This window comes from Symphalangus syndactylus, chromosome 1 (assembly GCF_028878055.3).
Source record: "Symphalangus syndactylus isolate Jambi chromosome 1, NHGRI_mSymSyn1-v2.1_pri, whole genome shotgun sequence".
Classification (NCBI taxonomy): Eukaryota; Metazoa; Chordata; class Mammalia; order Primates; family Hylobatidae; genus Symphalangus; species Symphalangus syndactylus.
In genome coordinates, this window is record NC_072423.2 from 30,604,173 (window position 1) to 30,676,261 (window position 72,089).

The following is a 72,089-nucleotide window of genomic DNA, read 5'->3' on the forward strand; positions in this document are numbered from 1 at the left end:
CCAAGTAAAACTTTTCTAAGCTGTAAGCACCACTTTTTTAGAAATTTTAGTTAGGCAGAAAGTTATTATTTCATTTATCTTTCAGCATAGTTTTGTTATAAGACTATATAAAGCACATATGAGACAAGCCATGATGTTATATATGATATTGCTGGCAGATCTGAGTAGATTAAAAATGACTCTAGCTACTGAGATAATGAGCTTAGAGCTGTGGAAGTCTACTCTCTGCCATTGTTCTGAAGGACATGCTAGCTGTCTCAATTATTTTTTCATATATTAATAGTATTACTTCACTTTTATATATAGAATGAAAAATCCTACACTAGACAAGAGACCACAAACAAATGATTGACAGGCAAATTCACACAAAGTTCGGTTTTGATGGCAAGCATGGTGTTTATCTTTTTAAATTTGAATTGGTGGTTTTGGAAGAAATGTGTCATACCTTTTAGCCACCCATTTCCTTTGAATACACTTCTTGTTTGTTTGTTTGTTTGTTTGTTTTTCCTCCTTATAAATACTTATCTCTCTGACATAGAAGTCAGATACGCTTCCTGCCAGGCTGCTGTGAAGCAAGAATATGGACTATCCCAATCAAAAACACTAGAGTGAGGCTTCAATTCAGAAATAGGCACTGCAGGGAAACCTGTCTGATTCAGGTAACGATGCCAGTGCAGAGTTCCAGCATGGTAGTCAGCATCAATGGTGTTGAGACTCAGTGTCTATGTATGTATCATGGAAGGTGCCAATAAATATACAATGACTTATCAATTTATTTATTCACTCAGCAAACGTGTATTCACTATCTGGGTACAGTGCTTATGGTAAAGTTCTTATAATGACCCAAAAGCTTCTGAATTATTTGATGCTACCTGCCTACCCTGAACACAGTTTTGGAGGAATAGTTCCCAAGAAAGGGAAGAAAGAAAGGAAAAAAGGAAAGAAGAGAGAAAAAAGGAAAAAAAAAATGGAAAAGACATAGAAGGGATTAATTAAGACTATATACAAAATATGAGTACCTGAAAGCTGTTAGTTGTCTCCACGATGCAGTATGGGCTGGAAGTGGCTCCCTGAGTGAGTTTGACCTATGCTTCTCTATTATACTGCTACATTACTCCATCAGATATATCTAATTGTTAATTATGTAGATTGATTATGGAACCATGCCACAGTAAACTAGTTAGATCACATTTAACTGTCTCTTCATCATAAATTACCCTCTATAATGTATGGTTGTGTCTATAATCAAAAAGGCAAAATCTATTGTTATAAAAATCTTAGTACAAAGGATGGGAATCCAAACAATAGACGGTGGAAAGTTGAGTGTAAGTAAATTAAAAACAATGACACTTCACAAGTCAGACCATTGGTGGGTGAAACTATTTGCTATTCACAGACACACTTGTTGTCATTTTAAGTAATTAATCATTACCCATAAATATAATTTGTATTGTGCATTTGCTGTGGAGCCAGATATGGACTCTGCAACTTGACATGATTTTGTTGTCTTCAGTTAGTGATTTATTATCCCTGAGTCTCAGTTTCTTCCTCTGTGAAGGATTCGATAAGAAATAAAAATAAAAGAATAAATACGCCAAACTGGATCGATGTGGAAAAACACATTCCAACCCCTCTGCTCCACACACATACACACGCAAACCAACCTCCCCAACTCACAGAAATATTCTGGCCAAGATTTTAGCAGTAATAAAAGCAAATTCTTGAACATATCCAATGGACTTCTGCTTAAATATTTAAATATAGCATAATGAACATGTGGATTTAGCATCAACCTTTCCTGAGATTCCATCAAAATAAAGAAATAAAATTATATAAACTCTTAAAGACAAATTGAGTAGGAGAAGGCACAACAGGGAACAAGAAGTTATCAACAAATGTTAGAAGAGAGGTATGATAATGATAATTGATTCAATGCAGAGGAGAACATTACCACACAAATTTAGGATAATTATATAATGCAAAGCATGCTTATTGGTGAGGCAGAAACCTAAAAGGCATCAAGAAATAAAAATACATGATGTAGTGTAACATGGTAGAAGGAGAGTAAAGCAAGGGCTAAAAATAGGGGAATTGGTTGAAAATGTGTATGTTCAACAAAACCCCTTCCCACCCTAGCCAGCCAATTATTCCATTTGAAAGTTTGCAGTACTAACACCTTCTAAAAAGATAAAAACAACAAAGAAATACGAGTCAGATGGCATTAGATTTTCAGGAACAACACTGGGAGCTAGAAGACAAGGCAGCAATTAAAAATTCAAAGAGAAAATAATTTCTATACCCAACCAAACTATCAATCAAACATGAATGAAGCCAAAAAAGAAAATTTCCAAATATATAAAATATCACATACTTACTACATATATGGTTTCTTTTAAGAAGCTACTGGAAGATGTAGATTCGCAAAATAAAACAATAAATTTAGGAGTAAATATGGCATCCAAAGAAAAATCTCAGGACAATATTTGTGCACCAGACCTAAGGAATCCTCAACACAGACTAGAAAAGGAAAATGGGTGCATAAAGTAGAAAGATTACCAGAAACAAAAATGGAGCTGACAAAATGCTGTGCTTAGGAGCTTGAAATAAAATAGAAAAACAACAAAAAACGCCTGTATGTTGTTTAAAAGAAAGAAAATAACACAAAAATTTAAGACAAAGGATTATTAAAAGATATTTCACACAACTCAAAGGAAAGCTGTTCTCTACACGTTAATATTGGATAAAATACAATTTTGGCAAAAATCATCAAGACAGGGACATTCCTAAACATAAAAGGTGCAGTTCACTGATGAGCTATATCAATCATGTTTGTCTTCACTTAAAAACTTACCTGAAGGAATTAAAGCAAAAACTGACAGAATTCTAAGCAATGACATATCCATAATCATAGCAGGATATAATAACACTTGTCTCTCAGAAAATCAGTTCTTAAAAAGAACAAAAATTAGTAAGACCATAGAAAGTCTGATAATATTAACAAGCTGACAGAAGTCATGGATTTTTTGTTTTCTGGTTCACTGTTATAGCCCCCATCCCACTGCCTAGCTGAGTGCTTGGAACACAGTAGATATTAAATGTTTCCTGAATATATGAATGAATAAACAAATAGAACCCAGAATGCAACAAATAGACAATATACATTCTTATAAGTACATGCAGTACATTTACTTAAAAATTAACCTGGTGTCAGGCCCCACAGGAAAATCTTGAAAAAAAATTATAAATGACACAATCTGTATCCTATGACAACGCCTTATAGTTATTTCGTGTTTACAGTCATCATTTCATTTCTTTACAGAGAATTTAAGGAAACTCTTTTGAAATTTCTTAAAGAAGTCTGTATTGTTAGAGTGAAATATTGACATTATAGAGAAAAAATACGTTGAAGTTCCTAATTAATACTTCTTGCTCTGCTAGTAATAGAATTGTTACTGAACCCAAAGGGAACAAGTAACTTAACTCTAAGTTTCAGCAACCTCTTCTAAAATTTGGTGGTTGGACTTTTGTATTTGCAGTCCCTTCCAATTCTAACATTTGTTTACTACTTATCCATATTAAAAGTCCTGTCTGTCTTTCCTTCTTTTCCTTTTTATATCTGTTAACTGAAGAATGTATTGTGGCATAGTTTTAAATAACAAAAAGCATCTTGACCCATCCTAAAGTAGGTTAAAAAGACCTTGTGAGAAAGTTCTCATGTTAAGTGTATAGGAAAGTTGCCATGCAGAGAATGAAGCCTAAATAATATGTACTACGGGAGCCGTCAATCAAAGGAGACTCAATAGCACATACACGTAAAAATGCAATACAGACTTAAAGAGGAAGGTAATTTCTGAAATGCTACTCTGTCTTAAAGATGGCCTCTTGGGGTCAGCAATTTGTCCAGAAAAGACATAAGCATCCTGCCTTGATCTGGAATGATCTTGGCGTTCTTCTATGCTTCCTGCACAAGTTTAAAGCCTTAATATCCATTCAAACTGTCTGACTACTCCAATTCTCTCTGGTACAAAATATCCCACAGTTCAGTGCTGTAAGACATTGTGTGGCTTATAAATGACTAAGTTTTGCCCTGACTGATAACATTTTCCCAAAGTCAAACAGACTCTGCTTTTGTCTCTCTGCTTGTCTCAATATAGCTGCACTTTATTTCAATACTTCTCTTGTAATTGAGCAATTCCATAAAATCAAATAAAATGATTTATAATGGAATGATTACTCCAGGGTAACATTTCAAGTGAAATTAAGATTGAAATCTAATTTAAAAGCTTTAATGTAAATGGGTCATTAGAGGAGGCTCTCCAGGGAATTTGCAATTAAACTAAAGTGACAAGGGTTTTGTAGGGGTGATAGACCTAAAGGTGTTACAATACTGATACATGCTCATTTCAGATGCAGCTGGCCTTATCACAACTGCTCAACAAGATCAGAGTTGCTGAGTGAAAGGAGCAATCAAGTCTAACAAAAACACTCCAACCCATTACAAGAATTTCTCATGAAAAAAAAAAGAGTTCTGATTTATGTAAAGGCTTCAGTGAATTCAGTATATTTAATTGACATTAATTAATCTAGTTAACTGCTGTTAATCATTTCCGTATTTATCTCTTATCAAAATCTTACTTTTATTCACTATAACTATTCATTTAACAATAACTGTTTTCTATTAATACAATCTTTAATATGTAATTTGCAACTGTGTAGTCTTTAAGCACAATAATAGAATACCTCTCCTTTCCCCCCAGCCTTTTTGAATCCTGAATATCTTTACTTTTAGAAGCTTCCTTTTTGACCCTATAGCTCCTTGACAGTTAATCATCAATTTCCTTTCTAAATTCCTTTTATTTTTGTTATTAGATTTTCTACTTATAGTAAACCTTGCTTGTGACTAGGTCTCAGTTCTCTAGAAGGAAACTATGCTGAATACTTTACAGTTCTTGCAATATTGCATTTAACATAATAAGGGCCATAAATATTTTATTTTATTAATAATAATAATTATGTTAACAGTTAACTTTTATTGACCATTTAAAATGAGTTAAACTCATTTAAAATATGCTAACCCTTCATGTAAATTATCTCATTTAATCTTCACAATCATTCTAGATGGTAGAAATATTATTATTTCCATTTAAAAAATCTATAAACTGAAGATTAGAAATGTTTCAGTAACTTATCCAAGGTCACAGATCGAATAAGTGGCAGATCCAGGAGGTAAAACCAGGACTGTATATCTCTAAAGCCCATGGTAGTACCTACTGTGCTATGCAGTGAAAAGTTGAAGTTGCCTAAGATCAACAAAAAAAAAAAGCACATTTGTGATGATCCCTTCCCATTTTGTGTATCTATATGTCTGACTGATTTTGTACATTGTCAGATTTAATAGGTCCCAGATCTTTAAAGGTGAACTCTTTCAAAAATAATAAAAATACAATTCTTGAGCCATCCAACAGATGTTTCTAAATGTTTAGATTTATTTTTATGAAGGCTTCATAAAAAATCAATTCCAATTTATACACTTTATTTTTGTGGATGGCAGAAGATTTGAAGAGCTCTATTGAGAGAGGTGGCTGAAGTTTTACTTATTGCTTTTGAAATTTTCCAATTTTATTTATACAACAGCTTCTGCAGAAGCAACAACACCGATGGCTCACAAACCACTCTTTTTTGTTGTCTATCATATATAAGACAAGGGTCCAGTGACAGAGTGGTGTTCACATCATGAACTGTATAGCTCAATAGAAGAAAATCAAGAGATTGCACAAGCCACTTTAAGGAAGGAATTTGGAGAGAAAATAATCATTCTGAGACTACATATTTTCTTACCCTTCTCTTACAAGGATACAATCTTTTCTTTAGATCATGAAAATAATTATACGATTCACTTTAATGTTATCATATTTGGTGACTTGCATAAATTTGGTTGGCGGAGCAATGGAGGTGGAGGTAGATTAAGGTGGAGAAATGGTTTCTAGGGGGAATGAAAGATGTAACAGCTAATAGATCATCAAGTACCTAGAGAGCTATACAATATTGGCAACTCCTTTTAGCTTGCTCAGATGGGTCCTCATATGGAAAAGCAAGTACTGCTGGACAGTGTCAGAAGGCAGCCAGGTATCTGTCTAACTTCTCAAGAATGAGCATGGATTGGTACTGGTGGTCAGATAAATGTCTAAATATGTGTAGTCACGGTTTAATTCCACCTACAGTTAATTTTTGGAGAATTATTTTTTTCTATTGTAAAAGGCACAAAGGGAATCTTCTGGAAAAGATATTGATGCAGGATGTTTTCTTGACCCCTTTGTGGGACTAGCAACAGGGGTGCCTCATTTACTCAGCCTGCTTCTGTCTACCCCTCATGGGAGGGAGCATGTGTGCAAATGAGTGCAGGAACTGGAGCAAGAGAGTGCAGGAACTTTGGCACCTGTAGGCATAAACACTATGCAGGCCCCACAGCAGTGTCCAGGCAGGGATGCCTCTGACCCCAAGGCCCAGAGGGCATGTTACAGTGCTGTCTTATCTCTGCTGTTTGCAGAGAGCAGTGTGTTATCAACTCAGTGGGCCCTCTGCCTTGTCACATGGGGTGGCTGCCTTCTGCCAGCAAGGGCAAAGGCAGGGTGACAGTCTTTTTGGTGACCCACACCCAGTGTGTCCAGAATTCTTGTCCAGTGCCCAAGAGGAATGAGGTCACATGGACAAATGGAAGGATGGTGAATGTGGAGAATATTGTCCAGTGATGAAAATGGCTTTCAGTGGTGAGGGGAGCTGAAAAGAGGATGGGAAGGGAAGGTCACTCTCTCCTGAAGTCAAGCTGCCTATCTGCCTCTCTCTTCCGAACTCAAGCTTCCTCTCTCCAATTTCAACTGCTTCTTCCCGATGTCTGGCTGCTTCTCCTCTCTGCCAGCTGAGTCTGGGGTCTTTATAGGCACAGGATGGGGTAGGCGGGCCCTGGGTAGTTTAGGAAAAGGCAACATTTGAACGAAGGAACAGGGATAGAACTTCTCACTTTGAGCCACAGGTTTCAGGTTTTGGGGCTTAAAGATGGGGTTTTGCCAGGGACCCGTCCCTGTCTACCTAGAATTTTTCTGCCTCCTGCCTCTATCATTTTATCGATATTACATTTGCACCCATGGTCTCCAAGCCATACAAGATATGGCCCTAGCTACCTGTTGAACCTCTTCACCCTCTTCCCCATCACTTACCCTCTTGCCACTCCACTCCAGCCATCCTGGATTTCCATGACTCTTGAACACATCACACTTCTTCCTGCCTTCCTGCCTCAGAGCCTTTGTATTTGCTGCCCACTCTACCTGGAATTCTTTCCTAGATCTTTTCATCCTTTGGTTCTTCTCATTTAAACTCAGGTCTCTGCTTCAGTGTCACCTCCAGAGAACTATCCCTGACCATTCTGTGTATATGCACACACATACACATACACATACACATAAAATAGTTTAAGGTAAGAACTCCCATTCTTTTAAAAGTTGACAGCAACTGATGAAAAAGAAAAGATGCACAAAATGTCACAGTTTAGAGAAGACTAGAAAATGCAATAGCTAAGTGCTGTGCGGTCTCCCGTATTAGACCAGGAACCAGAAAAGGACATGAGTGGGAAAACGGGTGAAAACCAAATAAAGTCTGTAGCTGAGTACATAGTATTTGTCTTAATCCATTTGTTGTTGCTATAAAGGAATACTTGAGACTGAGTAATTTATAAAGAAAAGAAGATTTATTTGGGTTGATGATTTTGATGTCTAGAAATGTTCAAGATTGGTCATCTGGTGAAGGCCTCAGGCTACTTCCACTCCTGGCAGAAAGTGAAGGAGAGCCAGAGTGTGCAGAGATCACAGGGTTAGAGGGAGGCAAGAATGAGGAGTGGAAGGTGCCAGGCTCTTTTTAACAATCAGCTCCCTTGGGAACTAATAGAGTGAAAACTCACTCACCCCTACCTCCACCCAGGTAGAGCATTAATCTATTCATGAAGGATTCGTCTTCATAACTCAAACACTTCCCTTATATGCTCCACCTCCAACACTGCAGATCAAATTTCAACATGAGGTTTGGAGGAGACAAAGATCCAAACCACAGAAGTATTGTACCAATGTTAAATGTCTTAGCTTTTGGCAACTTTACCAATCATGGTTACATAAGATTTTAACATTAGGGAACGCTAGGTGAAGGGTATACAGCAGCTGTCTATACTATCTTAGCAACTTTCCTATAAATCTAAAATTATTCAAAATAAAAAGTGTAGTGAAAGAAATTAACCACTAAATAAGTTCTAAGGCTTTCTGTATCATGAAGCATGACAACTACCTAGTCTTCCTGTTGCCTTCGTTTTTTTCTTCTCTTGCCTTTTTTTTACTGAGTCTGGAGTTCAGTTTTCAATACTGTAGTAAGGCTTTCTGGAGAGGACTTGCATCCTTGGTTTGTTTGGTTAGAAGTGTGATGAGAAGCATCATGAAAAGTTGTAGTACCACGTAATTCAAGGCTCTGGGCTCAGTTTATTCATTTATTTCCAAGGCATGCTGTCCAAGCTTTCCCTGGGCACAAACCTTAGAAGAATTCTTTTGCTCCCTCTCCCAGATGGCTGACATTGGTCTGGTCTTTTGACCCTCTCAATGACTTATTAAAATCTGTGGACATCACATTTCTGCAAAACACTCTTTATGGTCAGATTTACTGAATGTAGAGACATATTTTCATTTGAAACAAAAGAAAGTGAGATTTGGTACTAACAACTGTGGACAAGAAACTTGCTTAGTCCTTTGGGGACACAAAGATTAAACAAACACAGACACTACCCCAAGGAGTCTGTACCATATATCCATAGAGGGCCAACCTATGCGAAGGAGGAAAGCTATGCTTATAACTCAAGAGTCATAGAATGGATGGCCCTTTCAAATAATCCATATGTTAGGTAAAAGCTTTGTATTCCAGGCACTGCCACTTACCTGCTGAGTAATCTTGGGCAAGTAATTTAACCTGCAACTCTAGTTTGTTAATGTTAATCTGTAAAATGAAAATAATAATAATATCCACATGTGCAGATTTAATGAATTAATTTCTGTAATATACCAAGAACAGTACCTGATAAATGTCAATTGTTCAATAAATGTTAGTTATTATTATTTAAATAAATATATAAATAGCAAATAAGGCTAACAGTGTGAGAATTTGGTTGAAAATTTACCATCTATCATATTGTTTATCAATAATTTATGGTAAGTTATTCTTCCACATTCATGGAACCTACAATGAAAGGCTATCATTTTGTCTATGGATTTGTGCAAAGTATAAGCAAAAAAGCAACATAAGCATAGATTTCTTCCCAATAAACATAATACAGGCCCACTCACTTTGCCCAAAAGATGTTTTTGAAAGTACAATATAAAGTAATAATTTTGTAGTTTGAGAAAAAATTCTCACCAATTTACGTTATTAATTTCATATCTGGTTGATCTTAAATTGGCCATAATTCTTGAGATGTGAAATGTCAGTATTGCCTGCTCTGTTTGCTTAACATATTGATTATAGCTAAACGAGTTGTGTATTTCATTAGTTACCTGATAGGCAGGCAATCTTAGCTAATTCCGACCTACCTCATAGGCAGGTAACTAGTAAAATACACAAATTCTTTAGGTATTTGCCGACCTCCACTGCTATTCCAGTCTCCTGGATCAGTGAACTGAAGGCACTGATGATTTGTGATAACTTCCAGGCATTGTAAGATAAAATTTTTGTCATTTTAATTGGTAGACGAATTCTGATAATGTTAATAGAATGGGGTGAAGCTAATGATTTCGATGAGACATATTTCCTCAATTTCACAATATTATTGGAGAGATAACAAGGTCTCTATAATAATAGTGTCTATCTGTCCTCCTCGCCCCTAGCATTAAATTCTAACATCTAATTTCAAATATGAGCTTTACAAAAGAGGGAGCAAACTAAGAGAACACAGAAAAAGACTCCATGGGCTTTCTGTTCTGGCTTGTCTAGGCTCAGAACTGGCAAAATGGAGACCATGTCACCAGAAAAATTGTCTTTCATAAACACAACTCTTTTCTTTGCCTCAACGTGGTCTAGCTTCATGATTCTGGAAAGATTGTCACATTTCAAATGGATGATCCTCAAAGAAAGAAGTAATGGCAGGTCTTACATTAAGGTATTGGCCCCTGACAGTTCTTACAAAACCATCAGCTTTCTATTTCCTGTTCTTTCTTTCTACTTTTATGATGTGTTACCTGTTTTCTTAAAAAGCAATAGCATGAATATGGACTATTTAACAGAAGAACTGAGTTCAAACCCTTGGTCAACTATTCACAATTCTGTGACTTTGGGCTTGTTCCTTCTTCATAAGAAAACAGGTGGCCGGGCGCGGTGGCTCAAGCCTGTAATCCCAGCACTTTGGGAGGCCGAGGTGGGCGGATCACGAGGTCAGGAGATCGAGACCATCCTGGCTAACACAGTGAAACCCCATCTCTACTAAAAATACAAAAAATTAGCCGGACGTGTTGGCAGGCGCCTGTAGTCCCAGCTACTCGGGAGGCTGAGGCAGGAGAATGGCATGAACCCGGGAGGCGGAGCTTGCAGTGAGCCGAGATCACGCCATTGCACTCCCGCCTGGGAGACAGAGCAAGACTCCGTCTCAAAAAAAAAAAAAAAAAAAAAAAAAAAAAAAAAAAAAAAAAAAAAAAAAAAAGAAAACAGGTGATATTTCATGTATTCGTGCATAAAAGACCCCTAGGTGCTATATCGTGTTCGCATAAACCTCACAGTAACTCTTAGAGGACTTCTGAAAGAGGAGAACACTGAGGTTGAGGAAAGAAGGGACTTGTTCCAGGTTACAATAACTCCTGGAGCTGGAATCAAACCTAGATTTAGTCTGATTCTGAACAATAAAATTAGCCATACCTACTGAGCACCTACAATGTGCCAGGCTCTGTCTTAAGTATGCTATAGGCATTAACTAATTTAAACTTCACGGCCATTCTAGAAGGCAAGTACAATTATTATTATTTCACAGAAATCCACCATGACTCCTTCCTTTGTCCACACACTTCTCATTTTATAACCCCCCATTTATATGTGTATATGTGACATTTTTGTAATTTCTTTGTGACACATTGAATTACAAACGCTATTAAAGCTCATGCACTTGTTTCCCAATATTTGGGAAAACTAAGCTCAACCCTATTTTGACATTTTGAATGAGTTTTTCCTTTCACTGTAACCCTTTCTCCAGGCCCCCATGTGGCATATAGAGCAAGGCATACTTAATTCTCAATTTGCAGAGCCTCTTCTTTTAGTAGACGTAGAGAGGTTAAAATGCTAACTTCATTTATAGTATGTCACCATTCATTTAAAAACCCTCTGTGATTTTTTACCACCTTTATCTTTTCTCCTGAAGCAAAACGTAACTTTTTATTGTTTCAAAAACCTCCAAGAAGCAACAAATTTAACAAGAAATTAATGAGCAGGAGACTTATGTCAGTCCAATTCTGAACCAAATTGAACCCTAGGGTTTTAAAATGCTCAAACGCCACCGTATTTTGTGGGCATTTATTTTTTCTTGGCATCGTGCAACTTCCTGTTTCTAAGAAAAAAGGATTAAAGTGTCCCATTAAAAAAAAAAAAAAGAAAAAAAAAGCAGAAACTCCAAAAGCTTCTTGGACATCAAAGAGACCTTACACAACAACATTTTGATGAGTTAAGTGTAAAGGAATCAAAAACACATGGATTAAATTTCCCATAAAACCCACATGTGTTTAAAAATCAAGAGAAAATGTGCTTGGCCAAATGCATTTGGGGTTTTCTCAAACCCCAAACATTTGAGGAATAGTGTGAGATGTTTAAGGAACCCAAAACACAGCTGGATCGGCCTATATCATTCTCAAAGCATGTGCCAGTGGTAGATGTTAAAGGAGATAAACCCACAAAACAATAGAGTTTTGCTTAAAAATCACAACTTGATTATTGATCAGAAAGTTGCAGTTTTCAAATATATATATTTTTAATCACCTCTAAACTTAGAAAATTATAACTTAGATAACCTGTTAGAAGTCATTTATTAAAGAGCTATTCTATTTTTTAAAAAGAAAAAGGGATCTTCATTTCCAACCTTCAGATTTTCCAGCATAAGCAGACGGGATCTTTTCTGCAGCTTTCAAATTTCTATCAAGTTACACCATGTTTTGTATTATACTTGATTTAGCTTTGCTAGACTAGGCACATTATTAATTGGCTCCCTTTTTATTTACAATACTATTGCTTGAAATATATACTAGAGTGTATAATCGAATTTGGGGTTTACTGTAATTTTAAAAAGTCAAAAGAGCAATAAACATAAGCGTTAGTCAACAATTGCCTCTGAGAACCAGCATAAATCATCAAGAGTAAATGATTTTAAATCATATTTAAACTCCTTAATTTTAATTTATGGTTGCCAATCTATTTTCAGTCATTGTCAACTGGAATTTCTTGCAGTGCTTTATATCTTTAGAGGTGATGGCAAGGGATGTTTGAACATTCATTCCCTTCTTATGGAGGCCTACATTATCAGGCTGAAATCATTGATCCATGCCTTTTCTTTCTTATTACCTTCCTAGTGCATTCTATTTATTTTAAAAGTTAGCCAAGTAGTGGGGAGGGGAATTTGATCATGAATTTAAGTACTTTTTCAAGTCTGTTTTCTAATTTAATAAATAAGACTTTGATCCTTAGGGTAGATCTAGTTTATAGATGTATAAGTAAATGAATATTTCCTTTAGCTAAATGACACTGTGTATCACTTTTTGGATTACGGATAGTGCTATCATGATTTCCAGGGAGTACAAAGGTTAATGAAACCGTCACTGTGCCTTCTTAACTCCGCAAATAGCTAAATAGCAATATTGCAAATTTCTCTTTCCCCTTTCTACTATAATCAACATTAAATATCCTGCAAAAATATAATACAGTGAAAATACAAAAAAACCTGAAAATATTTTTCCCTGATGAAAGCAGCACTGATGTGGGAATGATTAATACTTTTTCCCACTCCCAGCCACAAGCACTGCAGTATGAATTAGCAGTTTCTACACACTTGGATCTCAGCTCAGCTCTCCAAAGGGTAATTTCTGATGTATAACAAGGTCACACCCTGTACACTAATAAAAACAGCAATAGCAGCCAGAATATCATTTATGGAAACCCATTTGCTAAGATCTGAGCCAGACATTTTACACACTACTTCTAATGTTCACAATAACCCGGGCAAGTAGATTTCTATTGTTTCCATTTTACAGTTGACGATGTTGAGTCTTAAACACATTAAGTCATTTGCTCATGAATATACAGGTCTGTTTGGTCACAAAGCCCACACTCCTCAACCCTGGTGCCTCTTACATGTTTAAGGTGGATAAAAGAAAACAGTGACCATCTCTTAGGAGACTGACCAAAGGGTAGAGAATAATACAACCCTAGCTTAAGAAGTTAGCAGGCTGTCATACCGATATGACCTGCAAGTCTTGAAATCACAGATCCTGTTCTGTTGCTCACCCTAATGAATATTCTATGTCGTACTGTGATACATCTTTTGCCCCAGACATGACTTGGAACCGTTTGCCACATTTATACTCTTTTGAATTTCCCTTAAACATGCCCTGGGCATCATTTTGGAGAGCAGTCAATTGCTCAGGAACTGATTCCATGATGTTTTCGAGGCCATCACCTGTTTCTGATTATTGCTTTCCAGAGCTTAGCTAACAGACATGAATGTTATACCTTGAGAATGAAAAGTCTGTGGCCAAGAAAACAAAATCACGTCCACCAGCCTTGTGCTCTTCCTATTATTTTATCGTCCCAACAGTCTGGATGATGTGTCACGGGTGAAGAGGAAATCTGCTAAATGACAAGGTTTTTTTATTCTATACAGTCTTAAAGGGCTTTCCATTAATGGCTGGGGACAGAAATCGGACTGGCAGGCCACTCTAGATTGGCAATCCATGGTTAAACTAATTGGGACGTGATCCTAGACTCAAGCAGGCACTATACTGTGGATGAGAACTACAATAGGTCAAGTTTCTGAAGAATAATGCCAAAACCCAAAATTACTACATGAGACTAAATCAGCAAAGTGAAATCATGAAAGAAGTAAAGCTTCTAAAAAGAGAAAAACTGTGCTGTCTTGAAAATCAGAATGAATATTTCGAATTACACTAAACTAAAATTAGGGGACATGGTGGAAGTTGAAAAATAGGGGGAAAAAAAACAGATGCATTCAAGTTATAAGACCTGATACCTGCATTTCAGGTTTCTTAAAAAACTGAAAGCAGATATTTTTAAATTTCTAAAATGGCTAGTCAATAGATAGGCAAATACAGAGAAAAGATAATTCACAAAGGAAAAGAATTATAAAGAAAAATATTTATTCTTACTACAAACAAAAGAAATCTAAACTTTTAAAAATGATGCATTGTTTGGGTCTGTTAAATTTCAATTTTTAAAAGTGTATAATAGACTTTGATGGTGAGGGTCAGAAGAAATGGATAGTTCCAAATATTGTTATTTGTTTCACTCTGAATTGTGTCTGAATGATACAAATCTTTTACAAAGAAATTTGGCAATGCATATTAAAATCCTCAAATATTTATGCATTTTAGCCTCTTGAGAAATTGATTCTAGGGAAATAATCTTAAGTAAACATACAGGATTGTTCGTTACAGCATTATGTAGAATCACAAAATATAGAAAGAGCCCTTAAATGTCATAAAAGAGAAGAATGTTAAAGCCGTTCAATGAGATGATTTAAAATTTGATGATTATGAAGACCAACAAGAACTTAAAAATGCTTTTGCTATAATATAGAATGTAAAGAGCAAGAAAAATTCTGACTATAAGGAATACAAAATTTTCTATTGGTAAAAAGACAGGAAAGAAGTATATCGGAACAATCGCGGGGATTTTCCCACCATGGTGAGACCCTTGCTAATTTTGCTTTTCTTCTCCATTTTTTATGCCTTCCTAAATGTGATTGCATTACTTTTTTTTTTAAGGAGCAGAAGTAATATTTCAAGATCAACATATTTTTAAATAACTCATAGAAGGACCAGGCCAAGCAAACAAACTATGAAGACAAATGCAAATAAACAAAGCATTTATATTTAAGAGAAGGGTAACAACAGAAAGGCAAATAAAAAGGCCCTACGATTTACGAAGATGAAACTTTTTTTAATCTGGAAGAAAACAATATGTTGAAACATCAAAGAAAAGCTTTGTAAAAAGAAATACATTCCTTTAGAAGGAAATGAAATAAATTTCCTTCTCAAATAGGTTGAAATGTACATAGTGATGGGGAGGAAAGAACAGGTATCTATGAGGTTGACTGGGCTGGAGTGCCTTGTGCTTGCCATTTTAGCTGATGCAGAGTCACATCAACAATTATTTGTCTTCCTGTGTTTGAAATTATTTCCGAGTGTCTTCCCTGAGACCAGAAGTCTTCACTAGACTTCTCAAACTCTCTCCCAGCTCCAAAATTCGATGAGATGTATTAAATAATGAATAAACCATAAAGTATGTTAGCAAGTTGCCCTGATATTTGATTCCAGTTTGTGAATTTACTGAGACCCAATTGCTTATTAAGGGAAAAAAATTTAATTCTTGATCTAGTAGAGTCACTTATTGGCATAATCTTTCCACAGGTTATTCACTGCCTGATTAACAAAGAAATGGGAAATGAGGATGATGCTTTTTTCTGGAAAATTAAAAAGTAACCTTATTACAATCTAAAATAATTTATCTCACACAGGTTGGGAGGAGGCAAGGAAATAGTCTATGTCAGGGGTTCCCAACCCCTGGACCGTGGACCAGTGCTGGTCTGTGGCCCATTAGGAACTGGGCTACACAGCAGGAGGTGAGTGGCAGGCAAGCGAGCAAAGCTTCATCTGCATTTACGGCCACCCCCTATCACTGGCATTACCGCCTGAGCTCTGCCTCCGTCAGATCAGTGGCAGCATTAGATTCTCACAGGAGCACAAACCCTGTTTTGAACTGCACATGGGAAGGATCTAGGCTGCATGATCCTTATGAGAATCTAATGCCTGATGATCTGTCACTGTATCCCATCACTCCCAGATGGAACCTTCTAGTTGCAGGAAAACAAGCTCAGGGCTCCTACTGATTCTACATTATGGTGAGTTGTGTAGTTACTTCATTATATATTACAATGTAATAATAATAGAAATAAAGTGCACAATACATGTAATTGCTTGAATCATCTTAAAACCATCCCCCACCCTGGTCTATGGAAAAATTGCCTTCCACAAAACCAGTCCCTGTTGCCAAAAAGTTGGAGACCGCTGGTCCATGTACTAGTGGTAGACTTGCCACAAGATGGTATAAACCTTTATTCGTAATCCCTATCTTGAAGAAAAATTAGCATTTTTTAATGGAACAAAAGACTGTGGTGTTGAATTCACAGTTTGTATAGCTCATTTTGTACACCATTGTGTTTCATGTTCTATCACACATCTAGCCTTTATAGATTTTGATGTTCCCTCAAGGACATTTGAATGTCACATTGTATCATATGGGGTAGGTGATGCTGGAGGCTAATGGGAGGAACAGGCAGAGACATCTCCCTCCACTACTTTCAGAAGCATCTTCCTCCTATATCCATAGAGATCCACAACAAGACCACAGTCAATTTGGCTCCAGAAATAAGAAGTGAAACATAGGTGTTTCCAATATAGGTGGAGAAGATAAGAGAACCAATGTGTTGGACTCGCTCTTTGCAGAGTATATCTTTGCTATTAATGAATGTCAATTAGACGTAGATATTGGCTGCTGTCTTCTGAAGAGTTAATGATCTAGTTAAGAATCCAAACATGCAAGATAAAGGAAGAGAGGGTTAATTTATGTTAAAAAATGAAAAGGAACAAAAGAGAAGGAAAGAAACAATACAATAAAGGCCTTCATTGACGTAAGATGTTTCCCTGAAGTCTATGATCTTTATTTTATACAAGGAAAGCATTACAGACTTTACAGAGAATAGTGAGACTTGATGATGAAGAGGTCATTTGCCTCTCTGGTGGTGGGTATTTCTTTATAAAATAAACAAATAAGACACTTTTTTAAAAAAGTATATTTATGCACACATAATGGCATGCTCCCTTTATATCACTAGTGGTATTTTGTCAATTACGTGGATAAGATTTCATATTTTTATAGAAACGACCTTGGTACTAGTGTCAATAATTTCTTTTTGGCCAATTATGGACCAGATCAGGGAATGACAAAAGCCCTGAGATTCAATACATTTAAGTGCTAGGAACTTTTCAATTCACAAGAGGACTTATTAAACTTTGTTGTCTAACCTTGACTGAATCTCAAATAATTTAGATGGTTGTATGGGAGAAATGATGTATAGAGATAGAAGAAGAAAGGTTGACTTATAGAGTTTTTCTTTATATGCTTGCTTACTTGTTTTGCTTTCTTGTTCTTAAGTTTCAAAATCCTGTAGTAACTGGAATGTATTTAACAATGTGCTGCCCAGAGGGAATCAAGGCTATAAGAGAACGAAATAAAGATTCAGCCTGAAGAATGCCTGCCTATGCTACCATTGCAAATATGTTGTTTTATGAAAATATATATAATGCCCTTTGCTTAAAAACCTTGTACTTTGTTAAGATGTTAAATATGCCTCCTTTTCATATGGGCCTACTGTTTTTTGGTTATCACCTTAACAGAGAGAACAAGAGTCTACTTTTATCCTAAGGACAAAGTCCCACATTGATGAAATTTTGCAGATAACAGCTTATGGCAGTCTTTTAGAAATGTTATTGTTCCTGGAAATAGGAGTAGACACCTCCTCTTTATCCAGATCTATAAAGCGTCAATTGTCCCCAAATGACGCTACTGACCTGGAATTTACATTTTTTGAAGGTAGTGATTTAATATGCCTCTGTTTTGCATAAGGTGAAAGTAGTATTTTCAATTAAACAACAATGTGCTTCAATCATTCACTCTGCCTCCTTCTACAAAAGAATCCCCAGACAAAAGAGTGTATTATAAAATATGTTACTTCATTGAATATATACTAAAATGATATATCTGTGTGTAAATTGGTCACTTATGTGTTCGCCAATATTGCTCTAATATCTTAAACAAATATGATACTTTAGCCAGAGTAGTTTCTATAACTGCTTTATAACTACTATAACTTTGGCCTTTATTTAGTCTATGTGAACTATTATTTCCTGAAATCCAAGTAGCAGGAACTAGCATTTACGGGAATTTGCTCTGTGACAAAAAGACTGTCAAGTAATTTAGATCTATCATCTCAGTTGATCTTCATGGATGTATCTGTGAGATAAATGTCATTATCCCTATTGCGCAGATGAGGAAATTGTGGCAGAGAAAATTCAAGTAACTTTTCTAAGGTCATTTAGATGATGTGTAGAATAAAATACTGAGCCTCAAATTTATACACTATTTACTATATCACCACTAGACCATTATTATGTAACTACAGGTAGCGTATGGAATTCATTTATTCATCTTTTCCTTAAAAAATATGCATGTATCAGCCGGGCGCAGGGGCTCACGCTTGTAATCCCAGCACTTTGGGAGGCCGAGGCGGGTGGATCACGAGGTCAGGAGATCGAGACCACGGTGAAACCCCGTCTCTACTAAAAAATGCAAAAAAATTAGCCGGGCATGGTGGCGAGTGTCTGTAGTCCCAGCTACTCAGGAGGCTGAGGCAGGAGAATGGCGTGAACCCGGGAAGTGGAGCTTGCGGTGAGCCGAGATCACGCCACTGCACTCCAGCCTGGGCGACAGAGCGCGACTCTGTCTCAAAAAAAAAAGAAAATGCATGTATGGGCACAACATTGGGAGACTTTAAGAGGCATAATATGCACCTGCCATAGTAAGATGGGAAGAAAAAATCTAAATCATTGTTTTAAAAAACCCTCCGCATACGTGACAGAGAGAGACTGATTGACAACACTGGAGAGATGGGAGTTAGTTGAACAGTGAGCTTTTAGAGATGGAGGCAGAACTCAATGAAATCAGTAGGAATTAGCCTTGGAAAGAGCAGATGTCCTACCATGGAGGCATGAAGGATATGAAGATAGCTGAAGTCCAAGAGATTATTGGGTATAGAGAGAAGGAAAGGCACGGGATCTTGGTAGGGAGTCTTGGAATTGTTTAGCAAAGTACAAGATGTGTCAACTATCCAGAGCAATGGGTGGAATTTGGAGTTTAAAGACAGAAAACAATTTGACTCAGTAAATTTTGGGACTGGGCTATACAAGGTGAAAGGGAAGGATGAGGAAGAGCAAAAGGATCCAGGAACATTTCGACAGCCAGATCAGCAGAGTCCCATTATCTCTACAGAGAAGCTTTTCAACCAGGCATTACAGCATACACTGTATAACATTTGTACATGTCACTACCATGACACTAAGATCAACTGTTTCTGTGCCTGTCTTTACCTAACACTCTCTGATGGTGGGCACTAGATATTATTTGACTCCATGTTACCATGTTACCAGCATGGAGATGAATATCATCTAGTGCCTGCCATTGAGTGTACAATAGACACTCAGTTTACATTTGGCTAATGAATATTGAGGGACATGGTGGAAGATCAGGCAGGGAAGAGTTCTCAACCACAATGCCAACACACAATGGTGTGTCATTATGAGACTAGGGTTGATTAGGCCTCTTAAAGTGTCACAGCCTATAATTTGAGCACATCACAGGGAATTGCAGTGTACAGAGCTGCTGTCTTTTGTGGATGGGCAAAAAGTGAGTATGTGCTGATGCAGGCATTCTCCAGTGTCAGGTGAGGTAAGGCAGAACATAGCTTCGGTTATTAGTATATTAAAAAAACATGAGTAACGAGAGACCAGAGATCCCTAAAGAGGCCAAAGGCAGTTGGAGAGGGATTCAATTAAGACATATACCATGATAGGCACTAAATATCTCACTTTATGAAGTATTTAAGGAAATGATTTATCTAGGTTAAGATCTTAAGACAAAAATTATTCATGTGAGACAAATTGTAGTGGAATTTTATTTTCAAGTCTTTTTTTTAAAGGAAATTGCAGGCTGGGCGTGGTGGCTCGTGCCTGTAATCCCAGCACTTTGGGAGGCCAAGGTAGGCGGATCACAAGATCAAGAGATTGAGACCATCCTGGCCAACATGGTGAAACCCCGTCTCTATGAAAAATACAAAAATTAGCGGGGTGTGGTGGCACAGGCCTGTAGTCCCAGCTACTCAGGAGGCTGAGGCGGGAGAATCGTTTCAGCCCGGGAGGCAGAGGCTGCAGTGAGCCGAGATTGTGCCACTACACTACAGCCTGGCAACAGAGCGAGACTCCGCCTCAAAAAAAAAAAAAATATTCCATGATAGTTGTGTTGTAATAGGTTTTATTGGCACAGACTTTTACCATCACTGAGTGTATGATGAGAACATCCTGCTTTCTCACAATGGTCACTGCCAGAAGACAGAGAGCATGTTTCTTGTTGACCTTGATGCAACCTTGGACAGCATCTGTGAAGTATAGGGAGAAATTGCTTTGACTTTGGGATTTGGTGACAGAAAAGTAAGAACTTGAGAGACCTGAGGCTGGATTCTTAATTATCTATGTCTTAAATGTAGGAGATATTTCATGCCTGAAGAAGACCTTGTCCAGTTTCAAAGTTGGCTTCTCTCTGTTGGACTTTGTTGGTTTCTGCTGCCCTGAGTCCTGACCATGGTGGGAAGCAAGGCGGGAAGTGAGTCCTGAGTCCTAATTTACCCCCAGTTTAACCCTATACCATTACTCCCCACCTTTCCCTGAGTCTTCCTGTTTGGACTGTTACCCAATCCTAACAAGATAGGCAACATATACCAAATAGCAGCACACAATCCAAAAATATTTTATGATGTGTCTCTGTCTAATCTACATTGATATCCAATTCATAGCCAGTTGGATTTGTGGGGGGTGGGTAGAAGTGGTGAAGCATCCCTTTCATTCTCTTTTTAAAGCACCTTCTAGAATTTTGGGTGGTTTTTAGTTTTTGGTTTGTTTAATTTTACATTGTTATGATAGCTTATAAGTAAGAAAGCATTCCAAGTGCTTTTAGTGACATTTTCTCATACAGAGGCTGCCATCAACACATTTGATGACAGACTTTTTTTTAAATGATAACTTTGCCCCTTTCTCTAAATCACAGATAATCACAAGCAGAGCTGGTGGTTTTTTCAAATGGTTGCAAATCTCCAACCCATGTGATAAAAGATGCTGACATTAATATTCTGGTGCGCAAGCTAATTCCTTCAGCCCAGCTGTGAGGCAGAGGCTCTGTGACTGAGGTGAGACCGCCGCAATGTGCAGCGTGTACCGGGTCCTCCGGAAGGCTGATCTGTTACTTGCACCTTGTGCAAATTGTGGCAGCTTGACTGTTTCCATGGGTGTGCAGAAGTGGCTCTGTTTTCTTGCTGCTGCTTTCAATTTACTGGCTGCCTTGAAAGGTTCAGAGAGGGCCCAAGGTTTTACTGTTAACTATTTATGTCCTATCAGTTTCTAGACTTCATTCATCCTTGAACCCTCTGGCATCAGCACGTGTTTACTTACTTATATAGGAGGGACGAGTAACCCTAATAAATACCATTTAGCTCTTGTGTCTGCAGTATGTTCATTAAGCAAATCTCCATGTTGCTTCAGGTCCCATAGAGCAACCCAGTGTTTACAGATGAAAACTATGTTAAGTTGCAAAGATGTCCCTTTGCAGAGGCAAAGTACCCCTACTCACCTTGCTACTTTCAGAATACAGCAGCAGTTAACCCTATAGTTTCTTATAGCATTGTCTAGTTATTTCTTGCATGTGCTCTTGTCTTTGCATACAGATTTTCAGGTCCTTTGGTTTACAAGGTAGTGTCACCTTCCTTGAATCCTCCCCAGCTTCCAACTATAGAGTAGGTTGCAAAACAACCCTTACTGCATGTGCAGAGCTAAGCACAGTATGCAACATACAGGAAATGCCCCATAAATGCTTGTTGTTACTGAAATTAAGGAAAAAAAGAAGCGACAAGTTTTGACGCAATGAAAGAGTATCTGTATAATTTTGCCAAATTCCTTCTTTTCTGTCTGCTCTTCTTGACCTATGGACCGACATATGGAACCCATAAATACCCCCATCCCAATCTTTGTGATCTCCACTAACAGCATATGGTACTCTAGCTGAAACCAACTCTGCAAGTCCCTGCAGCCAAGTATCTGTGCCAGCCAGCTTCCTAGGTTCATGTGGTACTGGAATGCCCTCCTGTTCTTACCCAGGTGAAAACCTCAGGCCTCTGTTTGCATAAGGCTTTTTGGGCATGACCTCTACCATGAAGCAGATCACTCATTTGTGTCTCCAGGTTAATCTGTACCCTCTTTATTTTATTGATCTTACTGATTGATTGATTTTATTTACTTACATCTCTCTCTTCCCTACCAGATGTAAGCCCTCAGAAAACCAGGCTGTGTCTTATTTATCCTTGTAGCTCAGTACATGACTGTATTAATCCGTTTTCACGTTGTTTATAAAGACTGGGCAATTTACAAAAGAATTACCATGAGACTGAGCAATTTACAAAAGAAACAGGTTTAACAGACTTACAGTTCCACATGGCTGAGGAGGCCTCACAATCATGGCAGAAGGCAAGGAGGAGCAAGTCACATCTTACATGGATTGCAGCAGGCAGAGAGAGAGAGCTTGTGCAGGGGAACTCCTGTTTTTAAAATCATCAGATGTTGTAAGACTTATTCACTATCATGAGAACAGCATGAGAAAGACCTGCCCCCATGATTCAATTACCTCCCACTGGGTCCCTCCCACACACATGGGAATTCAAGATGAGATTTTGGTTGGGGGATGGGATGCAGCCAAACCATATTAGTGACATATAAGGTGTGATAAATAAATGTTTTCAAATGAAAGCACCAACATCTGTCCTCATGTGCCCATTTCTAGGGTGACACTTCTCCTTCCCCACTCATACACTCCATCTCCCTAAGCTGTGAGCTCCTTCCAGCCTCTGACCAGCTTTGTCCATCCAGCAGGGCCTGCAACCTCTTCCTGATACTTGCCTGACAACTCTTAATTACTTTTGCTGTTTTGTTTGTTTACTGTTTGGATTTCCTCTGCTAACTCTTGATGGGGATCTACTAATTATTGTTTATCTCCAAAATTCTTTCTTCATCTGAGAGGGAGGTATGCTCATGACAAGTATTGATGGAGAAAATAAAAGATATTAACTATCTCGAAACAGTTTAGTTCACTCCAGCTCTCCAACACTAGGTGCTGGTGCAGATTTCACAAGAGACAGTTCCTGCCTGCAGGAGCTTAGAGTCTGGCTAGACAGAGAGAATCTATGAGAAAGAGGAGGCTGCATATATCAAGTCACAACTTTTCAAGACAGCAAGCTGAAAAATGTGAAGGAAAAAAGTCCTATGAAACATAAAGAGAGGAAACAAAAGCAGTCATTTGGCTCATTCAGTCAGAGATGGTCACGAAGCTGGTCAGTGGTTGAGCTTACACCAGAATCAAGGTCTCATATGGCCCTCCAAGGACTTGTTCTATGAGCATCTAGTCAGAATGAAAGCATTCTGTGCTGACAATCATGATGGATCTTTTGGGCATATGCATGGTTCTCAATAAACCTGAGTCTTAATGTTGCCTCTTAGGGGTGGAGAGCAGGAGATGACAGAGAAGCTTTTTGTTTGTTTGCTTGATTGCTTGCTTTTAATGGATCAAAGAAACAAGATGGCTAAGAGAGAAACTGTGGACCCACCCTGACTGGGTTTCACTCTTGGCTCAGCCTGCTTTTAGCAATAAGAACTTGGTTATGTTACTGAATAGCAATTTCTCTGTTTGAAACGTGGATGATAATGATACCTACCTCCTAGGCTTGTCAAGAGGATTAAATAAGATAATGCCTATCATGCTGTTAGCATTATATCTGGCATGTAGCAAGTGCCCAGCAAATATTACCAATTAACAATTAGAATATTTAATTTGACTTCCGTGTTCAAATAGCTCTATCAGACTTGTTGATATTTCCACTGAATATTTGAGATCATTGTGATTTATAAGTCACTGCAAAGAAAATATTCTAATGTATGAGATTTACTCAGTTCTGTAGATCTATTGCGTCCTACTTTCAACATAGTTATTTTTTACATGATGCATTATGCATATAGCTGATAGATACACATATAGATGATATATGTCTGAAAGCAATGAAGGATGCCTGTTTTTCTAGTAGCCACAGATGAAGCAAGATAAAAGGAACGTGGCAGAAATACAAAAAGAATCCTGGTGCCTATGGAAATAAGGACAAGGTACAATGAGTAAAGAGGGTTCAGGCAGGGAACTAATTTGCCCCTTGTCACTCCCACACTCACCCAAAATCAGTGCATTGAGCTGAGGGAGAGCCCCTTGTGGGCTGTTCTTGGGCTCCTCTCCTTCTAGGGCAAGAAAATCTCCACTCTTCTGCCAACAGCTTTCACATGTCTTACAGGAGATGTAACCTGTCCAAAGACACAAAACTTATGCTGGACAAGCCAACACCAGGATCTGCATCTACACCTCCAAAGTTAAAACTTGGAAAACTTCCCAGATACCTTACTGCCCTATTCAGGAGAGGATACTTCTGGGTGATCTTTCATTTCTCATAGCCCTACAGAAGTGTCATGAGGATAGGTCTATAATTCATGTGTGTCTTATGGACTAATGAATGAGTGTATGGACGGAATGAAGGCAGCAAGGATGAATGCAAATAAGAAAAAGTCCCAAGACCAGAATAACAGGAGGGAGAAGTATCCATATGGTTACATCAACAAATGGCTTTGAGAACAAAAATTCTTCTTAGCTGTGTGGGAGAGAATTCTCTGCAGATACTCTACATAAATATGGTAGCTGCAATCATGAAGATCTGGGGGAAAAAACGAAAATGACCTAGCCTCCAACACATTAAAATGAGAGCACGGCAGGGAGTCAGAGAGAGAAAAATATTTTTTGAGACAGAAATGTTCTATTTTTTCTTTCCTTTTAACCATTCCTGAACTAACCATGGTGGGGTAAACTTTAGGAACAAGTAGGTCTTCATACTCAGTCCTGAATATTTTTTTTTTTAATTTGAGGAGCAAAGAATCAGGTCCCAATGGGAGGAAGAGCAGAGTTGTTGTGTTTTTTGTACTTTGGTAACATCTTAAGTCAAAAGAATCTTTTTTTTCAGTAGCTAAAGCTATAAGAGCTTATAAGAAAGTGTAGAATCGATGAACGCAGTGCTGAAGGGACCTTGGGGTCCTCCTATAGACATATCTAATAGGTGATGGAACCTGTCCATGGTCACCTCACTCACCAGTGAATGAACCAATACCAAGATCTACATCTGCACCTTCAAAGTGAAGAAGCCAAAAGCGTTCCAGCCCCCTGTTGCACTATTATTTTTAAAATAGTAAACAGATATATTGAAGGAGGCCTACTGTTTATGCTATTAGAGATCTATTTGGTTTTAATTGAGATAAGCTGATTAATGTAACATTCTACAAAAAGAGAATTACTACAAAACCAATCAAACAACTTTTCTTTTAGTTATAATAATATGTATATTCAATATAATTATTTTATGTTCTTTTGTTGATATTTGACCAGGTTGTTTGTGATTTAGTTTCAACACAGATAAGGAACATTTATTTTACTTCATGTTAAAAACAATAATGAGATAGCCCACAGCAAAAAAACTTTGAGATTTGTATTTTTATTGGCATAGTTAGAGAAGATGTAAATAATGTACCTTTATCAGTGATGTTGTGGAAAACTGTAATATTTTAAACAGCACTACGATTTTTGTTGTGTTTTATGCCAATTCTATTAAGTCAAGATGTAATGAGTTGCCAAATTATTCCATTGACAGAAAATGGGCTTGATTCTATTCCTACCCTACCCCCAGGAGGGTGAGTTAAAATTATAATTGAAGAAATAGACAACAGTTGACAATAAGTGGTGTTTGGATAAACAAATGACTAACAGGATTAACAGAGGCCCTTTTGGTGTAGTACCCAGGTAAATTTATGTTGCACGAGATTCACCTTCCCACAGAACATATTTAGAAGCTGAGGTCATCTCCCTCTTTTAAAAACCTTCAGTGGCTCCCACTGCCTACAGGCTAAGGGTAGACCGTCTTGGCCTGATATTTGACACCTAGCCTGGCACCTGTGCACCTGTGCCAGAGGAGCTGTCTCTACTCCTTACAAAAGCCTTGTGCTTCACTGAACTAATTTCCTAAGATTGATATTTCTTGGTAAATAAGTAACATATAGTTCCAGAAAATGTAAAATGACTATGATCCAACAGAACTTTCTTTCATGATGGAAAGGTTTTATATGTGCTTTCCAAAACAAGGGCTAATAAGCACCTCATATGTGGCTAGAGATACCGAGACACTGCATTTTTACATTTGTTTAATTTTAATTAATTTAAATTTAAGCAACCACATTTGGCTAATACCATACTGTAGCACACAGCTCTAGAATATCACAGTGGATTACAAATGCATGCTTTAAACAACTGTTTCAATTATTTACTGCTGCATAACAAAACACTCCAAAACTCAGTGGCTTAAAACAACGAAAAAATTATTTCTCCAATTTTGTAATCTATTCTAGGCCTAGCTGAGTGGTTGCTTTGCTCCCCATGATGGTTGCTGGGAGATCCAAGATGGCTCCTTCACTCAGCCATCTGGTGCCTCAGCTGTGATGGCTGAAACAACAGGGGCCAGTTGAGTTTCTATTTCTCTTTCTCTTCCCACAAGGTCTCTCCAAGTGGCTAGCCAGGCCTTTTTACAACATGGTGGTCTCGAGGTAGTTAGAGTTTTTACATACAGCTGGCTTCCAAGAAAGAAAGTGGAAGCCTCCAGACCTCTTGACAGCTGAGATCAGAACTAGTCCAGTACCACTTCTTTCATATTCTATTGACTAAAGCAAGTCACAAGGCCAGGCCAGATTTCAGGGGAAGGTATCTAGGCCTTATTTGTAAGGAGAGAAGTGTCATATGCATAGAAGGAGAGGAAGAATTGTGGCAGCCATCTTGTGAGATTACCACAGCAAGTCTAGCAGAGTTGACAGGGCATCAACAGAGCTGGTAAATGAAAAAATGAAGAGCCACTTAGAACATAAACAAAGGTAGCTTTGTACAGATCAGAGAAAAGAGAAAGGAAAGGGAAGTGGAGAATCAAGTCCACTCTAGGGAGGCCTATGAAAGCAAAACATGATCAAAACAAACAGAAACCATAAGATGACCACAGCCAAACTACAAGAGCACTGCTACCCATAAGAGGTGTGATAGATGAGCACTGATGGTTCCAATGCGAAATATGGACCAAAGGTCTCTCTGGTCCAACTTTGCCTGCTGAAGCTTCACTTGCAAGCTCTTCATTAGTGATCATCCTGACCCTCTCTAGGATACTTGTCTTGATGTTCCATGCCCTCAGACTTAATGGCCCCTCACATAGAACCAAGGAACCTATCAGATTACAGCGTAGAGCTGCAAGCTTTGGTCAAGGGGAAAAACATAACTGAGGAAGACTCTGAAGCCTTCTACCTAAAGGGCTTATGATGAGCTAAACCACATTTGCCTTGCAGCAGAATCACTCCCACGTCCCAAATTTGTAGAAATGCCACAGCACCACACATGGGGGAAAGTGCTGGCAATGTTCCTGTTGGAACGAAATGAGGAGTTTTGACGAGACATTGACCCAGTTATCAAAACAGTGCAGGCTTTCTTATTGCAACAGTGATAGTATAAGACAAGAGACATAAAAAACAGAGAGGTTTGAATTGTCTCTGTGTACCTTGGACAATTAATTTAACAACTGAATTTTTTATTTTTCATGCATACAATGAAGATAATTCCATCCACCTTGCAGGGTTGTCAGGGATAATGAAATGCCAAAGAACATGGATTCAATGCTACTTCCCCTCCCTTATCCTCATCCAGAGTTTCCTTGATATCTCTTTTAGGACATTGAGTGGAGATAATCTAACTGTTAAAGAAATTATTAAATGTTCCACTGAGAGGGACAACCTCAGAAATTTAATAGTATTCCTGTAATAAATAAAACGTTTTCAGAATTTAAGTTGCTTTCAATTGCATTCCACACTTTAGAGAGGTTTAAATTTAGTTGTCTTTTCATCTGGAAGAAATAATACTGCACCAGTCAGTAGCAGAAAGAGTCTTATCTAAGTTTGATGAATTTAATCCAACACAAATCTGCACAGATTAACTGCCATGGGAATGTACCATGTTAACTTATCCAATTTCACAGACTCCCACACAATGCTTCATCGTTAAATCAGCCAAATGTCCTTGAAAGCCTACTACGTACTCAGGCCAAAGGGAACAAAAAGACATTTTGATTTCTCAGAGGACACATGATCTCACTGGAGAGAAAAATAGACACATTACAAGATAGATCACAATGCCAGGGTATGCGTGGTGTATGCCAAATTAATGGTAGAGACCATAGGTGCTGTAAGATATGGAAGGAGAGTACAGCCACACCATGCAGTACTGCAGGCATGAATGCACCAAGAATGGAAGCTTTATATTAGGCCCAAAAAGAGAGAGCATGTAAAGAATGGGAAATGAGAAGAAAGTGCATTACTGAAAAGCAAGAGGCATGACAGTGGTCTCACAGAGGATGTGCAAGGCTTCATGCAGACTCAATGAGAATGCATGTCTGACTGGGGCATGCATGACTCTTGGGCATGGTAAGAGAAACTGGGACTGGACCCCAAATCCTGGAGCAACAGGACTGAATAGAAAGCACTTGGGGAAAAAAATGTTGAGATCAGGAGAATGACATGCACCAAATGTTCTCTGGGAGTCTGGACTTATTGCTCTCCTCCGTCTCCATTTATATTTACCTAAATTTTGGTTTAAACATGACAGCCCCTGCTATAAGCAGATCACAGAGCACCTAGCATAAAACCTTATGCATTGGTGATCTGTAATTTCCTGTTGAGCTGAATTGAAATAATGACTCAAACAGCATTCTATAACTTCCCTTGCTGGGTTCTATGGAAGAAGTTCCCGACAGCTGTTATCACCTTGGTCTCCTTCCTAGAAATGTGATTTCTTATCCCCTTAGCCAAATATGGAGACCAAATAGTAGCCTGAAGTCAGCAGTGAGAGGGGCAGAAAAAAAGCTAAAGTTAGCAAATAAAGTTTTAATACAAACATTTCTTCTCATTCCTAAGTGTAGCAAAATGTATATAAAATACCTAGAAATGTGAGGGCCCTGCAGGTAGATTCATATTTTAGATGTGACCTGGGGCAACTGGAAAGTCCACTCCCTGACAGTCTTCCTTGCCATTCCAGAACCTACATTCAGAATTGTGGATTCCTGTGCACCAAATCTCTCTCAATCTGAGCAGACGAGTTGACTAAATGTTTACTCTTGAACTTCTTTGAACACTAACTTCTGCTTTTCAGTTTGTCGTGTCAATTTGTCTGAGCACTGAAATGGAAAACTGAATAGTTATTTCAAAAGTACAGATGGAGCCCCTTGTTTACAGTATAATTCTTTACACCAAATGGAACTGCAGGAGGTTCAAAATTTGTAAAGGTCTTCCAAAAATCCAAACACATTATTCATTTCCACAAATCTGACAATTTTTGAACTACATAAATTCTTGAACAATTTTTTTAGTCCATTCGTGTTAACTGAGGTTAATTTGAAGATATTGCTACTTTCCAAAAGAAGTAGTTGAATTTCAGAAGGCAATTTATTCAAGAACATAATTCAGTTGCATTCTTCTATCCTGGGTGAACAAAGAAATTACCTGTTAGTAAGGACATTAAATTAAAAAAAAAACAAGTCAAACTCATGTTATAGTTACTAGATAAATGTTTTTAACAAAGTGGGTAATGCATATCAATCTGCTTGCATGAAAAATAAAATACAGACATCACTTTTTCATATATCTCATTAATTCTTATATTATTTTAATTACATTTGTCATAAGCATTTAGTTTTGTCCTTTAAAAACAGATTTTTTGGTGAGGTAGGGAGAGTGAAATTTAATGGAAAAAGAGAATAATTTTAATTTACTTTAGCAAATTGCATTGGCTAGAGAGATTATGGCCTAAACTAGCCAGTATGTTGACAATTCTCCAGTGACAGGGTGTTACCGTTATAGGTGATTTTCAAAGCATGCTTTCAGAGAGAGCACTGTAAATATGTGTTCTTCTGGCATATTTTTAAATTTTGAATGCTAAAACTGCTACCTATAAAGGAAAATGAACAGAGAACAGTGAAAGCTGGAAGTCTGGCTGATTGCCGGGCTTTTCGACTTTCTTTTTTTTCCAACAGAGAAATAAAAATTGCTTCTCAAAATAAAATTAGTTTCTATCTTTGGACATCCTCAGTGAGACGTTAGTGTTCAATTTGATTTAGATGGGGGAGAAACCCAAACCTGATTTCTCCAAATCACCTTTGCATTTCACTGCTGATTGACACAATAGTATCAGAGAACTATGCCCCAGAGAGCAGGTTCCCAAAGAAAAAATAAACGATTTGCAAAGTGACTTGGATAATTATGTGAACGGCCACCCAAGTGTGCCTTGCTGATACCATCAAAGATAATTGTGGGGAGGACGGAATCTAACCTCTCCTTTCAAAAACGAATATCCTTCAAAACAACAAAAGAAAAATTTGGAATTTCATGAGGATTACTCAGAATCCTCCAAAATAGTCTTAGCTTTGTCAAATCTGGATTTAAATGTCAGTAATTTAAGGCTAGCTTTATGAATACAATGTCTCTCTCCTGCAGCTGGGCCATATTATTTCAGTGACTTTTTTATGCTGAAGTTGGCTATAAGTTCTAAGCTTGATTTATGAAGCAAAACACTCTATTTACTGTACAATGCTATAGTGCTGACATGCGGGGTCACTCAGTAACGCATTTGGAGTGGAGCGTGGGAACAGGGTTAAATGAGCAACATGCAATGGTTTATGAATGCAAAATGTGGCTTTTACAAAAAGAAAGCAAGATTCTAAGGGCCCAAATGAAAATTGTGACAAACAGTAGCAAGCTGTTGAATTTATTTGTAAGCACAAAGATTACATTTGACTCGGCAACTTTGAATCACACTGTAAAGTGCAAAGTATAAAAAAGTAAAATAAAAATGAAAGTACAGACTTCCCAATCACCCTCAGGGTAGGAAGGTTCCAAATGCTCCTATGGGTTCTCCTTTATAACAACAGATTATTTTTCAGGGACAGAGGAATATGGGAAATAAATAGGGAAATGGAGAGTACAAATATTTTTGGAATTGATCACAACTGTCAAATTTAAATGATCGATTACCTGAAAAACCACAGATATGTGCATTAATACAACACAGAGATAACTGTATCATATTCTGAATTTTAATTATAAAGTTAAAGCTAAGCACTCATATAGCTTCTTTCTTATAAAATCAACAAAAGATGAAATGAATGGATGAATGGTACATAGGGCTACTGATTTGTCTCTTCGGGTAGTTTTCTGTTTAGGGGAGAGGGGAGGAGAGAGAGCAATTTTTCAAATTTTATTAAATGGCCGTGAAAACCATATGGAATTGAGGTGTGAGCTGGAAAATATAAATGGAGAGAAGCAATCAACTGATGTGCTGGTTCTTCAATCAATCTGTGATTTTTACTCTTATTCAAATTCTTCTAAAATCATTTGACTAACTAGAAATAGCAGAACTTTAGAATGAAATGTTCCAAGTTTGCCCCAGGTGGAAATTGTAGAATGCTTTTCTTAGCATGTTGAAATGTCGGAGAACATACCAAAGGGGGAAAAAAAAAAAGAGTATGCCACCAAAATGTGAGTCCCAGAGAGTCAACAGCCTACAAAGAAAAACAGGCAAGAACTATGCCTGACCCGACGAACAGCTGGAAAGTCATCAGTGAAAGGAAAGAAAAAAGTGAATGAGAAAAACACATTGGTAGAAAGGCATTCTTTTGGAGGCAGATTCATTTTGTTGCTTCCATTTAAGATTAGGCAGCCACCACCACTTAACGCCTGTCAGGGCTGGATACTATTTTACAATGAAAACAATGCCCACTTGAAGAAATGAAACTGATTACTTTTGAGAAAACATTCAGACAATTTTTTCCAGATTCTCCTCTGACATTACGGGAGACTTTGCCAGGGTTGCCACGTGACTCAAAACGATGCTGATCTTGAAACTGGAACAGCTGTGTAAAATATTAAAGCTGACTTAAACATGTTCGCTCTATGAAAAAAGTAATCAAAAGGTAATGCCCCAGAGCAACTGAATACTGTAAACTTATGAGGAGATCATTCTTAGATACTAAGGGTGTGACCCAAATGCTTCACTGAAACTTAATTTCCTGCTAGCCAGGCAAAGAATGACAAACACCTAATTTGACTAAGTCAGGAAGAGAGCTAGTGGTTCCTGCCACCATTGTGACTGAGAAGATTTCAGCTATAATAGCTGCAGTCAGGGAATAGCCCCTGTCTTTATTTGGGACAACGCTTTAGCTATCAAGCTGATGGAATATTTACCAATCTAAGAGAGGGAGAAAATAAAAGCATTTACATTCCCGAGCCTCTTGGAAAGCCTCATTTTGACTTGTGCTAGAGGGTTGGATCTGGTAGCATCAATAGCTCAGGAGATAATCTAAGGCAATGAGGGTGACGTGAACCCAGTGCAAAGCACCATTAGATAACAGTTCTTTCTGATTAAACAAAGTTGAGAGTATAATGCCAATTTTTATACTTAAATCTGTGATTGCTGTTTTTCCCCTAACTACCCTATCGACATTTTGAAAAGCTATTTGATATTTTGCTTGGAGTAAAAGAAAGACTGAAAGAGCTCACAATTAGTATAATCTAGGACAATGTAAATCTAGACTCTGTGTAGCTTGTACTACCAAGTGTCCACGCAGTACTGAGCAGTAAGAAAGTCCACAATAAAATGCTAGCTTCAAAGGGGTGAAAATATATTTAAAAGAAAAGGAAATCTTTTAAAAATTAGAGATGGCATAACATTAGATAGAAAAAATGTGAAGGAAAATATCAACATCAAGTAATACAAATGGAAATAATTTCCAAGAAGATCTAACCTTTCATCTTTCTCCCCCATTTCTGCTTTTTTAGCAGCAACCTAAATCCCGCTTGTCAAGGTTCAACCTGAGTCACCTTTGACTTCCTGTTACTCAGGCACTCCAAGTTATGAATACTTTTAACCACATTCCTCTTAAATGTGTTCCCCCCCTTTTGTTCCTATTACCTTTGTTGAGGCTCTCATCACTTCTGTTTGTTTGTTTGTTTTGTTTTGTTTTGTTTTGTTTTGTTTTTGAGACAGAGTCTCACTCTTGTCACCCAGGCTGGAGTGCAATGGTGCAATCTCAGCTCACTGCAACCTGTGCCTCCCAGGTTCAAGCGATTCTCCTGCCTCAGCTTCCTGAGTAACTGGGATTACAGGCACCCACCACCATGTTCAGCTAATTTTGTAGTTTTAGTAGAGAGGAGGTCTCACCATGTTGGCCAGGCTGGTCTTGAACTCCTGACCTCAAGTGATCCGCCCACCTCGGCCTCCCAAAGTGCTGAGATTATAGTCATGATCCATCATGCCCAGCGATTCTCGACACTTCTCATCTTGTCTCCTGGTCTCCGTCTCTACTATGTTCTTTTCATTCCCATTCATGCTATAAATGAGTGCCCAGGAAAAACCATGAAATGAAGGTCTGAGCATATCATGCCTCTGCCCTGAAATCTGCATTTGCTCCCCATTGACTAAGGAATTTAATCGCTAACTCTTTCTATTGTCCTTGGTCTGCTCAAATAGCTCCAACTTATTTTTGACCGTCCCTATACACCAGACACTCCAGTCCAACAATACTTATCACACAGTCCCCTGAACCTAAAGTTTAATGCTTTGAATCACCGAAATTCTACTCATTATTAAGATCCATTTCAATTGTTATTTCCATCTTTAAATTGTTCCTACTCATCAATTAGACATACTAGCCCTTCCTTACTAAACTTTCTTTATGACAATTATTTTATGTTGCCTGCTCCTATAGCTGTTTGGGTACTTATTGCACCTGAATTTAAGCTCCTTGAGGGCAGGGAATCTCTTAATCATTTTTAGTATTTCCTACAGCACTCTGAATAGTCCCTTAAACATCATAGCTACTCCATGAATATATGGTGATTCAAATAAGATGGTTTAAGAGAAAAACAAAATTTTGTTTTCTTTTCAATAAAAGAGGAATATTTTGAAAAACATTATATATGAAATTTTAAAAAGGTAAATAGAAACTTCATTTTGGGGAAAAATATTAAGGAATGTACATCATTCACATTCTAGAATGAGCTGCTCACCCCTCAGAAATGGAAAGCATTACCATTATTCCCAAACCTAAAATTATAGAAATTTAAAATGGAAAGGAGTAATTAGGTTATATTGGTTTTTTGCCCTGTCAACTTGAGATCCTTATTTAATTCCATTATTCAGTGTTTCTGAAAGCAGAAGTCAATTTTAGTCCATTTTCAAGCCTTTCGACAAATGAGTTTTAAATGAGTCATGTGATTTTTCTTTAGGAGGCTGGTTTCATCAAGTAATAATGTATTCTAATGCATAAAATCTTCTCAACTCTTAAGAGATCACTAGTTGCACAATTGTAGTTGCCGTATTGATTCTATTTATTTTGAATAAGTTGGTCTGGTTTTTAACACCTATCCCCTTTCCTCCAAAACCTATAGAATATGAAATATTCAAAGGCTTTGAGATGCTTTCCTTTGGAGCGGTGAGTTTTATTTATTTCAGATGTCATTGAGAAAAATGTTGAACACTGGCTGCTTCGTGCCCATTGAAATTCCATGTCGGGGCAACTGCTAAGATTGGTGCTGGGTCATCAATCAGGAACTGAGTGCATCAGGAAACCTGGCAAGGTGACACATTTGTTCTGGTTTACTTGAGATTTTTCTCAGTTTTAGCACTGAACCTCCCATTTCCCAGAAGACCCCTCAGTACAGGGCAAATGTGATGGTTGGTGGTCCCACTGTTAAAAGTGGTACCTGGGGGAAGAGTATCTTTTTATCATGTTCTCTTTTATGCAACTCTAAATATTGTATTGTGCATGTAGTATATATTCAAAATTTTTGAATTAAAAATGTAAAATCATGATTGGGAGCTCTAACAACCAGCTGGGGTGGGGAGTGGGAAAGGACAGAAACATGTCAGATACTCCAAAAAATAAAACCTTGGTTGATTCCATGTTAGACCCCAGAGAACAATGCCTCTCTAGACCAGCAATGTGAACCTGGAGATTCCAGGCCCTTCCAAAACTATGGAGTTTTCACAAGAAGTCTGCAGATCCATATGTTCACCAAATAATATCTGCAGACAGAATAATATGACTCACACATGTATGTATCTTTGCTCTTCAGATATTCGTAGGAATTACTGTCATAAATAAACCAAAAATTCATTTACAATTTTAAAAAATTCAGTGCATGAGTTTTAGAACTACAGAGTTTCAGAGCCAGATAGGACCTTGGAGATTGACTCTTCCGGCCCCGTTCTTTTACAAATGTGGAAGCAGAGTTGCACAGCTAGTTAATGGAATGTGTGCTCCATGAACGAATCTACCTCATGGTGCTAAGCTAATTACAGTAGGGTTTACACAGCTCTTATAGAATTGTGATTAAGTCCAGTGGGGATATGTGATAACCAATTGACTATCTATCTTCAATGGCATTAAACAGTGGCTCTCCCCTCTCACACCCCCCCACCCCGCCACCTTGATAGCAGACAGTGACAGGGTGGAGTACAGTTGCAAGGAGACAGAGACCTGCATCACAGGCCTGAGTCTCCCACCACCTAGTCGAATGATCTTGGGCAAGTCATTTACTATCTGGAGCCTTCACCGTTATTGCCTAGAAAAAGAAAAGGACTAGTTAAGGTAACCTCTGGGACCCCTTTTTTGGTAACATTTTATGAGCCTGTGAACCACTAGGAGAACTTTCCTGGTCAAAGCTTATAGAAAACTGGCTCCTGGAGCTTTAGCGGAAACCAAGATCACACACTTAGTCAATGGCAGAGTTACAATTAGAATCTAATTCTCTGGACTCCCTGCCTTTTTATCTACTTTGGTCCCCCCACAGTACGTATAATTAAGCTTGCAATGACTGCCATCTGCCCCTAGGAAGTGTGGATCACAGATCAACACAACTATGGAAAGGAGAAAAGCAGAAGCCAGTTCTAAAGTTCAAGCTTGGTAACTTGAGATTTTCTATTTTGTGCCCTATGTACAACTAGTGACCATTACTGATATCATTATTATCATTAATATTATGTTAATGACTTATATTTGAGGAAAGCCTTAGAGTTCACAAATCACATTACGTATATGATCTTATTTACGCCCACAGCTATACTCTGAAATATTGCAAGAAATCATTTTTATCAGTAATTCATGAGCATGGTGACTGGTGCTCCAAGACTACACTCTCTAGTAAGTTAGCTATTAGCCATATGAGGCTATTTAAATTTAAATTACTAAGATTAAATAAAAGTTTGAATTCTGCTTCTCTATTACACTAGCTATATTTCAAGTACTCAGTAGCCACATGGGTGACATGGTTAACGTATTGCATAGCACAGATATAGAGCATTTCCATTACAGCAGAAAGCTCTGTTGGATAGCACTGCTCTAGGAGATTGTGACTTGCTCAAGTTTACGTAGCTAGTAAGTGGCAGAGCCAAGGTCTTGGGCCTCTGACCCCAGAGCTAGTGGCCTCATCCCAGAGCAGCTTTGCCTCACCATCTAGCCTACCTATAGGTCCCTTACCACTTAATTAGTAGTGTCCACTAAAGAAAGGTAAACCAATTTTCATATCACCCTTAGAGATGCACAAAAGGGTGGCACCTTTCTAATTTACAAAATGTACAAAAGGATCAGGTGATAGGGAAGACAAGCAAAGTCTGAAAATAAAGAGCTAAACCTCAAGCATGTTCACTAGCAACCTGAAAATTAAGTATTTGTTGCTCTGTGTCTATTAAACACCCAATAATTTTCAAATATTATCAGCGTCAAGCCTCTACTTTTCAAATATTATTAATGACCAATTCTGAATCTTGAATTAGCCACAAGACAAACGGCAGACTGGAATTCATACTAGTCAGAATTCTAGCCAGAGCTATTTCACTCACATTTAACATCCCAGTTTTTCTTTCAAAAAAAAAAAAAATATATATATAGGCAGGCATATTAGAGGAGAAATTGGAACATTATCATATTGTTTGCCTGTGCTGATTTTTACACAGGTGTCATAGAAAATAGAAATAGTCATCATTATCTAGTTCCACATCGAAGCTTCATTCAAAACAGAGAGAGCACACTGAAGTGCTCCCAAAAAGGCGACAAAGCCTAAGGAATTTTTTTTCAACCCACTTTGGAATAGATCAAAGGTATATATCCTAAAAAAGAAACAGCATGGTATCTGTAAAGTCTTGAAGCCACAATAGGTCTTGGTTAGAAACTTCACTGACTCTTTCCTAGTTTCTTGGCCTCTAGTAAATCCCTTAAACTTTCTGAGACTCAGTTTCCTCATCTAGAAAAAGAGATACAATATTTCCTACCTGACAAGTGTTACTTTCAGGACTGATGATAATGCCTGTATAGCACCCAGTTTTTCTGAGTCTGGTGTATTTTCATCCACTCAAGGAGAGGTTAATTATTAACACACTGAAGGTGAGGTGGGATACATGATGGCAAGTAGGTGACAATTCGTACTGGTAACCTAGAATTCTCTTTGGTGAAAATTTTCACTTATTAATAGCTTCACTTTCTTCAACTGAAAAAATGACACAATTGGCTAAACAGTGCCAAGTAAAATGTGATCTTCAGTAAGAGATATTATTATTAATTTCCCTTAAGGGAAAATACTAACACATCATGTAGTTTAGCCATTTTTCAGCTGAAAAATATCAGGCCAGGTGCAGTGGCTCATGCCTGTAATCCCAGCACTTTGGGAGGCCAAGGTGGGCAGATAACCTGAAGTCAGGAGTTCGAGACCAGCCTGGCCTACATGGTGAAACCCCATCTCTACTAAAAATACAAAAATTAGCCGAGCATGGTGGCGGGTGCCTGGAATCCCAGCTACTCAGGAGGCTGAGGCATGAAAATCGCTTGAAACCAAGAAGCAGAGGTTGCAGTGAGCTGAGATCACGCCACTGCACTCTAGCCTGGGCAACAAGAGCAAAACTCTGCCTAAAAAAAAAAAAAAAAAAGAAAAAAGAAAAAAAAAAATCAAGCTGTTAATAAGCAGAATTTTCATTTAAGATAATTATGTATTGCCACTCCAAATCGTCACTTAATTCCCATCTCACCTGCACTGTATTTATTTCCAATAAACCTCTCATTGAGTGTAGAACAATACATTGGATCCAGAAAAGTTTGTTTTCAGATCTCAATTACATTATGTGTATGTTTATAGATTTTACCCTGGGGAGAAAATACAAATACTCATCTTGTACCTATGTTTTATAAGAACAAGTTCTATGGTAACTTTTAAATTCATTATTAGCAAAGGTTATATTTAAGATTCTTGTGTCTACTGCTTAATCACACCCAAATTAGTCTCGATGGAATTAGCTGTAATTAAGGACATTGTGAAATATGGTGGGGCAAACAGAATTACGCTATATTACTTTATTAATAATATTCTTTAACTACACTGTAAATTGCTATTAGGCCTGCATATTACTGCCTGGATATGGAAATAGTCTTTTGCTATGCTAATCTAACACAATTTTCTTTTAAATGTAAACAAATTATACTCTATTAATATGCTGTTCTACTTGCATAGTTAATTATTGTAACAGTAAGGAATAAAATTGTTCTGCTTTCTCTGTTTCTGATGGAAAAAGGGCTACATAAATAGTTTAATAGGGAACTAATTATGCAAAAAATTTAGATGCCTAAAATGTGTTTGTAATTACATTAAAATGGTCTTCTGTTCAAATATTGGAAAGCCTGCTAATTGGAGGCTAGCTGAAAATTTAAATATTGTGAATCAATGATTTTAATACAGTACATGTTTAGTTGTGTTTCTGTTCATATTTGTCTTGAAAATGAAGAGAATATTTAACAGTGTTTAATAAGAGGGGGTCTGAGTTTCATACCAATGAAGTTAGTCTGCGGCAGACTGGAATTTTAAGCATGTATTTTACAGCATTATCTTTAATTTACTCAAGAGGTATGGACAAGTTTTGGCTCAGCAACAAGGAAAACAAAAGTATACTGCTTGCAGGATAAGTTGATGTGAAAGGAAAATCTGATGTGGACCAAATCAAAGAGTCCTGGAAAATGCCCCACGACAGGCAGACCAGAGTTGATATGGTTGTAAATTGTTAAATCGTTTTAGATAAATAAACACATGTAGCAGATCACCTGTCTATTCTCCAAAGATTTCCAAGTGCATCGCTTTATCTGGTCATAATTAAGGAATGTTAAAGATGCAGTGCCTTGTCCTAAATGATTCTTTGTGGCATCCAAGCTTTTATTTTGATGTGGAACCGAGGTTCTTAATCTGAGAAAAAATGCAATGCTAAAATAAGCCCACTCTTTTGGAGAGAATTTCAACAACCTGTCCTGAATTTTAAACTATTTTGGAAAAAAAGAAGGGCAAACTGTTCATTATAATTTTTACGACAATACAAATGAAAGCACTGCATATGTAACCAGGATTAATTGCACAGATAATTGGGAACCCAGAAATAACTTTACAATTTAAAATTCTTGCCTACTTAACAGAGCTGTTGTGAGGATCAAGAGATATGATGTACTTGAAAGCCCGCTGAACACTGGAAAGCTCAGACAGGAGGTAGCAGGATAATCACCATGGTTATTAATGAAAATGAAAAGATGAAATGTCATTTTTCATATAACATAATCCCTGCCATGGTTCTTTCCACTCAAACTTCTATAACTATCAGACCTCGATGGTACAAGCAGTGGTTGGGTTTGCACTCTGGACATAACAAACGAGGGTGTGAATCTTGGCTGTCCCTTTTAGGGCCTGATAGTCTGCAAAACAGTGCTCTGTGGGCCTGTTTTAAGATTTAGTACAGGGAACAGCCACAATCAGTCAACTGACTAATTTCTCCTTAACCACTGCCACATTCTTTGACCTAAAGGATATCTTTGGCCAATTTTTAAAGATAATAAAAGACCCCCAAATCCATTGCAAGCACTTTAAAGATACTGTGCATTGGACTGAGCCCAACAACTTAGCCTGGTCATGAACTTCTGCCCTCTTTTCACTCCCTACCTATCACCTACCTATGCAAGCCCTCTGCTCTACTCAGCACAGGGGAGTCCTTCTTTCCCAAAAATGCTATGCCCCTTCCCGCATCTGGGCTATTGAGTCTGCCATTTTCCCCACTTGAAATGCTTCCTCCTCTTCCCATAACTCTTCTTTCAGCCTAACTCAAATTCTCTTTCCTCCTCTAGGACCTTCATTGAACATTCCAACACATAGTTAGCAATTTCTCCCTTTCTTTTGAATTCACTAGCACATAATATCTGTACCTTTTTCTTGGCACTTGGTCTGTTATCTTACTTGTTATCCCACTTTCTTAGTATTGTATTTCTTTTCTTCTAACTGGATAATAGGCTCTTTCAGGAATTTTATACATCTTTGTGTTTCTAGCACATGCTATGACCTATACATAGTAGACTTTGTACAGATGCTTGCTCTTATGTGAGAGCAAAAGCACATGGTGATCAAAGAATGTGTGGAAATGGTCTCAAGTCAGGTCAGGCAGTTTACCCCAAATAATCAATTTAAATGGACAGGAGGGTTTGAGCCTACTGGCAGTTCTGTAATGCACATGACAGGCACCTCTGTTTGTCTGAGAAAGCGTCTTGGGTTATGGTAGAACCTGAATGGTTTGTATCAAATATTTTGATGAAGTGGTGCTTTGTCTAATTCTATCCTGTCATTACACAACAATTATCCACCTGTCTATATGCACAGAGAACATACTGTGTGTATACTCGAGTTAGACATAAGACACATATCTGAAAATTGTCAATCCTGTTTTTACTCTACTAAAATTATTTCTTATGTCTCTTTTCTTTTTTGTTTGTTTGTTTTTTGAGACAGGGTCTCACTCTGCTGCCCAGGCTGGAGTGCAGTGGCACAATCATAGCTCACTGCAGCCTCAAACTCCTAGGCTCAAGCAATCCTCCCACCTCAGCCTCCCAAGTAGCTGGGACAACAAGTGCACATCATAGTACCTGGCTAACTTTTAGTTTTAGTTTTTGTGGAGACAGGGTCTCACCAAGTTGCCCGGGCTAGTCTCAATCTCCCGGCCTCAAGCAATCCTCCTTCCTCGGCCTCCCAAAGCACTGAGATTATAGTCATGAACCACTGCACCCGGCCTCATGTCTCTTCGAACTAGAAATTTCAAAGGTGTATGATTGCTATTTACCATAACTTTTTATTTAGGGTATTTGTTATGTCTCAGGAAAGCTGGATGACTATCTCATTCTCTGATGATGGAGAAGAATACTCACAACCTGCTCCCCACCTCCCACTGGTATGTTAACCAAAAATATCTACCTTTTTAAAAATGCCACCAGACTTTTATACCAATGGAAAGTTGGAAAGTTGTGTATTGATTGATGCAGTCTTCAATTAATGCATTCTCTTTTTCCTTCCCACAATTATTAATGAGCAGTGAAATGCCAATATGGTGGAAACAGAAGGGAGAAGAAAGAACAGCGGAGACACTGATCATTCGAAACCAAAGAAGCAGCTCATGCATAATGGAGAGCTATCTGCATGCAAATTGCTAGGAGGAGTACTTCCTATTTTTCTAGGATATTGTATTTAGCCCTCTCTACTCTATTCAGAAGAGTTCTATTCCCCAGGCCAAGAAGGTAAAATGCGGATTGTACTTGGATAGTCTTGTGAATGAAAAATGGCTAAATTCTTTTTATTAAGTGGAATAATCAAACTGGCAGAGTAATTTCCCCAAATTTAAATTCCCATTACAGAGAAGAGACACATTCTTGCCCACTTATGGCCTCTGTTCTTTATCACGTGCTTTCTCCCTAGCTGCAGAAGCCTAGAAGAACTTTGTTCAACGGATTGTCACAGAGAGATCCGAAGGCTTGGCCAACAGAAAGTAGGGCACAGGGAGAAGCTAGCTCCCTAATTTCTTTTTCTTTTTTCAGTTGAGATATACATGATGCTTTCTTGATCTTTTGCTCTGTATCCACCAGTTGTATTATATGTGCATATAAAATGTCCATTTAAAATACCATATAGTTTGTGCCAGACTAGTCCATTTTCACTATCTTCTGATCTCTTACAGACAGAATATTAAAATCCAAGAAGGATTTAGCTCAGTGCACATGTTGCCACTGGTAACCCATGGTAATAAGGTAACCCTATATATTCACAAGTGCCATATGTTACATGCATAGATACATATGCAGACAGAATGACTGTTTTTAGAAAATTCATGCCTTCCAGTAAAAAAAAAAAAAAAAAAAAAAGTGTTCCCTGGAGTACATCACCAGTGCTTTGGGCTATTGATGCAATTTACTCTCCAACTTTCAGAGCTTTATTTCTGGTTTTACAGGAATTACAGGAAAACCAAGTTATAAAAGTTCTCAAGAAACAAAGAATGAGTATTTACTGAAAAGTCTCCGTGAAATGAAATCTATCAGTAGACTTCCAAATGTAAGCCACTTAAAGGTTTTCATTCAAGCCGGAAAGAGATTTTTTCTTAAAAAAAAAAAAGAAGTATATTTTTGTCTTCATTTTCTAACAAAATAATATCCCCTATTCTTGACTGTTAATATATTAATGTAACCAGTAAAATTTAAAAATTATATATATGTAAAATTTAAATTTTACATATATGGACATGTAAAATTTTTTGATTATGTATATTTGGATTCCTTAACAGATTGCAATTTTTCCATATCCTCCTCAGAAGTCAAAACCTCAGGACATAGGAGATATATTAACAGGTGAAGTGAACTCATATTTTTTTAGCCCAGCAAGACAAGACCAAACCTTAGCTGTGGCTCCACTTAGTCTAGTAGAGGAATGTGTAACAGTTTTTTAAAAGGGAAAACTACTTTCTCAAAAGACTTTATAGCTTCTTAACACCTTGATTTGATCCAGGATAGAAAAAGAACACATTTAAATTCTATAGAAAAATTTAATCTGGAAGAAAATAGGTATATTTGTTTAGGTTTCAAAGACATTAATAAATGCCTCCAGTAAGATTACAATCAAGCAACATGAATAAAGACCAAGTCAGAGCTTCTGAAGCGCCTCAGTAAGCTCTCTTATCTAGAATCACCATCTGTTGAACTGAATGTAGAAGGCTGCCTCAGTTTCCTCAATGGGGCTGTTACTAGGCAGGGTGTGAGAAAAAAGAAATTCTACTCTCAGGTACATTTATTTGCTTCCAATTCCAGACAGCATAGTACAAAGGAATAGTGGAATATGCTATGCTATCAATTTTATAAGTGACTTCTTTGGAACAAAGGTGCTTTCTTCTACATATTCTTGAATATTCCTAAGAATTTTTTTTTTTTTTTGAGACAGGGTCTCCCTCTGTCACCCAGGCTGGAGTGCAGTGGCGTGATCTCAGCTCACTGCAACCTCAACCTCTCAGGCTTAAGCAATCCTCCCACCTCAGCCTCCTGAGTAGATGGGACCACAGGTACGTGCCACCATGCCTGCCAGGCTTATTTTTTGTAAAGATCCAGTTTCACCATGTGGCCCAGGCTGGTCTCCAACTCCTGGGCTCCACCAATTTGCCTGCCTCAGCCTCCCCAATTGCTGGGATTACAGGTGAGAGCCACCTCTCCCAAATCCTAAGAATATTTTTATATTACTGTATACTTTGTGTTTTCTCTGATGGTATGTATTTCCTTGATAGCCAGAATAAAAAAAAAATGGTTTTAAGGAGGACAAAAGCAATGTCTGACAGTCCCTTCTTCCACCCTATATTACAAAAAAAAAAAAAGGTCTTTATTTTCAGACATGCCCATTGTGCGTGAAGTCTTCTTTTCCCCTTTCCTGGCCAAAGATGCCTCCCTCCACTGGGAATGCCAGGCCCCCATGCCCTGCTTGACCTCCTCTTCCATCAATACACAGTCCCCCCTTCTTCTCCAGAGGGCTATGCTCCTCTCTCTTCTTCGTCACTTTTATCTATGTTTACATTATGGTGGCCTCAAGGAATTGTATTACAGGTACCAGACCTAAAGTGTCATGAAAATCCAATACCCTCACCTGCCCACATTACACAGCAGCAGGAAAGGAGAAGTCTTGTTCCAGGCTGAAAGTTACCAAAAAGTCAGTTTATATTAGCTGTGATAATTCACAAAGCCTTGTGCATCCTAGTAATTTGGTTCTTTCTAATGCCTCCAATTCTCCTGTTACAATCGATAAAAATTGGATCCACAAGTCAGCATATCTTCTTTTTATCTCAAACTATAACAATGTCCCATAAATGTCCAGGAAGTAGATAAATTCTTAATAACATAGAGAAGCTACAAGAGAAAAGTAAAACAGATTACTCTCTTCTATATTTTGAGTTTTCTGTATGTCCGCACACAGTCATATATTCCTGGGTTCTTGTATCTAACCTCTTTTTAACACATCACTTGTTTTCAGTAGATGGATAAAGGAAAGACTCACAGACTCTTTTAGAGCAACCAAAGAATCTGTAGACTATTGTACTTTGAAAAAATAACCACTTCAACATTGTCCTTTACCCCTTCCTCCTTCAGAGTCTTCTCATTCTCTGTTGAGCCTTATAAGCTCTTCTGTTTCAAGACTGCTACTTTCAAAAATAAGTATGAGCTGCTCTGGGAAACAGAAGTTGTTTGTTGTTTGTCACTTCAGAGAAATGAAGGTGAACCCAGTGCACTGCGGGGAACCAGTTGTTGCATAAAGCATGAATTTGCTATAAATGCAGAGAGGTACAAATCTCAGAGACAAATACTGTAGATGGATTTAAGATAAAGTTGGTTTTATTGACTAGAAAAAAAACAGGAATTAATTATAACATGCTACTTAAAATATACTGCAGGTAAAAAAGGCAAAAATATAATAAATCAGCTATGGCAGTAATCTCTTTATATGATTTCTGTAACTTGATATTTCCCCTTATGGAAGTGAGGAATCAGCTCTAGGGTATTGAAAAAGAATGGAATTCATGCAAACATCTTCCTTAACTTTTTTTTAAAAACAAAATCTCAGGATAATCTAAGGGATTTGTTTTAATGTTTCTTTATTCAGGAAAATCTTATGGAAATTTGACAATTAGGGGGAGAAAAGCAGTAATAAGTAAACCATAGTGCCTGAATGGGAGATCAGGTGAGAGAAGAAATCGACTGAGTGAGGCCCAACTGTGGCCAACCCTGATTGTCAGTAAGAAGTATTTGTAAGAAGGCATCAATTAAAAACTTAAAAGTATGTATATTTGAGTGTTTTTTTTTTTTTTTTTACTTTTGGTTAAACTTCTTTGCCATATTGTTTATGTAATAGATTTTCCACGAATGTGAAAATGTACCACGTTGTTTACATTTTAACCAGAATACACTGAAAGTCCAGCAAAATGAGACTTTCTCTCTAAATGTAGCCTTTTCACATTTTACCAGTTCTTTCTTTGCCCTGCTCTCTAGACTCCATTTCTCCATGCCCCCTTTATAAGGCTAATTGCTATTTATCATTGTGTTCCACTTAGTGACACTCCCTAAGCAGGTCTTCCCTGTAACCCCACTCTAAGACAGGTACCCAAGCTATGTGCTCCCACATCACTCTGAAATTCCCCTGGCAACATTCATTCCAGTTCACATTACTTTTTAAGTGTCTTCCCCATTAGACCAACTTCCAAGGGCAAAAAATCATGTCTGTCTCATGAACTCTGCTGTCTCCTGAACATTCAGTAATATCACCTAGCACTCAAATGTTTATGTTAAAGCAAAATTTATCAGGCTACTTAAATTAGGCCCAACACATTTCTGATAATTCAGTAATTAAAAATAGAATGGAGAAAGGATTTTCAAATTACCAAAATATGTCAAGTAAACGGCTGTAACAAGTTTGAACTCTTTAATCATTCAACATCCTTGTATTTGCTATCACTATCAGCTACTTGCATTATCTCCCACAGTCTTGTCCTCTTCCTTTTCTTCCATTTGGAACTCTGAGTCTATGCCAGTAGCAGTCACTGTCCTCTTACTCCAAGACACCATCATCATGGAGTAAAACTGGATGGTCACAGTAACAGCAGATATAGTTCAGAAATAACTATATTTCTTCTTGATGGGGTCACATTCTCAGCTCTAGCTGCTGTCTGGCTAACCACAGACACATCCCACAGATACAGATTTTTAAAGTGAACAAAATAGAAGGTTATTTACTTGAAATGAAATCATGTTATTAATATTTATGTTACCTACATAGCCAACATCCAGGTACATTCTCGCTATGTTTCAGGAGTCACTACAGTGTCGTTTAACTCCTTGCTGCTCCTGGAAGCAAGAGTTTCCCTACGGACTCGTCTAGTGCTGCTGCCACTTTTGCCAGATTATGTCTCTCAAACTTTCAGATGTTATAGGAGAAAGTTGCTTAATTTCTGAGCATCAATTTTCAAGAATTTTTTTTGAAGAGTGAGAAAAAATTCCGGAAGCATGATTTCTGAAATGCCCCAGAGACAGCTGAGATAAGCCTGTCATCATTGAGCCTGAGTGATTCATCAATGATTCAAATGACCAATCAACCAAAAACAAAGAGGCAAAAGACTTTCATGATGTTCATTTGCTAGAATCAAGATCATCTAGAAAATAAATGGCTGATGTAGAAAATGTAGGATACAGTTTCACAATTAGCCTTTAGGGGGAATAAAACCTACAGAAGTAACTTCTACAAGAAATGATCACTGTTGATTTTATTTATCATGTGTTTTACTAGGTAATGGAAAAATACATCTATTTATGGATTACCTAGTAGGTTAAACACTACAACCGTTTTTTAAGTTACAAACTATTTTTTAAACTGAGAAACACTAAAAACATAAAACATAAAAAGGCAAGCCACAGTCTGGGAGAAAAAATATATATCTTTGATAAGGAATTTATGTCCAGAATACATAAATAATTCCCATAAATTGATGCTAAGAGGATAATCAGTAATAAAAATATAAAAAACAAATTTTTAAAGTGAACAACATACATGAATAGGCACTTCACCAAAGAAGACATCTAAATGGTCCATAAAGACATGAAAAGACACTCCAAAGCACTAGTAATCAGCAAATTAAACTAGCGAATTAAAACCACAATGAGATGCTACTACACACATAGTATAATGCCAAAAAGTAAAGAGTAAAAGCATGAAGTTCTGGTGTGCTTATCCTCGATGAGAGTATATAAAATGGTAGCACCACTTTGGAAAATTGCGTGGCATTTCCTAATGCAGTTAAACTATTACATATATTCCATCCTAGGTGTATATTGAGGATAAATAAATGCACATGTCAATAAAAGACTGCTGGAATAAGAGTGTTCTAAGCAGCTGTATTCATAATAGCCAAAAAGCAGAAATATCACAAATGTCTATCTGCAAGAGGGTACGTATCAGTGGATATCTATGTTGTTGAATGTATCAATAGCACATTCCCTTTTATTGCTGAGTGGTAATCTACTGTGTGAATACAAGAAAAGCTCCTCAACTTCCAAGTAGGTGCCAGAACCTGTATTAGTATCCTACAGCTACTACTACCACAATCTGTAACTTGCTTTTTCAATAAAATATGGTATTAACATCAATATTCTACATGACATAAAATTATTTGTGACATATTTGAAAGACATATATGACATATATGCCATTTTCAGTATTTGCATTATTATAATGAGTCAACAGACTTTGTTACATTTTACTAACTCAAATTCCAATGATCTCTGACCCAGGTAAGACACAGCAGAACTCACAAAGCTAAAAACAATGAATGAGGTTGATCCTTTAATGATAATTTTTAATAATGAATATCCTGTAAAAAATCTACAAATACTACAAACAAGAACCCTAAGGGCTTCCTTGACAATTAAGAACAGAGCTGCTTAAATGTCCCTACGGAGTCATGTCAGTTTGTATAACAGATGTCCGCATTCTACCAAGGACAATATTTATATTCAGAGTATATTGTAAATAAGACTACCATCCTCTTCAATATTCTCATTTAATTGTATTTACCTAGAAACTGATTAAAATAAATACTAAGAGAGCTTTAATTTATTTTTACTCTTCAGGTAGCAAGTGCGATGCAACTCAGTAAATCACACTAGATAGAGTGCATTTTCCCACCAGAAACAGCCAATGTGCGGTTCAGTTACTGAAACATGGCAGCTGGGGGGTTTTATGTAGGTTAATTTCAAATATACTTAACCCGTTTCCTTCACTATTTTCTGCATTTGTTATCTGTGCTGTTTCATTTGAATTTTTCATGAGTGCTAGGCTGTATTTTCTTTGTAAATTGGAAAAGAACTTGTCACATGAAATGAAATCTCAATATGAACAATGATCATAACCTGTACATCGTGAAAACTGCTTCAAGTGATCACTATAATATTTATTGATTAGGGTCGTTCTAACCTACAAAACAGACTAAGTAGCCATTCATAAAGGAACTGTTAGGATTTTACTCTTCAGCAGTTTGGAAAACAATCTATGGTATAAATATGAATTCCCAAATACTTATAAGCAAAGCCTTGTTGTATAGCTAGCCCTTGGCATCCAAAACTGAAATATTCAAAGTCTTTCATCAAGAAGAATCTCTGTTGAAATGACCCATTACCAGGATTATAGGCTGTGGGGCTGTTAAGTTAGCCCCTTATGCTAACCCTTAAATTAACCTTTTAAGTTAACTCCTTATCTGACGTTTACAGTTTAGTAAATTACATCAATTAAATAATGCCCTCTATTACGTTTTTAGATGGTAAATGTTCACCATGGGCATTACAGCTTTGATGGAGAAAACAGTACAGAGACGAAAAAGTCAAAGGGGAAGTTTTGAACACGGAGTGCCTCTAGGTGCCCAGGTTTTGTGGAAGCCTCTAAGCAGAAAGGGAAGCACTCAAGAGCTCAGTTCTGAAGGAGGAGCAGACACTGAGAGGGAAGTGAGGAATATACCAGAGATATGGTATCATCTTGGGAATATGTTCTAAGATGCAAAGACCAGAACAAACGACCCTGCACAGGGCACTAATTGCCTTTCACTTTTTTATGTACAGAAGATTTTTAAAAATAGAAATAAATACTTGGCCTTCTTGGAGAATAAAAAAGGTAAAAATATTTCTGGAGTTAATTGGACACTCTGGATAAAAAGCTTTAAAACTATGCATATATTTTGAGGCAGAAATACAAATGTTAGGCAGGATGCATTGGCTCACACCAGTAATTCCTGCAATTTGGGAGGCTGAGGTGGGCAGATCACCTGAGGTCAGGAATTTGAGAGGAGCCTGGCCAACATGGTGAAATCCCATCTCTACTAAAAATACAAAAAGTACGGATCACAATGTCAGGAGATCAAGACCATCCTGGCTAACACGGTGAAACCCCATCTCTACTAAAAATACAAAAAAAAAAAAAAAAAAAAAAAAAAAAAATGCCGGGCGTGGTGGCAGGCGCCTGTAGTCCCAGCTACTTGCGAGGCTGAGGCAGGAGAATGGCAATGGCGTGAACCCGGGAGGCGGAGCTTGCAGTGAGCCGAGATCATGCCGCAGCACTCCAGCCTGGGCGACAGAGCGAGACTCAGTCTCAAAAAAAAAAAAAAAAAATACAAAAATTAGCTGAGTGTGGTGGTGCATGCCTGTGATCCCAGCTATTTGGGAGGCTGAGGCAGGAGAATCACTTGAACCTGGAAGGCAGAGGTTGCAGTGAGCCAAGATCGTGCCACTGCACTCCAGACTGGGTAAAATAAAAATAAAAATAAAAATAAGCAAACAAAAAAGAAATATAAATGTTAGGATTTTTCTCCTGAGAAAATTATCAAGCAAATATGGCAAAGATTTATACCTGTGCAAAAAAAAAGTTGCAGTGTTATTTATATTAAAAAATTAAATCACCCAAATATTTATCATAGAGATTGATTGACTATATCATCAAATATCCATACAGTGAAATTCTTATATCCAGTAGAAAAATGAGTATATAGTGCTCTATTTATTGACTTAGAAAATACATGTATGATATTTTCAGTGAAAAAAAAGAATATTTACAAAGCAGTGTGTAGAGAGTGGTAAAAGATTTACATTAGTATAGAAAATAAAGGGCTTGAAAAATCTTCACCCGTGTGTGGTTATCAATGCAGTGGGATTATGACTAAGTTTATTTTACTTCTTGTATGCCTTTTATCCTTTGCTTCATAACAGGAGAAGCACATTGAAGACAACATTAATTGTTGGAACTAAAGGCAGAAGAATCAGGAGCATCTTAACTCCATGCCCTGAACATGATAGGTATTGAAGAACTATGGATTATTTTTTATAGATTGATTGATTGAAAATGTGTCACTACAGAAAAGCAAATGTGAAGCTTACAGAGGGAGAGTGGTGCAATTAAATGCTAAAGTTAAATCTACTTTTCTGGCAGCTGCAGAAAGATTCCTATTCTGCCTCCTATAATTGCTCTGAGGATATTTAAATTATTGCACTCTAAGTGGCTGCCCTCAATTTGCTTCAAAGATAATAACTTCACCTTACAGTTTATAAAGCACCTTGTTACATCCCTTTGGAGACCTACAGCAATCCTATATGAATCTAGGGATTATTCATTCTTTTTTTCAAATAACAAAACTGAAGCACAGAGGAAGGAGTTACACATTAAAAGCCATGGAACTTGTACACTAATTAAGGTAATGCTAGCAGCTATAACAAATAAATGCGAAAATCTCAGAACTTAATACAATAAATCTTACTTTTTGATTATCCTATGGCACCATATGGTGTTCCGGGTAGATGAAGAGTCATCCACAAGGTATTTCAGGGATCTAGGCTCCTTGGATCTGTGGCTCTACCTTCCTCTAGTCTTCAAATCTTCTGCATCCAACAAGCAGATGGAGAATGAGGAATTGGAAGAGGCATTCCTTTGTTTAAGCTCTTTGGTCCAGAACTGATACACATAACATCTGCTGACATCCTATGACTAGAACATCACCTGGCCCTCATCTGGATACAAGAGGATGGTACTGAGAAATAATTGCGGCCTGGGCAGATGCTTTTCAGTGCAATTCTATTCTAAAGAAGAGGCAGACTGAATGCTACACGCCAGTAAGCAGAATCTCCAGGACTCAAAAACAGACACATGACATTAAATCCAGTGCTCTTGCTGCTACAACACACTGCCTCTGTATTCAGAGTTGCCTCAGCCTAGATTGTAGTTTTGGAGAGAGTTAGAACCTGACCCTAACACTTCACAGTATTAAAAGGGAGACTGTCACCAGCAGGATGAACCCTCGAACTAAGCATGGGGAGAACCTGGCTTATGCCCTGGCTCTGCTCTACCTGACTGATTGAGTAAATCATGAAATCACTCTGCATCTCTTTTTTTCAAAGTCATTGATACAAACATATATTTCTCAACTCTTCCCAATTAAGCTACTAGATTCTTACATTATTTTTCCCTAAGATGCTCAGACATTCCTATAATGTTATACGAGTCCATGTTATAAGAGCCCCTTAACAGTAAGTGGTAGCTGGTTAAACCATATCAATACATAATTCTATACAAAGGTAAGAAACTGGAAACATTTATTTGGTCTTCATAGGCCTTGCTTGGATAACTGCTCAATTTCTATGAAGGTACTGAAAGTATTGGGAGGTGAAACTGGGCACTCCTGTAACTGTTTCTGCAGATCTCCTGTTGGGAACCGTAAAGCTTCATGACCTAAGGCTCCCACCAGTTACCATCTGAAAATGTCTTTTGTCTCTGTAATCTTGACAAGTGAATTCCAGTCACACCCATCCTAAGAAGAGTGTGCCTGGAAATACTGGTTTTCTTCTTCTCAAGTTGTCTGAATCCAGAAGTATATATTAATCTGGAAGTGGATGGAGGTGATGGAAAAGAGAGGATGTTGAGACAAGCACCCTTGGTGAAGTGGAGCAGCAACTTGCTCAGAAGCCTCATGAGTCTGTAACATCGTTTGAACTCCAAAGCTTTCTTCATCACTCATAAATCCATAATCATCACTCCACCTCGGAAGAATCTCACTCTGCTCTTCTCTATCTTCTACATGAAATGCATCAGGAAGAAAAATTAACATAAGGAACTTTCACAAGCTTTATAAAATCTTAACCCTTTTGTACACTTGTTTCTCATAATTTTAAGAACTAATATAAATAATTATTAAAACTGTGTCTCATTTTCCTTTTTCCTCTCCCAGAGGTAATCCCTAAGCTAAATCTGAATAAACTGAAAATCTGGTAAACATCAGCTTGATGTTGATTATTTCCATGCATAAACATTCATTAACAATATACAGCACTTTTTTTGCATGGTGGCAAACTTCATATAAATGGCATCATACTGTATGTATTATCCTACATTTGTTTTCTTTATTGCTTAAAATATTTTTAAATTTTAATGATTGAAAGCATAGTACTCTAACACATTCATTTTAAATGCTATAAAGCCATCTTTTCTATAAATACACCCAATTTTAAAACCCGTTCTCCCTATGGAGAAGTAATATATCAATAAATGATATAACATTGCATTAACATTATTATATATGTTTTCTTGTACAAAAGTATGAGAGTCCCTGTGATACACATATGTAGAAATGGGTCAGGGATAGCATTCTCTTCTACTTGACTAGATATTGACACATTTTTCTCAAAAGTGATTTTGACAGTTTCTAAAAATTCCTGTTACTTCACTTATTTGCCAAACTCCTTTTTACTAATCTGATCGGTTTTGAGTCAGGAGGCAGGACTCGACTCTGGATCAGATTGAGGACTAGCTGAAACAGGGAAGAGACACCTAAAGCACTTCTCCATAAGACACGACCACTAGAGCCATAACAATTTACCATTGCCATGGAGACACCTCAAAATTACCACCCTTTTCCATGGAGACAACCTGGAAATTATCATCCTTTTTCTAGAAATTTCTAAATAGCCTGCCCCTCAAAGTGAGAATAAATATGACTGCAGAACTGCCCCGAGCCGCTGCTCTCAACACATTGCCTATGGGGCAGCCCTGCCTTGCAGGAGCAGTCACGGCGCTGTAACACTGGTGCCTCAGTAAAGCTGTTTTCTTCTACCACCAGCTCACTCTTGAATTCTTTCCCCAGTGAAGCCAAAAACCAGCCCAGACTCAGTCCCAGTTTTGGGGCTCATCTGCCCTGCATCAGTTTGAATTCGAATATCAATAATTCCTGGTATGATTAGGAAGCTTTCATGTATGTACTGGCCATTTGGGTTACCTATTCTGTGAATTTCTTGTTCATATCCTTAGCTCATTTTTACACTGGGTTTTCAAAAATAATTTATAGAATGTCATTATGTGTTCTGGATAGTAATCCTTAATTAGTTGTTGAGTTGAAAATATCTTTTCCTAATATCTGTTTGTATGGCTTATGTTGTTGTTGTTATTTTTAACTTTACTTTTAATGTTTTTGTTTGTAATAATTTGATATTTTAGTACAGCAAAAGTCCTAAATCTTTTCCTATATGTTTTATGCTTTTTGCATGTTATTTAAGGAGGATAGTTTACACTCACAAAGATATTTCCTATTTTTTTTTTCTGAAAGCAGTAGTTGCCTTTAACATCTGAATATTTTATCTGCCCTGAAATTTATATGTATGCACTGGTGTAATGAAAAATATAATTTCATGGAAAAACAATTGTTCGAGCCCTGTTCATTGAACTAGTAGAGCTAGTTCCTTTATTATTCAGAATTCATTCATTTTTCTTGGCTCTTTGTTACAGTAATAGTTTTAGAATCATCTGATAAGATTTTTTCAATTAAAATAGCATTCCATTTATAGATTAGTTGTGGAAATAGGAATCAATATCTTTATAGTATTAGCTTTTCTCATTAGGATCTTGGTTTATCTTTTTATTCTGGCATTCTTTTGTCTTTCAATAATGTTTGTAAGGTTCTCCACAAAGATATTACTCATCTTTAGTTAAATTTATGTTTAGGTACCTTATAGCATTTGTCATTATTTGAAACAATGTTTAATTTTTAATTATATTGTAATTGATTATTTCATATGGAAGAGAAGCACTATTCAATTTTTGTTTATTGATGTTTTATCCAACAACCTTTCTGAATTCTGTTAGTTCAAATAATTTGTCTATATAGTTTCTTGGTTTGTCTGTGGTTTTTTTCTATAGAAGAGTTATGTTACCTAAAATAAGAACAATTTTGTCTATTCTGTTCTAATGTGTGCAATTGTTACCTCTTTTTCTTATCTTACTGCACTAACTAGAACTACCAGTAAAATACTAAAGCATGTTGATGGTGGGTATTCTTGTCTTTTTGCTAACCAAAATGGAATGTTTCTCATGGCTCACAGATAAATGATGTTTGCTTGCGGCTTTTCAAAGTTCATCCTTTGGGTTTGGAAAATTTTCTTCTATTCTTAACTTGCTCTGAGTTTTGTATTTTGTTACTGTTTTGAAATTATGAATGAATGCAGAATCCTATCAATTCAGTTTGCATCTCTTAAGATAACCAACTACTTTATCTCTGTTTGTCAGCTAATGTGAATTACTTTAGTACATTTTCTGGAGTTAAATTATCCTTAAATCCCTAAAGTAAATCACTTGTTTATATGTTTTTTAAAAAATTCACCAGTAGAGGATAATTAGATATTATTTTATTTAGGATTTATGCAACTATGCTTCTATGACTAATCTATGTTTCCTTCTTTTACTTTTCTTTTAGAAGTTTTGCCAGCATTATAATTTTTCTTCCTTTTCTGTGCTCTGAAGTAGAGAAGACAAGACATGATACATATGCTTCTTAAAGCTTTGGTGATGGGACCTGAGTTAAGTATGATCATCTAAACCACCAGTTATTTATTTGTAAATGTTATCACATTTATTGTGATATTTTTATTTCAATAGCTATATTTTTTCCAACATCTCTATGTTTTTGCATATCTTCCTGTTCCTGTTTCAACTCTGCCTGACTTTGGTTCATGATCTTTTTCTTTTTAATGAGTATAATATTTTCCTTGATCTCTTTGAACATTCTAAACATTTTCATCTAAGTCTTTTCCTAACTGCACCATTAAATTAACTCTTGTTCTGGTTGTTGATTTTGTTGATTATTTTGTTTAGCATTGGATTTCTTTTCTTGTTTTGGGGTTTTTTTTTTCCCTGCAGAATTTGTTCTGTTCTCTCTCTGTTCCTATTTGTCTTTCTCTCTTTTTCTTCCTGGGTTCTCCCCAGTCTTTAGCAGTGAAGACTGACACCCAGTCAACACCCAGCTCATATTAGAATGCATTCTTTCTCCTGCTCTACCATAATTTGAGAGATATAACAAATCAAATAATCAGATGGGTTGGCTCAACTCCTTGTTGTGAGGCAGTGTTTCTGTCTGTTGTCTGCCTAGGCCCACAGAGTCCTATAAAGTTATGACTTCAGGCAATGACTCAGCAGTAACTTTTTCCAACCTCATTTCAGGAGGTGGTAGGTTTACCTCAGTTCCTAGCTTCAAGCTGTACATTTGCCTAAGTATGTCCTCCTTACATTTGGCTAAGTATGTCATCTATACGCATCTATACGTTTGGTACCAGATCCAAGCTGCCATTACCTGATTCCAGAGTTGGAATCTGGCAGAGCTGCATGTTCAGCCCTTCTGACACTTTTCGTTCCTGTTTTATCTGTGATTTACAGATATGTTTATCCCATTTTGGTGCCTACCTACATCATCTTGGTTATCTTTTTTTAAATTTCATCTGTAGCTTCCAGTTGTTTGAAAGAGAGGATTTTGTTAAAGCATAAATTCACTTAGCAATTTTACACAAAATTGCAAAAAATTATTTCTTAAATTCATTTTTCATCTTTCCTAATGCTTGGTAAGAGCTATGCACACTATCAACCCTTATTAATTACTATGAGATGAATGGATGAATAAATGAGTGATGAAGGAAGGAATGAAATAACATGAATAATTAGAAGAGGAGAAAGACTATAAAATGCTTACTCAAATAAGCTTGAATGAGTAGAATAATTAATAATCACATAAGTCAAAGTTCCCAAATGGTATATGCTTGTGACAATGTCCTATCAGGACCACAGTCCTATTTCTCTGTGATTCTCTTAACTCAGCCTTTCTCCGACCTGGAGCTGCAGTCTACCTACTAGCAGCGACTAAGGCAATCTGCTTCTTCGTTCACATTTAGTAAGAGAAAGAGAGAATGGCTTCACACAACTCTCTCAAGATAGAGAAACAGCCTTACAAGCCTCCCATAACCCTCTAGCTGGGTTTTATTTGATAAAACCACATTACACGTTCTCTCTCAAACAAAGGACTTGCAAGGGAGATGGAATTGTTCTTATACCAATATGGCCCATCCTTTAATTAGGGGTCACTTCTCTAACCACATTGCTGCCTTTTACTGAGACAGAAGATGTGGAATGGATGCTGGAGAGTCAAACACAATATTCACTCCAGCAGGTAACTGACTTATCTTTTTTAATGCCAGTACGTAAGTTATTGGATTGAATATGGAAAAAATGGTAGGTGTAAGTTAGATGTTATTATCCAGACTATGTTAAGGAAATTTTTTTAAAATTTGGTCTATTCATGAAGTGATAATTGTGTGAGGGAGAACATTGCTTAAAATCATTCTAAATACTGTATTCACTTGATGTATTTTTATTTTTGAAAAAAGCTCTTTTCAAAGTTCTTAAGCAATCCTAAATAATCTTGTGAAGCAGACATTGTTACTACTATTCTCATTTTACAAACGAACACTGAACTTACCAAACAGTAGATGCCAAATATTTGAGGAAGATGAGTTTATGGAGACTGTGTCCAAATAATATAACTGTTTGTCAAGTATTCACTTTCTTCTTGTACCTTCATGAAGGAATATAAGATTCTGCTACTTTGATGCTTGGCCATGTGACTCAATTAATCTAATGAGATACTAGCAGACAAGAAATGAACGGATATTTGAAATATACTTGTGCAATTTGGCTTGTTCTTCTGCACTTCTACCATCACATGAAAGTGACACGCCCAAGCTGGCCCACAGGTGCCAGGAAAACAGAACACACATGGAGCCGAGCTGGACTCACTTGCAGCTTGGTGCCAGCATCTATTGAGCCCAGCCTAAATCCACCAAGTCCCTGCAGTTTGACCAAATTCAGGTGCATGAACAAGAGGAAATGATTGTTGTCTTAAGCCGCTAAGTTTTGGGGTGGTTCGTTAGGCAGTATTACTGGGGTAATAGCTAAGTGATGCAGAGAGGAAGAGAAAATGGAAAGCCAACAGGTCATTTTTAAAAAGAAGTAAATAAGTACAAGTAAAAATTTTGATAGCTCAATATCACTCCGAAAATGGGAGAGCCAAATTCAAATCAAATTCCTCTGCCTCCACATGTTTTGACTTTTCTAAGACATGGATTGGCTCTCTGCAGTAGTAGCAATGTTGCAAGCAGTTTCACTATTTGTCTGTGGCACTGTAATTTCAGTGAGTAATTCTCTCACTCATATTATCACATGGATTGTTATTATTTACTCCATTATACTGGTTGTTATCAATGAGGAGATACAGTTATTAAATATGAGAAAAATGGCTAATAACTAACCACCATTTTAAAAACTTCTTTTGCGCCATAACACATCCACCACATTTATATAGAGCTGCTCTGTTCAATATGGCAGTAGTAATCTAATGTGACCATTTTAATTTAAATAAAATTAAAATTAAAATTCAGCTCCCCATTCACAGTAGCCACATCTCAAGGATATAGCAGCTATATGTTGCTAGTGGCTACCATATTGGACAGCACCAATATAGAATATTTCCATCATTACAGAAAGTTCTTTTGGACAGCACTGTTATAGAGAATATGCAAAAAGTAACACCCTCTTTTCAATTATGTCTAGTTGACTCATTTATAGAGCTTTGGGATACTTTCGACATGCTGTGCTTCACCGGGAATCCCTTGCTAAATAAATCTCTCTTGAATTAGGACATGGGGAGCCATACAATTCTGTCAGCAAAGCTGGCTGGTGACGTTAAAGAAAATGTGTAAAGGTAGTCCTGACCTCTGGACCCTGATTCAGCTGGAGCTTACAGGATAAAAGAGCTTCTGTCTCCATCTGAAAGCATCTGGAGCATGCTCAGCAGTCATGCAGCTGTGCTTACCTCCAACTTGCTGCCAAGCTCAGAAGGGAACAAAATCAATTAAAGGGATAGATCACAGTGTTTACCAAGGAGGAAAACCCCCACATCTGGAACAGTGAGAAGAGTGGGCTGGTGATGAAAAAACACTGGGCACTGAGAAAATTACAAGTCTTAGTCCAGATCAGACTCTATCTAGAGAAGTCATTTTCACTCTTTGAATTTTGTATTCCTGTCTGTAAGATAAACTGAGCACATTTCCATTCTGCCAAATGCCATCCTGCAGAATTTCCAGGCTTATCAAGCTATGATAATCCCCACCATTCCCTTCAATGTCATCAGAGAGCTCTGTTCCATCTACAGGCTAACAGACAATGTTCAATTGCCCTTTGTAGAAATCTGACATTACACATGTGCTAGAATGCCTCCCTTGGGAAAAGTAAAAAATAAGTGAGCTTCTATGTAAAAGCATTTGGGGGTCTTGCATCTTGAGAAGCAGCTACCCATCTCACAATGCAGATTCTCAGCCTCAGAAAAAGGCTAAACATTTAAAGACTGAGTATTTAAAACATAATAGTTACACTAGCAACTTTTTAAATGCTTGAAATACAAAAATGAATACATGCCTGGTGTGAGCAGTGTTTTACAATTTCTCTTCCAAATGAAAGAGGCCCCCTGTTTCTTTTCATTTGGTGGCTTGGTTTATACTTTCATTTTTACAGTCCAGACAACCAGCAAAGTAAAATTCAAGCCTACTTTTGTTCTTTACAAAAGGAGCTTGTTTTAAAATAAAAAGGTTAATAAAAAAATGAATAAAAGAGCTTGTTTGACCTTTTCTGAAAGGTAGATTATTACCATGGAGAATGAAGTAATCACTTATTCCATAAGTATTTTATTCCACCTGAGTTTCCAAACTTAAATAAAACTACCAGCACTGAAGGTCTTATTGTACTTGCCAATATAGAGACCATTCAATTCCAAACTGTCCTAAATTCTAAAAAAGAATTTAGAAGTTAAAAAAATCAAACTTATTCCCCCTCATTACTCAAAATATTTTATTTAAGAAAACAATAACACAGATAAGTCACTCAAATCTACCTGATGATTCAAATCTGATGATTCAATGCTTCATCAATTATAAGCACATAATTAACTGATAATTGTTGATTAGTATTTTCTGAAATTATTTATTTATGTATCCCAGGAATACAATTCTCATTAAGGTATATTATATACCCAAAGGTGTGGTTGAATTCATCACAAGGCAATTAACTACTGTGTAGAAAGCAATATAAGAAGACACTACTAGCTCAAAGAGATACACATAAACATAATATGTCATGGTTCCTGTTTTCTAGAAGTAATGATTTGGTAGGGTTGAAAATACAAGCTATTCACCATAGGTCTAGGTACAGTGAAATAGAGGTATCTACAAAAATCCAAATGAAATGCAATACATTCTGACCACTCGGATCACAGAGGACTTGGCAGAGACTGGTGCACTGGAGTTGAACCTAAAACAACAGGGGTCCCAAATCCCCAGGCAATGGACAGTACCTGTCTGTGGCCTGTTAGGAACCAGGCTGCACAGCAGGAGGTGAGTGGCGGGCAAGTGAGCACTACTGCCTGAGCTCTGCCTCCAGTCAGATCAGTGGTGACATTAGATTATCATAGGAGCATTATTGTGAACTGTACATGCGAGGAATCTAGGTTGTGCACTCCTTATGACAGTCTAATGCCTAATGATCTGAGATGGAACAGTTTCATCCTGAAAGCATCCCCACCCACCAGGTCTATGGAAGAATTGTCTTTCATGAAACCAGTCCCTGATGCCAAAATGATTGGAGACCACTGCTTTAAAGGATAGGGAGAAAGTGAGGAAGAGTGTTCCAGTCCATAAGAAAGAAGTATAATTGCATTTTCATGGAGGTGAAGTTAGCCAAGAGAATAAGCATAAGGCATGTGGTGGAGACCAGAGGAGATGAAGCCAGAAGGGAACATTGAAAGCAGATGATTGAGAGCACTGAATGACACCTTAAGGGATTTGAACTTCACTTGTAGATCAGAAGCTTACTTTGTGAGTCGTCAATCCCCCACCTAGAGATTTCTAAGCAGGGGATTGACATATTCTTATCAGCATATTAGGAAGTTCATCCTGACAGCCCATGAAGTATGGATACAGCTGGAATCAAAGAGACCTTTTAGGAAAATGTTTTGTGGTCAAGAGATGGTCCAGGTATGATGTGGGGCAGGATGTGCAGGAGACAGATGTGTACATTTCAGATACACAACCATGGAAATGGCTTTGAGACAGAAGGCAGAGCTACATTTGTAGCCTTGATGAATGAGAGGAGGATGATCTTCTAAAGCAAATCAATTTTGCCTCTGTTACCCTTTTGTTTCAAATATTATTTATTTATGGATGGGCTAAGATCCCCTAAAGATACAGTGTTAACATATGTATCTATATTAACATATTTATATGTCATGCCCTGTTATTTATCTATCACCTGATCCTAGTATAAAGCATAAATCCCAAAGCAGGTAAGTCTTCAATAGCAGGTAGTCACTCATGCGTTTATGTGATCAACAAACCTTAGTTGAGCACCTCATTAGGAAATAGGTTGTGAATAACGTATACATAAACAGCTATTGCAAAACCCCAATTTTTTTATGTTCAGGAGGAAAGAAATGCTTCTGTAAGAAGGATCAAGAAAACATCTTTGGAGGTGCTTATAGTTAAAGTAGGCCTGAGAGAATGGGAAGGATTTAGAGAGATGGGTTGAGAGAAAAGGCAAGAGGGTAGGTAAGTTAGATGTGCCTGACAAAGGGCGGGGAGTCTAGGTTTGCTGTGGAGTAGGATTCATAAAGAGAATTAGTGAAAGCTGAGGTAGGAAGAGTAAGCTGGGAACTGATTTTGGAACACCTTGAAAATTAGGACTTTAGAAGACAACAGTCACTGCTGAGGATTTTAACCAGGTGCTTGACTTGCCTAAAATATTATTCAAAAACAATACTGGAGTCAAATTTTTACATATTCTAGAAAGCTCATCTTCACTTATTTTATGTTTTAAGCCTATCATAAAACACAAGGAAAATTTTCTCTCTCTAATTTGAGTAATAATTAGCATACGGAGAATGAAAGTGTTTGGGGTATCATCAATTCTAGGTTCCATCTCTGCCATAGAAACATCATCATGCTCTTAGGAATAAAGGGCAAATGAAAATATATTACCAAGAAATTAACTACAGTTTTCAATGCTTCTGTGAAATGGCCAAATTTTATTTAACAAAGGAAATTTTCATAATTCTCACTGTTAATTTGTTTTCATTCATCCAGAACATTTAAATTCTTTCTCTTTTTTCTTTTTAAAAATTGTTTTATTTTTAATGTTTGTGGGTACACAGTAGTTGTCTGTATTTATGAGGTACATGAGATATTTTGATACCAGAAAGCGATGTGAAATAAGCACATCATGGAGAATGGGGTATCCATCCCCTTAGGCATTTATCCTTTCAGTTACAAACAATCCAATCCAATTACACTCTTTAAGTTAAGTTCAGTTATTACTGACTATAGTCACCCTATTGTGCTATCATATAGTAGGTCTTATTCATTCTAACTAATTTTTTGTATCCATTAACCATCTCCACCTTCCTCCCAGCCCCCCCACTACCCTTTGCAGCCTCTGGTAACCATGCTTCTACTCTCTCCATCCTTTAAACTCTTCCTTAATTCAACAGAAGTAAATAAAAATATCTGGTCTGAGAGCCAAGTCCTACAATTTCATAACTGATCGCGTCTAAAAATTGTTATGGCTGAGCAATAAATCCCTGAAAAGTGATGCTTATATTCATAACAGAAATGTCACCAGAGCCTTAAGTATAGCAGCTCAACTTATCTTTACTACTGTGCAGCAAAGTCAAATTTGTAATTGATTTTGACTTGTACCTGCTACCATGTGTGTTGAGTTTGGGAGTGCTGGACAGCATTTTTTAAAAATTTGAAATCTTAATTTTAGTCTAATGAAATTAACCTGTAAATCAATTGTCTACACTTATATTTTTACATACCTATCTTTCTCTTCTAAGAGCAGACAAATTTATTCTTGGACTATTTTATTGGCAAATAATGAATTTCAGTAGTTGTTAAAATAGTTCTTAGAACTCTTTCATCTTCCATCTGCTCTTAAATGGACAGAGGTTAAAAATGGAGAAATCTGGCCTGGCGCAGTGGCTCATGCCTATAATCTCAGCACTTTGGGAGGCCGAGGCAGGCGGGTCACCTGAGGTCAGGAGTTTAAGACCAGCATGGCCAACATAGTGAAACCCCATCTCTACTAAAAATACCAAAATTAGCCAGGCATGGTGGTGGGTGCCTGTAATCCCAGCTATTCGGGAGGCTGACGCAGGAAAACCGTTTGAACCCAGGAGGCGGAGGTTGCAGTGAGCCAAGATCGCATCATTGCACTCCAGCCTGAGTTTCGACAAGAGCGAAACTCAGTCTCAAAAAAAAAAGAGAGAGAGAGAGAAAGAGAGATCTCCAAGTGAAATTTTTCATTTATACAGAACTGAACTTCTGATTAAGATGGCACTGATGGACATTCTATGGCTGTTATGAAACTATGTGTCAACATTGTTTATCAAAGTAATTTGATGGTAATTGTGGTCTCTGTTATGGTATAGGAGTTAGCAAGCCAAATAGATACACGTACTTAATGACTTTAGCATCCACCACTCAAAATCCAGTTAATTGTTTGTTGTTGGAGCCACGTAAAGCAGCAGTACAAGCTGTCTGTGCAGAATACAATAACTGTATGCAGCAGTATGGATTCAAAGTTTCAAAAATTAATTTACAAATGAGTTTCAGAGATTCCACCAGATGGGAGAGCAACAGAGTTATGTTTAACCCTTGAGCTGGCAGTCTATGTTAGGAACATTGCCAGCTATAAAAAATAATAATCAGAGGCCCATGAACTGCTCTTTTTAAATGGTTACATTAAAACCCAGACACCTGTAGTTTTACTAGTTGCTAAAACGGCTTGTAATTGCACATGCATGAAACAGATGTGTAACCAGAGCTGTATAACTGGTTTCCATTATACAAACACAGGTGAATGAATGGTGGGCAGAAGGGGGAATGGAAAACTGAGATTTGTATTCGTGAAAATCTAACATCGGAGATTCATATGAACCTTTGAAAACATTTTTTGCTAAGTATATTGGCCTGTCTCTCAACTGCTTTTAAATCATGGATATTTACATTTCTCAAAATAATCTGCTTAAATTTGGACAAGATAATAATGACTAATCCCCATCCCCTAAGACACGTGTTCTTCACTAGTCTTACTGAAACGGCTGCCAATGCTATGCAGGAAACTTTTTAACCGACTTGAACATTTTAGGGTTTTTTTTTTTTTTTTGAGAGTTTTGTTAGGAAAACAACATAGCTTAAGAGTCATAAAAATTAACATTCAAGGATGTTTCCAGAACTTTAGTCTTTCAAAAACTATGAACCAAGATCTCATTTCTAGTGTCCCGGAGTTTGGTTGTTATAAAATTTACAGTATGGTGTGTCAGTTCATTTGGGACTGAGTCACACAGCCCAGGACGCGGTGCACTGAGGAAGTCATGTGAACCATTGCACAAATACCTTTTTGTCAGTGTTTGGTTTGAGAGCTGGGACTGGGACTCAGCAGAACTTTGGGGGATTGAATTTTAATTCAAATGTTCCAAAATTCTGGTTTACAACAACATCTGGGACTTGAAGAATGGATCACTTATTTTGAAATTCCTTAGAAAGGAAAAATGAAATGCAGACAATTATAACATTCAACAAGAATTGTCCTTCCAGAAATCCTCATCCCACCTGGGACGGAACCTTTGAGCCAATACTTCCTTTCAGATGTCTTAGCAAAAAGACTGCAAACAGAATGAATGAGTTGGAGCAAACAGGGATCTATGTGAAAATCTCTCTGAATTGAGAAGGAAAACAGGATATGTGTTCATGCTCCCATAACTCATCAGGAAAACTCATTCCAAGTCATTCCCAGGGATGATCAGCTCCCCCAGAAGACCTTATCTGTCCACATTTTTTCCATTCTGAAAACATACTTTTAAGAAATTAAAAGTCGTTCTTGGAATGAAATTGCAGCCTCTTGCAGAATGTGAATTAAAGACATTTTGACCTGTAGGTGTACATAGTATTTTTAAAGGGCTACATGGTTGTTCATTCTGCAGCCCTAGCAGTTCTCTGAATTCAAATAATTCCTCAGAGACTACAGCACTAGTCGTGATGAGGAAAGTGAGGTGTAGAAAGCACCTGCTAAGTCTTCAAACTAGAGCCAAAAAACAGCAAATGGAATCAACAGGGCAAAGCTGTTTGGACATATTGCAAAATCATTTTGGATATTCCCACTATATCTGTTAAATATTCATGTATATTCTGACAACTATGCCCTTGTTCCAGGAGCTTGAAGTTATTGGGTCTTTAAATTAGGCTCAGAGTATAAACTGAGCACTCCTTGAAGTGTATTAATTCTTTCAGACTAGGGGTATACCATTCACTGCATAAATGTTCCATGCTCAATTGGTGAGCCAGAGCACCAAAACATTCAGCCCGCCCATATTTTAAGATTGTGTATACATTCTGGTTCATGTGACAACATAAGGTGGTAGTGTTCCAATCTGGCTGTGCATTGGAATGACCAGTAGGGCTTTATTAAAATGCAGCAGTCTGATTCCACTCCTAGATTTTCACGCAGTTGGTCAGAGGTCCTTTCATCTGAATATTTTCTAAAATGTAAACCCACTGATAATTTCTATTATGTTACCAGGACCAGAAAATACTGATGAAGAGTGAAATGTTTATTAAAACTCTGCTCAGGCACACTTGTAAAGTAAAACTTACAAACCCATGAAAATGCAGGATAATTGAGCTCATTGCAGTTATGTAGGTCTGGTACGTTAAAAAATGTGCAGGAGTTGAGGGACTACAAAAATCAGGGAACACAGGAGGCAGTGTAGGGATGCTTTCTTAAGTTCATTTGTGCCAGTGGCTCTTTTCCTGTCCCACAAATAATACTGTGATGGCCAGAAGTTACAAAGACTATGATGGCAGCTGGCTCTCAGCAATGCTACTGGGAAGGATTTCCCTTTAATTGTCAGAGGCTCATTTCTAGCATCTATAGTAAAAACTGGGAGATAGCACTCAACAAAGTCATCCAACAGAGGTACCTCCAAAATGGATACAACTGTTGCCAAAATAGGCCCAGATAAGGCACTTCTCCCAAAACAATAACAAAATCAAGGTTATCCAAATTGAAAGTATTACTTCCGTTTCATCATCATGGACACAGATGTCCATTTTAAATCTGTATCAAGGATCAGAAGAAACCCCAAAATACCTGACTTTAAGAGGAAAAACTGAACTTATCTTTATAATGCTCTTTCTGTGTAAGGTATGAGTTGAAAGTGTTTCATGAAGGATTTCTTTCTTGAGTTTGTGCTAGTAACCAGTTATGAAGCCCTTGTCCTCCATTCTAAAGTTTTGAGCAAGAAACTTTTCATAGCTTCTTAGTAGTGAATAAAGAAATCCAGGTTATATCTACACCAGGGACCAAAAGTTTCATACAGCAAAGAAAACATTCAGATATCTGGTTTACAGATGCAAGCATCCCCATCATTGACTGGTTTTTTAACTTTTCATCAGATACTCTGATACTTTATAAAACATCAATTTTATAACTTCAGCAAAATCACTTAATCATGACTTTTTAAACCCAATTAAAAAAGAGAAAGAGAATACATATAAAACATCTTGAAAATCAAATAGTTCAATGCTATACAACTCAAATTATTTTTCATCTTTTCCCTTTTTTCCATTAAGGATAGAATAAAAAATGTGTGCTTCTAATTTGTGCTTTGTTTTTTACTAATACAAAATATTTATGTCCAAGTCCGATTGTTTCAAAATCCTTTGTGTCTATGACAACAACTTTCATTTCAAAACTGGAGTTTATAATATTTAATTACTGTTAGATTGGAATTATAGGCCGTTGCAGTCTTTCATTTGTTCTTATAAACATATGTACTTTTTATTTGTATTAAATATTTCCCATATCTTCCAGAGAACACAGTGCTGTTGAAGCAGCTTCCTTCAATCAGGTGGTATGGTGAGGAATATCTTTCCACAAATTCTGTAAATGCAAGGAAAAATAAATGAAAGGAAAAAGAATCTCTGTTTGATCACAAGTGCTTTACCTTTGAGAATTACTCTCTGGCCTTATAACGTGACCCATTCTATATGTAGCTGCGTTTTTGTTATTGTCTCACCCTGAATTCATTTTAAAATGACAGTATCCATAGTAATTTAATGCAGCTGTTAAGACATCCTCTTTCTTTTGATCATTGTTATTAATGATGTGCCATAATATATGCAAGGCTAGCAATCCTAGCTACTCTTCCTTACCCAGACCATTGTGTACTCGCTTCGAGACCCTGTCCTCCTGCCCTGTTCTTCCAGCCTCAGCCAGCATCAGCCTCTCGCAACCTTTAAGGAGGCTCATCTGCTGATGGAAGCTCATTTCAGAGTTATTAGTCCAGGACTTGGGAACTATGTGGGCCGTTCTTCTGTGGTATACACAGTCAGAAAAGAAATTGTTCTTCACTATTCTCCAGAGAAGCTGCTTGGCCTGAATTTTAGTCTTCTGTTTGCTGTGGAATTGTTTATGGCAGAACCTTAATGCTACCTTTTGGTAACTGTTATTCCCCTCAATGTTTTGAAATTGCTGCTTCATAAATGTATTTTCCGTCCCAAAGTCAAAATCAAGTGGTAGAACCCTTAAGGTTCTAAAAGAAAAAGAAAAAGGTATTAACCATAAATAAAATGAGATAATACAGGGTTGGAGATAAAATGTTTGATTATAAGCAACTTTGTGGGAAAAAAAGTACTATACAGATTTGTATATAATACTAGGAAATCAGCATCACCTCTAACACTTTATTCCTCCCTATATTTTTCAAATTTGTAAAAAAGCTTGAAATCCATAATCACTTTTGTGATTTTAATACCTCCTTCAGCAGATGCTCACTCAAGAGGGCTTCTTTGATTTCTAAAGTTTTGGGTTCTTTTGTTGTTCCTGTTGTTCTTTCTAAAACAAACAAAAAAATCTGTTCTTTGAACGAATCGAGTTTTTTAATAGGTCAATATAGAAAAGTATTGTATCTTGGGGAATACAGTTGTTGACATTGCAGTTACTTGAAAGTTTGCAAACATATTTATATGGTTTTCATTTGAAGGTTTCTTCTTGACTTTTAGTTGATTATTTGATTAGTGCACTCAAATGATCTTTGGAAAAGGCTTGTTTTTTGGGAAGACTTCCTCAATGAGCTAAAAGGCTGTATACTCCACAGTGAATTCCGATGAGGAATATACTAAAGAATTTTAGGCTCTGGAATAAGAAAGTTCTTGGAATTGTTTTTTCCGGTAAAAAACAGTCCAAAAATTGTGTCATGTTTTAATCGAAAAGCGTTTAGATAAACGACATAAGGTAAACGTCTCTGTAGCAGCCAAAACATTATCTTAGTTCTTGATTTACGAAATATTAATGTCATTTTTGTGGCAGGAAACCTTTTTTGCTTTAAGCATCTCTTTAGAAAAAGAATGTCAGAAAACAGAAAATGTTAACTGTGTTGTGGAAGTGTTTTTAAAGGAGCATATCAGCCAGGTCTTTGAACTTCTGTTTCTGTCATAAGTCAGACTAGGACATGGAGGTAGGTTGGCGAGGCTTTGGAAACTGTGCAGAAGGTCACTGCTGATCTCGTTCCTTTATGGCGTTCTTTATTTAACAATGACATTAACTGCAGGCAAATTGCATGAAGATAAATAAGTCCATAAAGGAAACTAGGGGAAAGGAAGGGGTATGAATGAAGCTAAGATTTTCAGGAGAATGACGATCAGAGGGAGACGGTAATGAGATCAGAACAAAGACCTGCAATTAGAAAACCTTCTCTAGTTCTTATTTTAATGTGGACATTTTAACTAGTCTCATTTCCTTAACACTGAGAATAGGTATAACGATCAGAGGAATATCAGATGACATAGTGGGTGATTTCTGGCCTTGACTTCCACAGCTGCTGTCATGAGAAATAAGGAAAGGAAACCAATGTATTATCTAGGAGCATTTTTTTGTCAAAGAATAACTTGCATTATTGGTGATATTTACTATTGAATAAAGTTATTTAAAAAATATTTTTGACTGAAAGGGTAAAAACGTGAATGATATTTTTTCCAAGTACTTTGTAATTCCTTAAAAAGAAGTCACCCCACTTCATAATAATCATGGAAGTCCTACATCAACAATGCTTAGCTCCAGGAGTGACAACCCAGGTGAAGTCAATTTTCCATCCCAATACTAAATAAAGTAAGCAGAAAAATGGACACTTTACAGTTAAGATCGAGAGTAGCTTCCCAAAGTAGAAATGAGTTACCAGCTTCAAGCATGTGGCAAATCACAGCAAAACCTTAGGATTGCGTATCAAGATTAACCCTGAGTCTGGCTGTAGTCAATTTTATTCTGATATTCCTCCACCCTGCTCTCTCAATCCTGAAGTCAGTAGCTCACACATACACACACACAGAGACACACAGTCACACACACGTGTGTGTACAGGTATGTTCATGTAAATGTGTATGTTTAGGTATATATACACACTGTGGATATGAAAATAATGCCCCTGGCATTCTTTCCTGTGGTTTGTTGACTGGCTAATAGCAAATAAGGGGCTTTGCACGATTAATTCCAGGATTTTGTTAATCTCTAGGATATGTTTTTCCCTGAGATTTTCACTACCATTATTAACAAAAATGTAAAGTCCAACGTCTTCGAGTCCAAAGGGCACAGATTAGTTTTATAAGAAGTATAGTTTCAGATGGGGCCCTTCCAACCTCTTGATGACTCTTTCCAATTAAATGGCATAGATTCCCTCTCAGGAGACGAATCAGTTTGTAATTATTGTTACTACATATTTTTCTTAAAGTGCTATGAATCGACCTAGTGAGCAAAGACTTACATGTAAAAGTTTCCTCTTCTCCATTTTCTTCTCCAACTTCCCAAAGCAAAGGAATGGCACATAAATGAAAAAAAATATTTCATGCTGCAATTTTTTTTAAATTGCTCTGTGGGCAAAACAGGTGCCGAAATGTGAAACCCTTTGGAGGAATTTTCTCAGTAGAACAAATGAGTACTAACGCTACCTTAAAATGAAGCTGGCTTTAATGTGGAATGTCATACAAACGCAGTGCCTATTGACAGATGATCCATAGATGACTGTCCCAAAAAGACCAAAAAAAAAAAGTATACTGTCACTTTAAGAAAAAATAAACTAAAATATGAACTACCAAAAACCCTGCCATTTCCAGCCTGGGCTTGATTAATGATTTTTCTATCTAATAAAAGGTTCACAAACCATCTGTTTTTCTCCCTAATGCCTTGCCCAAAGGTTTTTCGTTCCTATTTCAGGCTCGGGGCCAACTGACATTCCACTCTTTTTTTTTCCCAGCCTTGTAAACAAACCCTTCTCTCTTTTTAATCTTCCAGTGCTGTTTCCTACCCATCGTTATGCATATTCATTGCGAGTAAACATTTTTAGTGTCTACACTTAATCTCTTCCACTGGCAATTACTGTTCTATGCTGTTTTGTAATGCAGAAGGGCCAACGCTTTCCGTTCTAATAACAGCTGGGCCGCAGATGGGGCCTGCAGTCATTGTAGAAAATAAAAATTTACAAGATGCCAGTGGAATTTATTTCAGTTTTATGGAGTCACAGGAGGAACCTTTCTGTTATCCGCCTTCAGTGAAATCTGCAGGCACAAGGCAAGCTTTTGACATTTAATCAAAGGGGGGTTCAGGTAGGGTCTGGAACAACGCAAGGAAGAAAGCAGGTGGATGGTATTAGGCAGTGCCATGGTTAATTTATTTAGAAGTGATTGGCTTAGATGTGTGCAGCCAATATTTGACATCATGTATATATCTTGTTTAGCATCCTGCCTCTAAATTGTTGCCACTGGAGAGACAGTGAGCTGTCACTGTGGACCAAACCAGGTGTTTGGTGGGGTTGCTACTTAGAGGTGCTGATGGAGATGGCACTGTACTCACCAAAGACGAAGCTTTTTGTGTGGTTTCTAAAAGTTGATTCATTTTTACTTCACTGCATCGTTCTCTGAACTACTGTAAGTGCTTCTTCAGCAGAACCCCAGAGCTTGCGGATGGGCTTTTGAATACGGGCTGCAACCTTTAATTTAACAATGTGGTTTAACTGGAAATTTTCTGTTATACGACTCGAGTATGTGAAAATGGATTTATTTGCGAAGCTTAAATTTCCGATGTGCGCTGTTACGCTGATCCAGGGTGGGATTAGAACGGTGCCGTGACATACTGAGCCACCCGAGCCTGGTGGTTAAGAGCTAACTACGATTCCCGAAATGAAAAATAAATGGTCACACACACACTGTAAAACTACAACCCAATTCAGATACGACGCCCTTTCTGGAAGGATTCGCTGTGGTTCTTGAACCCATCCTGCTTGATTCTCCACTCTGTAATCCTTCCTTACCCCCACACCTTTCCCTCCAAGTGCAGAAAGGGAATGCAGGAAACCCACCCAAGGACACCCCATAATTAATTAAGTAAATGCACATGGCTTTCTAGACTGGATGAAACCTATGCCAAAGGTGCTTATGTTTTCACATTTGGGGCCCTCTTTTGCCACACACCTTCAGCCGGTTGCCTAGCAACCAGGAGAGACCCACTGAGCATGCTCACTGAGGAGCCTAATTGCTATCACAATTTACTTTTGTTGGTGTTTTTTTTTTAAGCCCATTAACCAAAACAGGATGCTTTCCTTTTTGAAGGACAAGTAAGGTCTGCATGAATTTCAAAGGCAAGAGAGTATATTTCAATACCAAAACAATTCAATGCAATCCCAGGTATGCAGGCAGGTACAGATAACAAACATAAAAATTGGAGCAGATTGACATTAAATAACGTATAAACTCCCATTTATTCAGATTTTTATAGACTCATTTCTTTTATTCTCCATCTTTTCTGATTATGGCTTTCTTTTTCCTCTAAGAAAGTCATTAAGAGGGAAAAGTGGGATTTAATGTCATATGATCAAGTACATTAAGAAACTTTATTAAAGAATTTACATTGATAGATAGCATTTTTTCTTCCATCCTTCCTTTCTTCCTTTTTTTTTCTTTTTGAAAAATTTCCTGGTGGTTCCAAGTCTGTGGCTACGATTTAACTCCCTTAATCTTTTCACAAAGGGCAAGAAATAATTTTGTGTATCTCAGAGAGAAAGGCAGTTTTTCCCTAACTTCAAGAAAAAACACATTTTATGTTAGGTTAATCTAATCTATTCATTTGTTGAATTCTTATTACAATTGCATGATTTTTTTCCAATTTCTAGGTTGGTATATAAAATAAAATATGCTTGGAACACCGTCTGTTTAACTAGTTTCATTACTAAACAGAATGCCCTTTCATAGGAAATGTTATACATGGTTCAAAACTACATTCATGGCGTTTCCCTATTTCTTTTCAAATTTTCTA

The 72,089-nt window shown here is 37.3% G+C and overlaps 2 long non-coding RNA genes across 2 annotated transcripts in view; both read left to right on the forward strand.

The window, feature by feature from the left end:
• LOC134731984 (uncharacterized) overlaps positions 1-4,494 on the forward strand; it is a 13,356-nt gene extending 8,862 nt beyond the window's left edge. Inside the window, exon 3 of the long non-coding RNA XR_010114762.1 lies at positions 4,408-4,494. This is a non-coding gene — a long non-coding RNA (uncharacterized lncRNA). The remainder of the gene's footprint in view (positions 1-4,407) is intronic.
• A 15,274-nt stretch (positions 4,495-19,768) lies between these two features.
• LOC129489551 (uncharacterized) lies at positions 19,769-52,512 on the forward strand. The gene is made up of 4 exons (XR_008660032.2): positions 19,769-19,806; positions 41,574-41,664; positions 41,806-42,007; positions 50,534-52,512. It is a non-coding gene; the product is annotated as an uncharacterized lncRNA (long non-coding RNA).
• Positions 52,513-72,089: the final 19,577 nt, after the last annotated feature.